General features: G+C 43.3%; 8 protein-coding genes across 8 annotated transcripts; all 8 read right to left on the reverse strand.

The window, feature by feature from the left end:
• Positions 1-2766: 2766 nt before the first annotated feature.
• Positions 2767-3297, reverse strand: LOC142846852 (methyl-CpG-binding domain protein 3-like 2). Its single transcript, XM_075967633.1, has one exon. It carries the CDS (start codon positions 3295-3297, stop codon positions 2767-2769), a length of 531 nt encoding a protein of 176 aa, XP_075823748.1.
• A 7375-nt stretch (positions 3298-10672) lies between these two features.
• Positions 10673-11581, reverse strand: LOC142846853 (methyl-CpG-binding domain protein 3-like 2B). Its single transcript, XM_075967634.1, has 2 exons — positions 11480-11581; positions 10673-11311 (listed from the first exon to the last, which is right to left on the reverse strand). The coding sequence occupies exons 1-2, from the start codon at positions 11579-11581 to the stop codon at positions 10673-10675; spliced, it is 741 nt and encodes a 246-aa protein (XP_075823749.1).
• Positions 11582-21646: 10065 nt separating this feature from the next.
• LOC142846854 (methyl-CpG-binding domain protein 3-like 2B) lies at positions 21647-24420 on the reverse strand. Its single transcript, XM_075967635.1, has 2 exons — positions 24316-24420; positions 21647-22288 (listed from the first exon to the last, which is right to left on the reverse strand). The coding sequence occupies exons 1-2, from the start codon at positions 24418-24420 to the stop codon at positions 21647-21649; spliced, it is 747 nt and encodes a 248-aa protein (XP_075823750.1).
• A 5150-nt stretch (positions 24421-29570) lies between these two features.
• LOC142846855 (methyl-CpG-binding domain protein 3-like 2B) lies at positions 29571-30479 on the reverse strand. Its single transcript, XM_075967636.1, has 2 exons — positions 30378-30479; positions 29571-30209 (listed from the first exon to the last, which is right to left on the reverse strand). Exons 1-2 carry the CDS (start codon positions 30477-30479, stop codon positions 29571-29573), a joined length of 741 nt encoding a protein of 246 aa, XP_075823751.1.
• A 7092-nt stretch (positions 30480-37571) lies between these two features.
• LOC142846856 (methyl-CpG-binding domain protein 3-like 2B) lies at positions 37572-38474 on the reverse strand. Its single transcript, XM_075967638.1, has 2 exons — positions 38373-38474; positions 37572-38204 (listed from the first exon to the last, which is right to left on the reverse strand). Exons 1-2 carry the CDS (start codon positions 38472-38474, stop codon positions 37572-37574), a joined length of 735 nt encoding a protein of 244 aa, XP_075823753.1.
• Positions 38475-45601: 7127 nt separating this feature from the next.
• LOC142846857 (methyl-CpG-binding domain protein 3-like 2B) lies at positions 45602-46504 on the reverse strand. Its single transcript, XM_075967639.1, has 2 exons — positions 46403-46504; positions 45602-46234 (listed from the first exon to the last, which is right to left on the reverse strand). Exons 1-2 carry the CDS (start codon positions 46502-46504, stop codon positions 45602-45604), a joined length of 735 nt encoding a protein of 244 aa, XP_075823754.1.
• A 7133-nt stretch (positions 46505-53637) lies between these two features.
• LOC142846858 (methyl-CpG-binding domain protein 3-like 2B) lies at positions 53638-54540 on the reverse strand. The gene is made up of 2 exons (XM_075967640.1): positions 54439-54540; positions 53638-54270 (listed from the first exon to the last, which is right to left on the reverse strand). Exons 1-2 carry the CDS (start codon positions 54538-54540, stop codon positions 53638-53640), a joined length of 735 nt encoding a protein of 244 aa, XP_075823755.1.
• A 7111-nt stretch (positions 54541-61651) lies between these two features.
• On the reverse strand, positions 61652-62554 carry LOC142846859 (methyl-CpG-binding domain protein 3-like 2B). The gene is made up of 2 exons (XM_075967641.1): positions 62453-62554; positions 61652-62284 (listed from the first exon to the last, which is right to left on the reverse strand). The coding sequence occupies exons 1-2, from the start codon at positions 62552-62554 to the stop codon at positions 61652-61654; spliced, it is 735 nt and encodes a 244-aa protein (XP_075823756.1).
• Positions 62555-68797: the final 6243 nt, after the last annotated feature.

The raw sequence follows: 68797 nt of genomic DNA on the forward strand, positions 1-68797 counted from the left end.
GGCTAGAGCTAAAGGGCCAAGCAGTGATTAAAAGAATACAGTGTCCGTGTAATTATTTCGGCGCATAAGCTAGCCGAGCAGGCAGCTGGGGTGTTGGGGACACAGTCCCGCTGCTCTTATTACTACAGAACACACACCATTATGTACTATAATGGCACTGTATCAATATACTAACTTACCATAAACATATTAATGCATATAGAATGATCTACCTTTCTGCTAGATTTTCTTTCTTCCTTTCTGTCTTTTCCTTTTCTCTCTCCCTCTCTTTGTATTTCTTTTTTGTGTTTATATTTTCTAGGAAAAATATAATATCATTGATTTGTCAAAAGGCGTTTGGTCTTTTACTAGAGCTGATTAATTTTCAGAACAATATGTGAATCAATATAGCAAATCTCACAATCAAGCCCCAGCATACCTCTCCTTTGGTTAATTAACTAAGTATTTGATATATAATAATTTTGAAATCTCTGAGCATTTTATTTTTATCATGTAAATATTAAACGTTCCCTTATGTTTTTAACTGTTTGATTACTGCTGTGTAGGAAGTCTGACCTGTATGTAAATGTCTTGTGAGCTAATCATGATTGTCTTGATACCTATGTAGTTAGCTATCTTCAGATCTAAAGGGGGATAATTCAATCCTATTGCTCCTAATCATTTTGTCTCCTTTTTAAAAAAATGTGTATGCTTCTTAACGAATTTGAGGGCTGTCATCTGCAGTGACAAGATCTCTTCTGGAACAGTGCTAAGCTGGCCCTTCCTTCAGTTTCTCACCCTGTTCTCAGTGGCTGCCTTTGCACACACGGCTCTTCCTGCTCATCGTGCAGGCCTACTGTGCCGAGGGCCCCAAGATGGCCTAGTTCTCCTGGCTCCAAATTTCATCTTGGATCCAGATGCTAAATTTTATTTTCTCTTTATTTATTTTGTGTTTCTATTCAGAAGTATACTTTTCTGCTAATGTTTAAGAATAGGTTTTCTGCACCTCCACACAATGATATGCTCCAGCGCCAGCACAGTAAGTCAGATCGAGCCAAATTGAAAAAGCTTAGCAAAATATTTATTGAGGAAAACAACTAACAAGTGGGTTCTCTGGTTCCAGAGATCGAGGCAAGAGAGAGAAGTCCCCCTGAACTAAAACAGGGAGATTTTATAGGCTTTAGGCAAAAGGTGATGATGTTTCCACCACAACATGGGCTGGAGCCCAAGTATGAACTAAAGTTGAGCGTTTAGGTGGAGACTTAGGTGGCTGCCAATGTCAGGGTAGGAAGCTTCAGTACTTAGCAACAATGCAAGAATGGGTTTTGGGGCACCTTTCCTTTGTTTGGAGACTCGGATCAGGCAGGGCTGGGGCGGGGAATGGGGATTCCCTGACAAGGCAGGGGTGAGCCAGAATCTCCAACTGAACATTTAAGGCAACTTGGGTCTACAGTTATCTGGAACTCATAGCATCTGGATTGACTTTTGCCAGGAGACTCATCACTGCATCATGGAAACAGTGAACAGACGTGGTCTTTAGGCTCTAACATGTGCTCGCTGTTTTGCTGACTCCTAGAAAACTAATGGTGATGCCTTCCCTCCCTGGGAGGGCTACATCCCTTAGCCAGGATTTTCCACCTCTGCTGTGCACCAGGATAACTGAAAATCTTGTTCAAATGCCTGCTTTCCTTCAGCAGGTCCAAGATTTGCATTTTTCACTAGCTCTCTATAGTCCTCGCTTTCAGTAGGAAAGTGAAGCCCACAGAAAGGGGTTATCTATTTAATTCCACTTTCAAAAATTATTTGCTGCCAGTGGTGGTGGTGCACGCCTTTAATCCCAGCACTCAGGAGGCAGAGGCAGGTGGATCTAAGTGAGGCAGGGGGATCTCTGTAAGGTCAAGGCCAACATGTTCTACAAGAGCTAGTTCCAGGATAGACAGAGAAACCCTGTCTCAGAAAAGAAAGACAGAAAGAAAGATCGATAGAGAGAGAGAGAGAGACAGAGAGAGAGAGAGAGAGAGAGAGACAGAGAGAGAGACAGAGACAGAGAGAGAGAAAGATGAAAGGAAAGAAAGGAGAGCGAAAGAGAGAGGGGAAGAGAATGAGAAACAAAGAAAGAAAAGGAAAAGAAATTGTTCACTTAAAAAAACTCAGTTAGAGTTCTTGAGCCTGTAGAGATGGTAATATCACAATGACAAAATGTTGGGGATGCATTGTTTGAATAAGAAATGTTCACCTAATGATGCTTTAGCAATCAGACAGTAACAAGTAGGAGGTATTATCAAGATCTAATCTTCAGGCCAAGAGGTGGTGGTTCACACCTTATATCCCAGCCCTGAGTAGGTAAAGGCAAGCAGATCTCTGTGGGCTCAAGAACAGCGCGGTCTACAAAGAGATTTTCTGGACAGGCTAAAAAGATAAACAGAGAAAGCCTGCCTTAAAAAAACAATAAAAGGAAAAAATAAAAATCACTACTGGTTACAATTTTACCTTTTAAAAAGAGCTTTAAAGGGAGGGATTTGGGTATTCAATCATCAGAGTAGGGTTGTTTTATTAAAACAGACAATTAATGCTATGGGCGGTAGTGGTGCAAGCCTTTATTTAAAACCAAACTCCTGGCGGCTCTTGGTTCATAGCCAGCCTGATCTCCAGAGTTCCAGGACAGCCAGGGCTACCCAGAGTAAACCTATATCGAAAAACAAAATAAAACCCAAAAGCCCTACAAGGAAAAGGAAGTTCCTTCGTGGAGTCCACCATGCTCACACTTTCCACCTTTGCTTCTTCCACTTAGTCATCGCCACTCCATCCCTCCATGTTCTCTTCCTGCCTGGCAAGCCTGTCTAATTCTAAGGCCTCCGCCAGTCTCTTCCTGGCCCTCGCCACCCTCCGGGACTGTCTCCGGATATCCGCAGCAGTTACTTGTTGAAGGTTAACAGATGGCGACAGCTCAAGAGCCATTGGCACTGTCACCCCTTGACTGTAGGATGGAGGTGGCGACTGCTCACGAGCCCCTCGCACTGTCCCTTCTGACCTCGGGGACTCGACAGAGGTGAACCTTGAAGTGTGCAGACCATTTACACCACTAGGAACCATGGCTCCAGCCCGCATCCTTCGTGCAGTTCTTTTTGCGGGATTAGAACGACACAGTGGACCTAGTAGGTTCCCTGTACCGTCTTCAATGTGATAGTCCTGCAGCCTCCTGAATGTACAGAGCTGCTGGGGTTTCTCCAGCGTCTCCTCTTGCCTCTTGTGCCTGGTGGTGTTTTCAGGGTGGGCCGTTATTCTGGTCACAGAACTTTTGAAGATGCAATTGGTCATCCTCAAAGGAGAAGTTGCCCTCGCTCGGCGTTTGCTCTTGTGCTTGTTCCGGACAGCCTGGATCCTCTTCTGTAATTTCGGAGGTATTATACTCCTTGTGAGCCTTCCCTTTAAAAGAAAGTAAAATGTAAATAACACATGAATGGAAACTACTAAGAGTTATGCTGAATTTTCTCAGCTCGTGGTTCTTCTATTATCCCTTTTCTCTGAAGAAATGGGTCTCAGATCACAGGATGGGCTAAAGTCATCTGTGAAAATTTCTAAATGTCAAATACCTGTAACCTCAAAATTTCTAGGGTGGGGCCCAGAATTACAATGTGTGCTGGGTTCCCAATGTTGCTACAATAAAGACTCTAGTCATTGGGCTTCAGGAACATCTAGCTTTGATACTATTACGGCTAGGAAGTTAGGGGTCTCTACACACTGATTCCCTCCATCTAAGTTTATGGAGGAACACTCTAGATGTTCATGTCAGGATAAAAATCATCCACCAAAGCATTTCACACAAAGACGCCTTGTCATTAGGAGCTGATAAAGTACATTTGAAATTTCTTCCAGCAAATTTTAACAAGTAGTTAACAGTTTGTGCCGATTACAACTAGGCATTAAATTAGAAAGGTTTATATGTAAAAAAAAAAAACCAAAGAATGAACATTCTACAATTAGTATGAATTATGAATTATGTACTCACGATCAAAGGCTGGCTTGGAAATGAGTTTCCTGAAGATCCATCCATGGTTTCAGAGCTGGTCAGAAAGACTCCACTACTGAGATGTAGACAGGCCCGGAATTGCTGGAAATGCCAGTCTTTCTCTTCAAATTCGCCTTTTACATAGGAGGAGAGATAGGTAATCAAATTATCAGACAATCCAGCCTACAGATAAACCAATGAATGTTAAAACTTCTAGGGGAGCCGGGTGGTGGTGGTGGCTCACCCTTTTGATCCCAGCAATTGAGAGGCAGAGGCAGGCTAATCTCTGTGTTGGATGTCAGCCTGTTCATAAAGCCATTTCCATGACAGTTGAGAGACTATTAAAAAGAAAATACTGTATTGAAATCACAAGTGGACAGGCGGTGGTGGTGTACACCTTTAATCCCAGCACTCGGGAAGCAGAAGCAGGCAGATCTCTGTGAGTTCGAGGCCTGTCTGGTCTGCAGTGAGTTCCAGGACAGCCAGAGTTACACAGAGAAACACAGCCCCAAACAACAAAAACAAGCAAAAAAAAAAAAAAAAGCTAGTTCAAGGACAAGTAGGGCTATTACACAGAGAAATCCTTTTCCGAAAAAAACTTTACCTGAGAAAAGTTAGAGGAAAATTGCCTCTTGTTAAGGGGCCTGGGATAGGAGGGTTGTGTTCTGAGTTAAACAGTACTAAGTTAAACAGTTAAACAGTACTAAAGTAAACAGTATTAAGAACCAAATCCTTGTTCACAGTCATGAAATGACATTATTGTAATCCCTCTCTTAATGTAATATTTTTCTTATAAAAGTTAAGATGTTGAGTGCTGGGATAATTTTCCTCCCTGACAGTTGTAAAACCCTTCCTGTAGCCATAGCCAGCTTAATTGAAGAACTAGATACTGGATAACCCCAACCCTAACACTAACCCTGATTAGTCAGGCTTCTCTAGAGTCACAGCCATATAAAATGAATATATATAGGAGGTTAAGGTTATGACTTACAGGCCGTAGTCCCACAATGGATGGCTATGAATGGAAGTTCAAGAATCCAGTGGCTGCTCAGTCCCACCAGGGCTGGCTATCTCGGCTGGTCTTCTGTGTATCCTGGAATCCTGAAGAAGTAGACTCCAGGGAAGGAATGGTTGTGCTGACAAGGCGAGGGCAAGCGAGCAAAGACTGAACCTTTCTTCATCCATCGTTAATATATAGGCTTCCAGAAGAAGGTGTGGCCCAGATCTGGATTAATGGGGTGTGTCTTCTGGCCTTTAGATCTGGATCAAGATAAGGGGTGGTGACACGTGCCTTTAATCCCAGCTCTCAGGAGGCAGAGGCAGTAGGATCTCTGTGAGTTCGAGGTCAGCCGGGTCTACAGAGCAAGTTGCAGGGCAGTCCCCAAAAGAAAACAAATAAACCCTTTCCCAAATAACAAAACAAAACAAGAACCATCTGCATGAAAAACTGGTTCCTTCAGGCCAAGATGTGGATGAAAAGTCTGTGTCTTCTAGCCTTAAGATCCAGATCCAAGGCAGGTTGTCTTCATGTCGCATGATTGCGACCACAGGTGTGCCCTCCATGTCTGGATTGAATTTCACTCCAGGTATAGTAAAGTTCACAACCTGTCCTGGAACTGGCTCACAGATTTCTTCCAGCCTCTGCCTCCTAAGTTCTGGGATTAAAGGCGTGTGCCACCACCGACCGGGTCACATATATAATTATAATTCTACATTAGTTTCATCTATTTCGCTATGTTTCTGGTATGAGCTTAGGGCCAGGAAAGCTGGTAGTCAATAATTCAGCGTTTATTAGAGAACTTGGAATTCCCTGTTTCCTGAAATCTTTGATATGATCCCTATAAACCTGTGAACACTTGCCAGGATATTCACTAGCTACTAGGTCTATCTCTGTTGCAGCGCACACTACACCTTCTTTTTTTCCCTCACTTTTTAATATATATTTTTAAAAAGTAAACTATCCTTTTTCATTTTGCATACCACTCCCTCCACCTGTCCCATTCCCTCCACCATTTCCCCATAACAATCCCCCATCTACTCCCCATGAAGGGCGAGGCACATGTCTCTGAGGAAAGACCTCATTATTTCCAGGCTGAGCAAGGTTCATGATGCAAAGAGAAGGGGTTCAAAAGGGCCAGTACAAGCAGCAGGGATAAATCTTGTTGCTGGTGCCAGTGGCCCCACACTCAGCCCCAGCCATACAGCTGTCACCCACATTCAGGGGTTCTAGCATGATCCTATTGTAGTTCCTTCCCTGTCTTACTGGAGCTCAGAAAATTTTCTCAGTAGGTGTCTCCATCATGGTTTTGACCCCTTTGCTCATATTCTCATCCTCCCACTCTTCCACTGGAGTTCAGGAAATCAGCCACTGCTCTGCTGTGGATCTCTGCCCCTGTCTCCATCAGTTGCTGGATGAAGGTTCTATGGTGACATTAATGGTGACATCAGTCTGACTACAAGGCCAGTTCTGGCATCCTCTCCTCTATTGCTTAGTGTCTTAGCTGGGGTCATCCTTGTGGATTCCTGGGAATTTCTCTAGTGCCAGGTTTCTTGCTAGCCCTATAATGGCCATCAATGAAATGTGTCTTTCCTAGTTCTCCATCTCTATCCTTCCCACATTGCAACCACCTCTTTCCCTCTAGCTCTCCTCCCCCTCTTCCCATTTTCCCTTCCCCTTCTTTCTTCCTTCTCCCAAATCCCCATGCACCCAATTTTGTCAGGAGATTCTTGTCTATTTCCCCTTTCCAGTGGAATTTATAGATGTTTCTCTTTGTTCACCTTGTTACTTAACTTCTCTAAAATTCAGGAGTATGGGCTCGTTTTTCTTCCTTTAGGGCGAGTGTCCACTTACGAGTGAATACATATCATGTCCACCTTTCTGGGTCTGGGTGACCTCTCTCAGGATGTTTTTTTCTAGTTCCATCGATTTGCATGCAAATCTGCTGTAGGTGGGTCTTCTATAATTCTGTTGCTTTCATTGGTTAATTAATACGGAAACTGTTTGGCCTGATAGGTCAGAACATAGGTGGGTGGAGTAGACATAACAGAATGCTGGGAAGAAGGGAAGTGAGGCAGATGCTATAGCTCTCCTCTCCAAGATGGACACAGGTTCAGATCCTTTCGTTAAGCCAGCACCTCGTGGTGCTACACAGATAATTAGAAATGGGTTAATCAAGATGTGAGAATTAGCCAGTAAGAATCTAGAGCTAATGGGCCCAGCAGTGTTTAAAAGAATACAGTTTCCAAGTTATTATTTCGGTTATAGAGCTAGCCATGCGGGAGCTGGACGGGAATGCAGCCCACTGCTCATTTCTACACAAGTTTCACGATGTCATTGTTTGTTACCGCTGATTAGTACTCCATTGTGTAAATGTACCACATTCTCTTTGTTGATTCTTCACTTGAGGGGCTTCTAGGTTGTTTCAGGTTCTGGCTATTACGAATAATGCTGCTATGAACATAGTTGAACAAATATCCTTTTTAATATGATTGAGCATCCTTTGGTATGTGCCCAAGAGTGGTATTTCTGCGTCCTCAGGTATTTTGATTCCAGACTGCACCTTCTTATTTATACATTTCTAGTGGTTCACGCACACATCCTTTGGCTACTTCTGCTATGTAGATCTGTTTATGGCATTGTGCGATATTGTGTCAATTGTCATAGTTATGTCAACAAAAGCATTAATGTGCTGTTGATATAGCATATGAACACTGATGGAGGAAGGTCATTGGCTAATAAAGGAACTGCCTTGGCCCATTTTATTGGTTAGAACATAGGTAGGAGGAGTAAACAGAACAGAACGCTGGGAGGAAGAGGAAGTGAGCTCAGACTCCAAAGCTCTCCTCTCCGGAGCAGACGCCTCAGAGAGACGCCATGCCCCAGTTCCGACCCAGGATGGACTTAGGCTAGAATCTTCCCGGTAAGACCGGTGCTCACAGATTATTAGAGATGGGTTGATTGGGATATCAGAATTAGCCAGTAAGGGCTAGAGCTAAAGGGCCAAGCAGTGATTAAAAGAATACAGTGTCCGTGTAATTATTTCGGGGCATAAGCTAGCCAGCAGGCGGCTGGGGTGTTGGGGACACAGCCCCGCTGCTCTTATTACTACAGAACACACACCGTTATGTACTATATATGGCACTCTATCAATACACTAACTAACCATAAATATATTAATGCATATAGAATGATCAACCTTTCTGCTAGATTTTCTTTCTTCCTTTCTGTCTTTTCCTTTTCTCTCTCCCTCTCTTTGTATTTCTTTTTTGTGTTTATATTTTCTAGGAAAAATATAATATCATTGATTTGTCAAAAGGCGTTTGCTCTTTTACTAGAGCTGATTAATTTTCAAAACAATATGAGAATCAATATAGCAAATCTCACAATCAAGCCCCAGCATAAGTCTCCTTTGGTTAATTAACTATGTATGTGATATATAATAATTTTGAAATCTCTGAGCATTTTATTTTTATCATGTAAATATTAAAAGTTCCCTTATGTTTTTAACTGTTTGATTCCTGCTGTGTAGGAAGTCTGACCTGTATGTAAATGTCTTGTGAGCTAATCATGATTGTCTTGATAACTATGTAGTTAGCGATCTTCAGTTCTAAAGGGGGATAATTCAATTGTATTGCTCCTAATCATTTTGTCTCCTTTTTAAAGAAATGTGTATGCTTCTTAACGAATTTGAGGGCTGTCATCTGCAGTGACAAGGTCTCTTCTGGAACAGTGCTAAGCTGGCCCTTCGTTCAGTTTCTCACCCTGTTCTCAGTGGCTGCCTTTGCACACACGGCTCTCCCTGCTCATCCTGCAGGCCTCCTGTGCCGAGGGCCCCAAGATGGCCTAGTTCTCCTGGCTCCAAATTTCATCTTGGATCCAGATGCTAAATTTGATTTTCTCTTTACTTATTATGTGTTTCTATTCAGAAGTATACTTTTCTGCTAATGTTTAAGGATAGGTTTTCTGCACCTCCACACAATGATACGCTCCTGCACCAACACAGTAAGTCAGATCGAGCCAAATTGAAAAAGTTTAGCAAAATATTTATTGAGGAAAACAATTCACATTGTGGGTTCTCTGGTTCCAGAGATCGAGGCAAGAGAGAGAAGTCCCCCTGAACTAAAACAGGGAGATTTTATAGACTTTAGGCAAAAGGTGATGATGTGTCCACCACAAGGTGGGCTGGAGCCCAATTATGAACATAAGTTGAGCGCTTAGGTGGAGACTTAGGTGGCTGCCAATTTCAGCTTAGGAAGCTTCAGTACTTACCAACAATGCAAGAATGGGTTTGGGGGCACCTTTCCTTTGTTTGGAGACTCTGATAAGGCAGGGCTGGGGCGGGGAATGGGGATTCCCTGACAAGGCAGGGGTGAGCCAGAATCTCCAACTGAACATTTAAGGCAACTTGCGACTACAGTTATCTGGAACTCATAGCATCTGGATTGACTTTTGCCAGGAGACTCACCACTGCATCATGGAAACAGTGAACAGACGTGGTCTTTAGGCTCTAACAGGTGCTCGCTGTTTTGCTGACTCCTAGAAGACTAATGGTGATGCCTTCCCTCCCTGGGAGGGCTACATCCCTTAGCCAGGATTTTCCGCCTCTGCTGTGCACCAGGATAACTGAAAATCTTGTTCAAATGCCTGCTTTTTCTTAGGCAGGTCCAAGATTTGCATTTTTCACTAGCTCTCTATATTCCCTGCTTTCAGTAGGAAAGTGAAGCCCACAGAAAGAGATTATCTATTTAATTCCACTTTCAAAAATTAATTGCTGCCAGTGGTGGTTGTGCACACCTTTAATCCCAGCACTCGGGAGGCAGAGGTAGGTGGATCTAAGTGAGGCAGGGGGATCTCTGTGAGGTCGAGGACAACATGTTCTACAAGAGCTAGTTCCAGGATAGACAGAGAAACCCTGTCTCAGAAAAGAAAGAAAGAAAGAAAGAAAGAAAGAAAGAAAGAAAGAAAGGAAAGAGAAAGAGATAGAGAAAGAGAGGAAGAGAGAGAGAAACAAAGAAAGAAAGGGAAAAGAAATTGTTCACTTAAAAAAACTCAGTTGGAGTTCTTGAGCCTGTAGAGATGGTAACATCACAATGACAAAATGTTGGGCATACATTGTTTGAGTAAGAAATGCTCACCTAGTGATGCTTTAGCAATCAGACAGTAACAAGTAGGAGGTATTATCAAGATCGAATCTTCAGGCCAGGAGGTGGTGGTTCACACCTTATATCCCAGCCCTGAGTAGGTAAAGACAAGCAGATCTCTGTGGGCTCAAGGACAGCCTGGTCTACAAAGAGATTTTCTGGACAGGCTCCAAAGATAAACATAGAAACCTGCCTTAAAACACAATAAAAGGAAAAAATAAAAATCACTACTGGTTACAGTTTTACCTTTTAAAAAGAGCTTTAAATGGAGGGATTTGGGTATTCAATCATCAGGGTAGGGTTGTTTTATTAAAACAGACAATTAATGCTATGGGCGGTAGTGGTGCAAGCCTTTATTTAAAACCAAACTCCTGGCGGCTCTTGGTTCATAGCCAGCCTGATCTCCAGAGTTCCAGGACAGCCAGGGCTACCCAGAGTAAACCTATATCGAAAAACAAAATAAAACCCAAAAGCCCTACAAGGAAAAGGAAGTTCCTTCGTGGAGTCCACCATGCTCACACTTTCCACCTTTGCTTCTTCCACTTAGTCATCGCCACTCCATCCCTCCATGTTCTCTTCCTGCCTGGCAAGCCTGTCTAATTCTAAGGCCTCCGCCAGTCTCTTCCTGGCCCTCGCCACCCTCCGGGACTGTCTCCGGATATCCGCAGCAGTTACTTGTTGAAGGTTAACAGATGGCGACATCTCAAGAGCCATTGGCACTGTCACCACTTGACTGTAGGACGGAGGTGGCGACTGCTCACGAGCCCCTCGCACTGTCCCTTCTGACCTCGGGGACTCGACAGAGGTGAACCTTGAAGTGTGCAGACCATTGACACCACTAGGAACCATGGCTCCAGCCCGCATCCTTCGTGCAGTTCCTTTTGCGGGATTAGAACGACACAGTGGACCTAGTAGGTTCCCTGTACCGCCTTCAATGTGATATTCCTGCAGCCTCCTGAATGTACAGAGCTGCTGGGGTTTCTCCAGCGTCTCCTTTTGCCTCTTGTGCCTGGTGGTATTTTCAGGGTGGGCCGTTATTCTGGTCACAGAACTTGTGAAGATGCAACTGGTCATCCTCACAGGAGAAGTTGCCCTCGCTCGGCGTTTGCTCTTGTGCTTGTTCCGGACAGCCTGGATCCTCTTCTGTAATTTCGGAGGTATTATACTCCTTGTGAGCCTTCCCTTTAAAAAGAAAGTAAAATGTAAATAACACATGGATGGAAACTACTAAGAGTTATGCTGAATTTTCTCAGCTCGTGGTTCTTCTATTATCCCTTTTCTCTGAAGAAATGGGTCTCAGATCACAGGATGGGCTAAAGTCATCTGTGAAAATTTCTAAATGTCAAATACCTGTAACCCCAAGATTTCTAGGGTGGGGCCCAGAATTACAATGTGTGCTGGGTTCCCAATGTTGCTACAATAAAGACTCTCGTCATCGGGCTTCAGGAACATCTAGCTTTGATACTATTACGGATAGGAAGCTAGGGGTCTCTACACACTGATTCCCTCCATCTAAGTTTATGGAGGAGCACTCTAGATGTTCATGTCAGGATAAAAATCATCCACCAAAGCATTTCACACAAAGACGCCTTGTCATTAGGAGCTGATAAAGTATATTTGAAATTTCTTCCAGCAAATTTTAACAAGTAGTTAACAGTTTGTGCCTATTTCAACTAGGCATTAAATTAGAAAGGTTTATATGTAAAAAAAAAACAAACCAAGAATGAACATCCTACAATTAGTATGAATTATGTACTCACGATCAAAGGCTGGCTTGGAAATGAGTTTCCTGAAGGTCCCTCCATGGTTTTAGAGCTGGTCAGAAAGACTCCACTACTGAGATGTAGACAGGCCCGGAATTGCTGGAAATGCCAGTCTTTCTCTTCAAATTCGCCTTTTACATAGGAGGAGAGATAGGTAATCAAATTATCAGACAATCCAGCCTACAGATAGACCAATGAGTGTTAAAACTTCAAGGGGAGCCGGGTGGTGGTGGTGGCTCACCGTTTTGATCCCAGCAATTGAGAGGCAGAGGCAGGCTAATCTCTGTGTTGGATGCCAGCCTGTTCATAAAGCCATTTCCATGACAGTTGAGAGACTATTAAAAAGAAAATCCTGTATTGAAATCACAAGTGGACAGGCGGTGGTGGTGTACACCTTTAATCCCAGCACTCGGAAAGCAGAGGCAGGCAGATCTCTGAGATTTCGAGGCCTGTCTGGTCTGCAGTGAGTTCCAGGACAGCCAGAATTACACAGAGAAACACAGTCTCAAACAATAAAAACAACAAGAAAAAAAAAAGCTAGTTCAAGGACAAGTAGGGCTATTACACAGAGAAATCCTTTTCCGAAAAAAACTTTACCTGAGAAAAGTTAGAGGAAAATTGCCTCTTGTTAAGGGGCCTGGGATAGGAGGGTTGTGTTCTGAGTTAAACAGTACTAAGTTAAACAGTTAAACAGTACTAAAGTAAACAGTATTAAGAACCAAAACCTTGTTCACAGTTGAGAAATGACCTTATTGTAATCACTCTCTTAATGTAATATTTTTCTTATAAAAGTTAAGATGTTGAGTGCTGGGATAATTTTCCTCCCTGACAGTTGTAAAACCCTTCCTGTAGCCATAGCCAGCTTAATTGAAGAACTAGATACTGGATAACCCCAACCCTAACACTAACCCTGATTAGTCAGGCTTCTCTAGAGTCACAGCCATATAAAATGAATATATATAGGAGTTTAATGTTATGACTTACAGGCCGAAGTCCCACAATGGATGGCTATGAATGGAAGTTCAGAATCCAGTGGCTGCTCAGTCCCACCAGGGCTGGCTATCTCGGCTGGTCTTCTGTGTATCCTGGAATCCTGAAGAAGTAGACTCCAGTGAAGGAATGGTTGTGCTGACAAGGCGAGGGCAAGTGAGCAAAGACTGAACCTTTCTTCATCCATCATTAATATATAGGCTTCCAGAAGAAGGTGTGGCCCAGATCTGGATTAATGGGGTGTGTCTTCTGGCCTTTAGATCTGGATCAAGATAAGGGGTGGTGACACGGGCCTTTAATCCCAGCTCTCAGGAGACAGAGGCAGTAGGATCTCTATGAGTTCGAGGTAAGCCGGGTCTACAGAGCAAGTTGCAGGGCGGGCCCCAAAAGAACACAGATAAACCCTTTCCCAAATAACAAAACAAAACAAAACAAAACAAAAACGATCTGGATGAAACACTGGTTTATTCCAGGCCAAGATGTGGATGAAAAGTCTGTGTCTTCTAGCCTTAAGATCCAGATACAAGGCAGGTTGTCTTCCTGTCGCATGATCGGGACCACAGTTGTGCCCTCCATTTCTGGATTGAATTTTACTCCAAGTATAGTAAAGTTCACAACCTGTTCTGGAACTGGCTCACAGATTTCTGCCAGCCTCTGCCTCCTAAATGCTGGGATTAAAGGCGTGTGCCACCACCGACCGGGTCTATTATATAATTTTAATTCTACATTATTTTCATCTATTTCGCCATGTTTCTGGTATGAGCTTAGGGCCAGGAAGCTGGTAGTCAAGAATTCAACGTTTATTAGAGAACTTGGAATTCCCTGTTTCCTGAAATCTTTGATATGATCCCTATAAACCTGTGAACACATGCCAGGATGTTTACTACCTACTGGGTCTATCTCTATTGCATCGCAGACTACACATTCTTTTTTCCCTCACTTTTTAATATATATTTTTAAAAAGTAAACTATCCTTTTTCATTTTACATACCTCTCCCTCCACCATTTCCCCCTAACAATCCCCCATCTACTCCCCATGAAGGGCGAGGCACATGTCTCTGAGGAAGGACCTCATTATATCCAGGTTGAGCAAGGTTCATGCAAAGAGAAGGGGTTCCAAAGGGCCAGTACAAGCAGGAGGGATAAATCCTGTTGCCAGTGCCAGTGGCCCCACATTCTGCCCCAGCCATACAGCTGTCACCCACATTCAGGGGGTCTAGATGATCCTATGCTAGTTCCTTCCCTGTCTGACTGGAGTTGGTGAGGTCCATTAGCTCAGTAAATTGTCTCAGTGGGTGTCTCCATCATGGCCCTGACTGCTTTGCTCATATTCTCATCCTCCCACTTTTCAACTGGAGTTCAGGAAATCAGCCACTGCTCTGCTGTGGATCTCTGCCCCTGCCTCCATCAGTTGCTGGATGAAGGTTCTATGGTGACATTAATGGTGACATCAGTCTGACTACAGGGCAAGGCCAGTTCTGGCATCCTCTCCTCTATTGCTTAGGGTCTTAGCTGGGGTCATCCTTGTGGATTCCTGGGAATTTCTCTAGTGCCAGGTTTGTTGCTAGCCCTATAATGGCCTTCAATGAAATATCTCTTTCCTCGTTCTCCATCTCTATCCTTCCTCCATTGCAACCACCACTTTCCCTCTAGCTCTCCTCCCCCTCTTCCCATTTTCCCTTCCCCTTCTTGCTTCCTTCTCCCCTATCCCCATGCACCAAATTTAGTCAGGAGATTCTTGTCTATTTCCCCTTTCCAGTGGAATTTATAGATGTTTCTCTTAGTTCACCTTGTTATTTAACATCTCTAAAATTAAGGAGTATAGGCTCGTTTTCCTTTGCTTTACAGCTAGTGTCCACTTACGAGTGAATACATATCATGTTCATCTTTCTGGGTCTGGGTGACCTCTCTCAGGATGTTTTTTTCTAGTTCCATCGATTTGCATGCAAATCTGGTGTAGGTGGGTCTTCTATCATTCTTTTGCTTTCATTGGTTCATTAATGAGGAAACTGCTTGGCCTGATAGGTCAGCACATAGGTGGGTGGAATAGACATAACAGAATGCTGGGAAGAAGGGAAGTGAGGCAGATGCTATAGCTCTCCTCTCCAAGATGGACGCAGGTTAAGATCCTTTCGTTAAGCCAGCACCTCGTGATGCTACACAGATAATTAGAAATGGGTTAATCAAGATGTGAGAATTAGCCAGTAAGAATCTAGAGCTAATGGGCCCAGCAGTGTTTAAAAGAATACAATTTCCATGTTGTTATTTCGGGTATAGAGCTAGCCGTGCGGGAGCTGGACGGGAATGCAGTCCACTGCTCATTTCTACACAAGTTTCACGATGTCATTGTATGTTACCACTGAGTAGTACTCCATTGTGTAAATGTACCACATTCTCTTTGTTGATTCTTCACTTGAGGGGCTTCTAGGTTGTTTCAGGTTCTGGCTATTACAAATAATGCTGCTATGAACATAGTTTAACAAATATCCTTTTTAATATGATTGAGCATCCTTTGGTATATGCCCAAGAGTGGTATTTCTGTGTCCTCAGGTATTTTGATTCCAGACTGCACCTTCTTATTTATACATTTGTAGTGGGTCACGCACACATCATTTGGCGACTTCTGCTCTGTCGATCTGTTTATGGCATTGTGCGATATTGTGTCAATTGTCATAGTTATGTCAACAAAAGCATTAATGTGCTGTTGATATAACATATGAACACTGATGGAGGAAGGTCATTGGCTAATAAAGGAACTGCTTGGCCCATTTTATTGGTTAGAACATAGGTAGGAGGAGTAAACAGAACAGAACGCTGGGAGGAAGAGGAAGTGAGCTCAGACTCCACAGCTCTCCTCTCCGGAGCAGACGCCTCAGAGAGACGCCATGCCCCAGTTCCGACCCAGGATGGACTTAGGCTAGAATCTTCCCGGTAAGACCGGTGCTCAGGGATTATTAGAGATGGGTTGATTGGGATATCAGAATTAGCCAGTAAGGGCTAGAGCTAAAGGGCCAAGCAGTGATTAAAAGAATACAGTGCCCGTGTAATTATTTCGTGGTATAAGCTAGCCGAGCAGGCGGCTGGCGTGTTGGGGACACAGCCCCGCTGCTCTTTTACTTCAAATGGTGCTCCGTGGACAACTGCTTCCACATAAAGCCTGAGACAGCTTGGGAAGTAATTCTAGAACAAAATGAAAGCATTGTGCCTGGTTTCTTGGTAGCAGCAATTTCTCGGTTCTGCTCTGCTTGCTAGAGGCAAGCAAGCGCTCTCATTTAAGAGAGGCTTCCTGGCTCAGCTATAGCTGCAAAGCCTGCAGTTCGTTAAGAGGTCCTGCCATGAAACACTTAAATGGTGTTGGCAAAAAGCTGAATGCATGCTTTTCGTTTTTCTGCCATAGCAGGAAAAAAGCTGCGCTGTTTAAAAATGCCGGCTTTCTGGCCCATCCTGCAAGGGCAAACTCTGACTGTTTGAGGCAGCAGGGCCGGCTACCGACAGAGGACTTGAGTGTTGTCTGTTGTAGCTCGCTGGCTGGCAGGGACCTTGAAACGCCATAGAGTTGTGGCTATAAACATGGCTGCAGCCTGTATATCCGCCATGAGGCTGGAAAGCTAAGGAATGGACTGAATCTAGCTGGCAAAGCCACGGCTTTAATCCTACCCATATTGCTCAGTCGTTTAATGGCTCGTGTGGTCAGAAAAAGAGAGATATACAGTAAAGAGAGATTTAAAGACAAAGAAAAATTTCTAAATGTTTTAAAGTGTGTTAAAAATATATGCAGGCTAAAAGTTGAAGTTCTTAAAGTAAAAAACAAAAAAAAAGGAAGAGAGTTGTTGTGTGTGGTAGTACACACCTTTAATCCCAACACTTGGGAGGCAGAGGGAGATAGACCTCTGTGACTTCAAGGTGTGGTAGCACACGCCTTTAATCCCAGTGCCTAAAAGGCAGAGACAAACAAATCTCTGTGAGTTCAAGGTGTAGTAGCAAACACCTTTAATCCCAAAGCCTGGGAGACAGAGACAGGCGGATCTCTGAGAGTTCAAAGACAGCCTGTTCTACAGAATTATTCCAGGTCAAAGATATACGCTAAAAAACAAAAGTTAACCTAGGAATGTCACAGCTTAGATTCTTAAGCGCCTAGTGATTTAAAGGCACAAATCAAAAGTGCTCCTGGATAGTAAAAATTTGCAGATTCACAATAGGACAGATTCAGACCACTAAATGAGTCACACTGTTGGATGAATGTACGTAGGCTTAGACAGAGAAGAAAAAGAATATAGAGAATAAAGTTAATGTTTTAAAAAAAAGGTAAAGTCTTTAAAGAGACAGAATAAAGTAAAGTGATAGAGTAAAAATAAGCCACATAAAAATGGAAAATTCACAGAGAGTCTGGATTATGTACGTTGTTTTCTTTAAAATTTGTGACTGTGAAGGAGCTAAGTACAGAGAGACATTTCATTATATGGGCTGCCAAGTGGAACCAGAACAGATATCATGAGGGTATGATTTCAGAATTTGGATCTAAGGATATGATACTTTGGAAAAGAGATTCTTCTTTTGTTTTCACAGAGGATCATACCTCGTGGATTGCATTTATCCCGATATGGTATGATAGACCACACCCTCCTGAAGGGTTGGTGTGAACACCTTCAGAAAATTGCTTCGCTCAACTGCCAACTGAGATGAAACTAGCACACAGGTTATACCATGATAGACCTAATTAACGACGCCCCCATTCAGCAGGAAGCAGTTTGGAGAGAAAAAAACTGCGTCCATGTTCCCAAATATGGTTTATAAATGTTCTTTTACATTTAAAGGGGGATATGATATAGATATGAATAATTTGCATTAGTATAGATTTTGCTTTATTGATAGAGATTTAAGGTCAATTTTGTTATATGCATATGTATTTCTGATATTGATTAAGGTATTGTGATTTTGTAGTTCATTATTAAAATGTAATGTATAATTAGGAAATATAGGTTGTTGATGGATAATCATAAATAATAGTCAAGTTTGTAGTCATGTTAGTTAATATTTTCTAGATGTGCGTAGATATATTTTAGATAGGCATTCTTCATATTTTTCAAAGATTATAGGATATGGCATTTTAAATGTTTTAATAACTTAGGACTTTTCATGACAATGAGACATTCTGCTCCTGGCAGCACCAATATACTTCAAGAGGAAGATGGGCATCGAAGAGGATCCTAATGGAGTTTGATAGCCATTTGGGCAAGAAACTGCTCTTGCCTGGACTATTGCATAAACTGGACAAAGAGAACCTGCAGAAAGAGGACTACTGAACTTGCCTAAGGTGAGATGATCTTTCGGGGTTCCTGATTCATGAAAGAGTCTGCGAGACATTCTGCAGGACAAAATAGATAGTGACTGAACTGACTTTGAATTGTCCTGCTTTATGGAAATGACTGCTGGATACCATGGGCCTGAAGGCTGAAGATGGATGCCCCAACGGTACAGAGGAACTTGGGTGACTTTCCAGGCAGCGAGATGTCTCTGTCATTTCTAGAGTTTTAAAAGGTGCATTTCTCTTGTTGGCTTATGTAGTATTGTATCTTTCTGGAGTTTTTGATGGAGTTAAGAATAGTTAGTTATAGTTTCCCTTACTTGTGATGAAGGTTATTGTAACTTTTACTTGATAGCGGTTTTGTTATATGTAATTTTGCTATGTTAAAGTTAAAGCCTTTTTTTTTTGTTTAAACAGAAAAAGGGGAAATGATGGAGGAAGGTCATTGGCTAATAAAGGAACTGCCTTGGCCCATTTTATTGGTTAAAATATAGGTAGGAGGAGTAAACAGAACAGAACGCTGGGAGGAAGAGGAAGTGAGCTCAGACTCCACAGCTCTCCACTCCGGAGCAGATGCCTCAGAGAGACGCCATGCCCCAGTTCCGACCCAGGATGGACTTAGGCTAGAATCTTCCCGGTAAGACCGGTGCTCACAGATTATTAGAGATGGGTTGATTGGGATATCAGAATTAGCCAGTAAGGGCTAGAGCTAAAGGGCCAAGCAGTGAATAAAAGAATACAGTGTCCGTGTAATTATTTCAGGGCATAAGCTAGCCGAGCAGGCGGCTGGGGTGTTGGGGACACAGCCCCGCTGCTCTTATTACTACAGAACACAAACCGTTATGTACTATATTGGCACTGTATCAATATACTAACTTACCATAAACATATTAATGCATATAGAATGATCTACCTTTCTGCTAGATTTTCTTTCTTCCTTTCTGTCTTTTCCTTTTCTCTCTCCGTCTCTTTGTATTTCTTTTTTGTGTTTATATTTTCTAGGAAAAATATAATATCATTGATTTGTCAAAAGGCGTTTGCTCTTTTACTAGAGCTGATTAATTTTCAAAATAATATGACAATCAATATAGAAAATCTAACAATCAAGCCCCATTATAACTCTCCTTTGGTTAATTAACTATGGATGTGATATATAATTATTTTGAAATCTCTGAACATTTTATATTTATTATGTAAATATTAAAGGATCCCTTATGTTTTTAACTGTTTGATTCCTGCAGTGTAGGAAGTATGACCTGTATGTAAATGTCTTGTGAGCTAATCATGATTGTCTTGATAACTATGTAGTTAGCTATCTTCAGTTCTGAAGGGGGATAATTCAATCCTATTGCTCCTAATCATTTTGTCTCCTTTTTAAAAAAAAAATGTGTATGCTTCTTACCAAATTTGAGGGCTGTCATCTGCAGTGACAAGGTCTCTCCTGGAACAGTGCTAAGCTGGCACTTCGTTGAGTTTCTCACCCTGTTCTCAGTGGCTGCCTTTCCACACACGGCTCTCCCTGCTCATCCTGCAGGTCTCCTGTGCCGAGGGCCCTAAGATGGCCTAGTTCTCCTGGCTCCAAATTTCATCTTGGATTCAGATGCTAAATTTGATTTTCTCTTTATTTATTTTGTGTTTCTATTCAGAAGTATACTTTTCTGCTAATGTTTAAGAATAGGTTTTCTGCACCTCCACACAATGATATGCTCCTGCGACAGCACAGTAAGTCAGATCGAGCCAAATTGAAAAAGTTTAGCAAAATATTTATTGAGGAAAACAACTAACAAGTGGGTTCTCAGGTTCCAGAGATCGAGGCAAGAGGGAGAAGTCCCCCTGAACTAAAACAGGGAGATTTTATAGGCTGTAGGCAAGAGGTGATGATGTGTCCACCACAAGGTGGGCTGGAGCCCAATTATGAACTAAAGTTGAGCGCTTAGGTGGAGACTTAGGTGGCTGCCAATTTCAGCTTAGGAAGCTTCAGTACTTACCAACAATGCAAGAATGGGTTTTGGGGCACCTTTCCTTTGTTTGGAGACTCGGATCAGGCAGGGCTGGGGCGGGGAATGGGGATTCCCTGACAAGGCAGGGGTGAGCCAGAATCTCCAACTGAACATTTAAGGCAACTTGGGTCTGCAGTTATCTGGAACTCAGAGCATCTGCATTGACTTTTGCCAGGAGACTCACCACTGCATCATGGAAACAGTGAACACACATGGTCTTTAGGCTCTAACAGGTGCTCGCTGTTTTGCTGACTCCTAGAAGACTAATCATGATGCCTTCCCTCCCTGGGAGGGCTACATCCCTTAGCCAGGATTTTCCACCTCTGCTGTGCACCAGGATAACTGAAAATCTTGTTCAAATGCCTGCTTTTCCTTCAGCAGGTCCAAGATTTGCATTTTTCACTAGCTCTCTATAATCCCTGCTCTCAGTAGGAAAGTGAAGCCCACAGAAAAAGATTATCTATTTAATTCCACTTTCAAAAATTAATTGCTTCCAGTGGTGGTGGTGCACGCCTTTAATCCCAGCACTCGGGTGGTAGAGGCCAGCGAATCTAAGTGAGGCAGGGGGATCTCTGTGAGGTCAAGGCCAACATGTTCAACAAGAGCTAGTTCCCGGATAGACAGAGAAACCCTATCTCAGAAAAGAAACAGAGAAATAGAGAGATAGAGAGAGAGAGAGAGAGAGAGAGAGAGAGAGAGAGAGAGAGAGAGAGAGAGAGATGAAAGGAAAGAATTAAGAGAAGAGAAAGAGAGAGAAAAAGAGAGGGAGAGAGAGAGAAACAAAGAAAGAAAGGGAAAAGAAACTGTTCACTTAAAGAAACTCAGTTGGAGTTCTTGAGCCTGTAGAGATGGAAACATCACAATGACAAAATGTTGGGCATGCATTGTTTGAGTAAGAAATGCTCACCTAGTGATGCTTTAGCAATCAGACAGTAACAAGTAGGAGGTATTACCAAGATCTAATCTTCAGGCCAGGAGGTGGTGGTTCACACCTTATATCCCAGCACTGAGTAGGTAAAGGCAAGCAGATCTCTGTGGGCTCAAGGACAGCCTGGTCTACAAAGAGATTTTCTGGACAGGCTCCAAGATAAACAGAGAAAGCCTGCCTTAAAACACAATAAAAGAAAAAATAAAAATCACTACTGGTTACAGTTTTACCTTTTAAAAAGAGCTTTAAATGGAGGCATTGGGGTATTCAATCCTCAGGGTAGAGTTGTTTTATTAAAACAGACAATTAATGCTATGGGCAGTAGTGGTGCAAGACTTTATTTAAAACCAAACTCCTGGCGGCTCTTGGTTCATATATAGCCAGCCTGAACTCCAGAGTTCCAGGACAGCCAGGGCTACCCAGAGTAAACCTATATCGAAAAACAAAATAAAACCTAAAAGCCCTACAAGGAAAAGGAAGTTCCTTCGTGGAGTCCACCATGCTCACACTTTCCACCTTTGCTTCTTCCACTTAGTCATCACCACTCCATCCCTCCATGTTCTCTTCCTGCCTGGCAAGCCTGTCTAATTCTAAGGCCTCCGCCAGTCTCTTCCTGGCCCTCGCCACCCTCCGGGACTGTCTCCGGATATCCGCAGCAGTTACTTGTTGAAGGTTAACAGATGGCGACAGCTCAAGAGCCATTGGCACTGTCACCCCTTGACTGTAGGATGGCGGTGGCGACCGCTCCCGAGCCCCTCGCACTGTCCCTTCTGACCTCGGGGACTCGACAGAGGTGAACCTTGAAGTGTGCAGACCATTGACACCACTAGGAACCATGGCTCCAGCCCGCATCCTTCTTGCAGTTCTTTTTGCGGGATTAGAACGACACAGTGGACCTATAGGTAGGTTCGCTATACCGTCTTCAATGTGATATTCCTGCAGCCTCCTGAATGTACAGAGCTGCTGGGGTTTCTCCAGCGTCTCCTCTTGCCTCTTGGGCCTAGTGGTATTTTCAGGGTGGGCCGTTATTCTGGTCACAGAACTTTTGAAGATGCAACTGGTCATCCTCACAGGAGAAGTTGCCCTCGCTCGGCGTTTGCTCTTGTGCTTGTTGCGGACAGCCTGGATCCTCTTCTGTAATTTCGGAGGTATTATACTCCTTGTGAGCCTTCCCTTTAAAAAGAAAGTAAAATGTAAATAACACATGGATGGAATCTACTAAGAGTTATGCTGAATTTTCTCAGCTCGTGGTTCTTCTATTATCCCTTTTCTCTGAAGAAATGGGTCTCAGATCACAGGATGGGCTAAAGTCATCTGTGAAAATTTCTAAATGTCAAATACCTGTAACCCCAAGATTTCTAGGGTGGGGCCCAGAATTACAATGTGTGCTGGGTTCCCAATGTTGCTACAATAAAGACTCTCATCATCGGGCTTCAGGAACATCTAGCTTTGATACTATTACGGATAGGAAGCTAGGGGTCTCTACACACTGATTCCCTCCATCTAAGTTTATGGAGGAGCACTCTAGATGTTCATGTCAGGATAAAAATCATCCACCAAAGCATTTCACACAAAGACGCCTTGTCATTAGGAGCTGATAAAGTACATTTGAAATTTCTTCCAGCAAATTTTAACAAGTAGTTAACAGTTTGTGCCTATTTCAACTAGGCATTAAATTAGAAAGGTTTATATGTAAAAAAAAAAAAAACAAACCAAGAATGAACATCCTACAATTAGTATGAATTATGTACTCACGATCAAAGGCTGGCTTGGAAATGAGTTTCCTGAAGGTCCCTCCATGGTTTTAGAGCTGGTCAGAAAGACTCCACTACTGAGATGTAGACAGGCCCGGGATTGCTGGAAATGTCAGTCTTTCTCTTCAAATTCGCCTTTTACATAGGAGGAGAGATAGGTAATCAAATTATCAGACAATCCAGCCTACAGATAAACCAATGAGTGTTAAAACTTCTAGGGGAGCCGGGTGGTGGTGGTGGCTCACCCTTTTGATCCCAGCAATTGAGAGGCAGAGGCAGGCTAATCTCTGTGTTGGATGCCAGCCTGTTCATAAAGCCATTTCCATGACAGTTGAGAGACTATTAAAAAGAAAATTCTGTATTGAAATCACAAGTGGACAGGCGGTGGTGGTGTACACCTTTAATCCCAGCACTCGGGAAGCAGAGGCAGGCAGATCTCTGTGAGTTCGAGGCCTGTCTGGTCTGCAGTGAGTTCCAGGACAGCCAGAGTTACACGGAGAAACACAGTCTCAAACAATAAAAACAAGAAGACAAAAAAAAAAAAAAAGCTAGTTCAAGGACAAGTAGGGCTATTACACAGAGAAATCCTTTTCCGAAAAAAAACTTTACCTGAGAAAAGTTAGAGGAAAATTGCCTCTTGTTAAGGGGCCTGGGATAGGAGGGTTGTGTTCTGAGTTAAACAGTACTAAGTTAAACAGTTAAACAGTACTAAAGTAAACAGTATTAAGAATCAAAACCTTGTTCACAGTTGTGAAATGACCTTATTTTAATCCCTCTCTTAATGTAATATTTTTCTTATAAAAGTTAAGATGTTGAGTGCTGGGATAATTTTCCTCCCTGACAGTTGTAAAACCCTTCCTGTAGCCATAGCCAGCTTAATTGAAGAACTAGATACTGGATAACCCCAACCCTAACACTAACCCTGATTAGTCAGGCTTCTCTAGAGTCACAGCCATATAAAATGAATATATGTAGGATGTTAAGGTTATGACTTACAGGCCGTAGTCCCACAATGGATGGCTATGAATGGATGTTCAGAATCCAGTGGCTGCTCAGTCCCACCAAGGCTGGCTATCTCGGCTGGTCTTCTGTGTAACCTGGAATCCTGAAGAAGTAGACTCCAGTGAAGGAATGGTTGTGCTGACAAGGCGAGGGCAAGTGAGCAAAGACTGAACCTTTCTTCATCCATCGTTAATATATAGGCTTCCAGAAGAAGGTGTGGCCCAGATCTGGATTAATGGGGTGTGTCTTCTGGCCTTTAGATCTGGATTAAGATAAGGTGTTGTGACATGGGCCTTTAATCCCAGCTCTCAGGAGACAGAGGCAGTAGGATCTCTATGAGTTCGAGGTAAGCCGGGTCTACAGAGCAAGTTGCAGGTCGGGCTCCAAAAGAACACAGATAAACCCTTTCCCAAATAACAAAACAAAACAAAACAAAACAAAAACGATCTGGATGAAAAACTGGTTTATTCCAGGCAAAGATGTGGATGAAAAGTCTGTGTCTTCTAGCCTTAAGATCCAGATCCGAGGAAGGTTGTCTTCCTGTCGCATGATCGCGACCACAGGTGTGCCCTCCATGTCTGGATTGAATTTCACTCCAGGTATAGTAAAGTTCACAACCTGTTCTGGAACTGGCTCACAGATTTCTGCCAGCCTCTGCCTCCTAAGTGCTGGGATTAAAGGCGTGTGCCACCACCGACCGGGTCTATTATATAATTTTAATTCTACATTATTTTCATCTATTTCGCCATGTTTCTGGTATGAGCTTAGGGCCAGGAAAGCTGGTAGTCAAGAATTCAATGTTTATTAGGGAACTTGGAATTCCCTGTTTCCTGAAATCTTTGATATGATCCCTATAAACCTGTGAACACATGCCAGGATGTTCACTACCTACTAGGTCTATCTCTGTTGCATCGCAGACTACACATTCTTTTTTCCCCTCACTTTTTAATATATATTTTTAAAAAGTAAACTATCCTTTTTCATTTTGCATACCACTCCCTCCACTTGTCCCATTCCCTCCACCATTTCCCCCTAACAATCCCCCATCTACTCCCCAGGAAGGGCGAAGCACATGTCTCTGAGGAAGGACCTCAATATATCCAGGTTGAGCAAGGTTCATGCAAAGAGAAGGGCTTCCAGAGGGCCAGTACAAGCAGCAGGGATAAATCCTGTTGCCAGTGCCAGTGGCCCCACATTCTGCCCCAGCCATACAGCTGTCGCCCACATTCAGGGGGTCTAGATGATCCTATGCTAGTTCCTTCCCTGTCTGACTGGAGTTGGTGAGGTCCATTAGCTCAGTAAATTGTCTCAGTGGGTGTCTCCATCATGGCCCTGACTGCTTTGCTCATATTCTCATCCTCCCACCTTTCAACTGGAGTTCAGGAAATCAGCCACTGCTCTGCTGTGGATCTCTGCCCCTGTCTCCATCAGTTGCTGGATGAAGGTTCTATGGTGACATTAATGGTGACATCAGTCTGACTACAGGGCAAGGCCAGTTCTGGCATCCTCTCCTCTATTGCTTAGGGTCTTAGCTGGGGTCATCCTTGTGGATTCCTGGGAATTTCTCTAGTGCCAGGTTTGTTGCTAGCCCTATAATGGCCTTTAATGAAATATCTCTTTCCTCGTTCTCCATCTCTATCCTTCCCTCATTGCAACCACCTCTTTCCCTCTAGCTCTCCTCCCCCTCTTCCCATTTTCCCTTCCCCTTCTTGCTTCCTTCTCCCCTATCCCCATGCACCAAATTTAGTCAGGAGATTCTTGTCTATTTCCCCTTTCCAGTGGAATTTATAGATGTTTCTCTTAGTTCACCTTGTTATTTAACATCTCTAAAATTAAGGAGTATAGGCTCGTTTTCCTTTGCTTTACAGCTAGTGTCCACTTACGAGTGAATACATATCATGTCCACCTTTCTGGGTCTGGGTGACCTCTCTCAGGATGTTTTTTTCTAGTTCCATCGATTTGCATGCAAATCTGGTGTAGGTGGGTCTTCTATCATTCTTTTGCTTTCATTGGTTCATTAATGAGGAAACTGCTTGGCCTGATAGGTCAGCACATAGGTGGGTGGAATAGACATAACAGAATGCTGGGAAGAAGGGAAGTGAGGCAGATGCTATAGCTCTCCTCTCCAAGATGGACACAGGTTAAGATCCTTTCGTTAAGCCAGCACCTCGTGGTGCTACACAGATAATTAGAAATGGGTTAATCAAGATGTGAGAATTAGCCAGTAAGAATCTAGAGCTAATGGGCCCAGCAGTGTTTAAAAGAATACAATTTCCATGTTGTTATTTCGGGTATAGAGCTAGCCGTGCGGGAGCTGGACGGGAATGCAGTCCACTGCTCATTTCTACACAAGTTTCACGATGTCATTGTATGTTACCACTGAGTAGTACTCCATTGTGTAAATGTACCACATTCTCTTTGTTGATTCTTCACTTGAGGGGCTTCTAGGTTGTTTCAGGTTCTGGCTATTACAAATAATGCTGCTATGAACATAGTTTAACAAATATCCTTTTTAATATGATTGAGCATCCTTGGTATATGCCCAAGAGTGGTATTTCTGGGTCCTCAGGTATTTTGATTCCAGACTGCACCTTCTTATTTATACATTTGTAGTGGGTCACGCACACATCATTTGGCGACTTCTGCTCTGTCGATCTGTTTATGGCATTGTGCGATATTGTGTCAATTGTCGTAGTTATGTCAACAAAAGCATTAATGTGCTGTTGATATAACATATGAACACTGATGGAGGAAGGTCATTGGCTAATAAAGGAACTGCCTTGGCCCATTTTATTGGTTAGAACATAGGTAGGAGGAGTAAACAGAACAGAACGCTGGGAGGAAGAGGAAGTGAGCTCAGACTCCACAGATCTCCTCTCCCGAGCAGACGCCTCAGAGAGACGCCATGCCCCAGCTCCGACCCAGGATGGACTTAGGCTAGAATCTTCCTGGTAAGACCGGTGCTCAGGGATTATTAGAGATGGGTTGATTGGGATATCAGAATTAGCCAGTAAGGGCTAGAGCTAAAGGGCCAAGCAGTGATTAAAAGAATACAGTGTCCGTGTAATTATTTCGGGGCATAAGCTAGCCGAGCAGGCGGCTGGGGTGTTGGGGACACAGCCCCGCTGCTCTTATTACTACAGAACACACACCGTTATGTACTATATATGGCACTCTATCAATACACTAACTAACCATAAATATATTAATGCATATAGAATGATCTACCTTTCTGCTAGATTTTCTTTCTTCCTTTCTGTCTTTTCCTTTTCTCTCTCCCTCTCTTTGTATTTCTTTTTTGTGTTTATATTTTCTAGGAAAAATATAATATCATTGATTTGTCAAAAGGCCTTTGCTCTTTTACTAGAGCTGATTAATTTTCAAAACAATATGAGAATCAATATAGCAAATCTCACAATCAAGCCCCAGCATAACTCTCCTTTGGTTAATTAACTATGTATGTGATATATAATAATTTTGAAATCTCTGAGCATTTTATTTTTTTCATGTAAATATTAAAAGTTCCCTTATGTTTTTAACTGTTTGATTCCTGCTGTGTAGGAAGTCTGACCTGTATGTAAATGTCTTGTGAGCTAATCATGATTGTCTTGATAACTATGTAGTTAGCGATCTTCAGTTCTAAAGGGGGATAATTCAATTTTGTTGCTCCTAATCATTTTGTCTCCTTTTTAAAAAAATGTGTATGCTTCTTAACGAATTTGAGGGCTGTCATCTGCAGTGACAAGGTCTCTTCTGGAACAGTGCTAAGCTGGCCCTTCCTTCAGTTTCACACCCTGTTCTCAGTGGCTGCCTTTGCACACATGGATCTCCCTGCTCATCGTGCAGGCCTACTGTGCCGAGGGCCCCAAGATGGCCTAGTTCTCCTGGCTCCAAATTTCATCTTGGATCCAGATGCTAAATTTGATTTTCTCTTTACTTATTATGTGTTTCTATTCAGAAGTATACTTTTCTGCTAATGTTTAAGGATAGGATTTCTGCACCTCCACACAATGATACACTCCTGCGCTACACAGTAAGTCAGATTGAGCCAAATTGAAAAAGTTTAGCAAAATATTTATTGAGGAAAACAATTAACATTGTGGGTTCTCTGGTTCCAGAGATCGAGGCAAGAGAGAGAAATCCCCCTGAACTAAAACAGGGAGATTTTATAGGCTTTAGGCAAAAGGTGATGATGTGTCCACCACAAGGTGGGCTGGAGCCCAAGTCTGAACAAAAGTTGAGCGCTTAGGTGGAGACTTAGGTGGCTGCCAATTTCAGCTTAGGAAGCTTCAGTACTTAGCAACAATGCAAGAATGGGTTTTGGGGCACCTTTCCTTTGTTTGGAGACTCGGATCAGGCAGGGCTGGGGCGGGGAATGGGGATTCCCTGACAAGGCAGGGGTGAGCCAGAATCTCCAACTGAACATTTAAGGCAAATTGGGTCTACAGTTATCTGGAACTCATAGCATCTGGATTGGCTTTTGCCAGGAGACTCACCACTGCATCATGGAAACAGTGAACAGACGTGGTCTTTAGGCTCTAACAGGTGCTCGCTGTTTTGCTGACTCCTAGAAGACTAATCGTGATGCCTTCCCTCCCTGGGAGGGCTACATTCCTTAGCCAGGACTTTCCACCAGGATAACTGAAAATCTTGTTCAAATGCCTGCTTTTCCTTCAGCAGGTCCAAAATTTGCATTTTTCACTAGCTCTCTATATTCCCTGCTTTCAGTAGGAAAGTGAAGCCCACAGAAAAAGATTATCTACTTAATTCCACTTTCAAAAATTAATTGCTGCCAGTGGTGGTTGTGCACACCTTTAATCCCAGCACTCGGGAGGCAGAGGTAGGTGGATCTAAGTGAGGCAGGGGGATCTCTGTGAGGTCGAGGCCAACATGTTCTACAAGAGCTAGTTCGAGGATAGACAGAGAAACCCTGTCTCAGAAAAGAAAGTAGGAAAGAAAAAAAGAAAGAAAGAAAGGAAAGAGAAAGAGATAGAGAAAGAGAGGAAGAGAGAGAGAAACGAAGAAAGAAAGGGTAAAGAAATTGTTCACTTAAAAAATCTCAGTTGGAGTTCTTGAGCCTATAGAGATTGTAACATCATAATGACAAAATGTTGGGCATGCATTGTTTGAGTAAGAAATGCTCACCTAGTGATGCTTTAGCAATCAGAGAGTAACATGTAGAAGGTATTATCAAGATATAATCTTCAGGCCAAGAGGTGGTGGTTCATACCTTATATCCCAGCACTGAGGAGGTAAAGGCAAGCAGATCTCTGTGGGCTCAAGGACAGCCTGGTCTACAAAGAGATTTTCTGGACAGGCTAAAAAGATAAACAGAGAAAGCCTGCCTTAAAAAAACAATAAAAGGAAAAAATAAAAATCAACACTGGTTACAGTTTTACCTTTTAAAAAGAGCTTTAAAGGGAGGGATTTGGGTATTCAATCATCAGAGTAGGGTTGTTTTATTAAAACAGACAATTAATGCTATAGGCGGTAGTGGTGCAAGACTTTATTTAAAACCAAACTCCTGGCGGCTCTTGGTTCATAGCCAGCCTGATCTCCAGAGTTCCTGGACAGCAGCCAGGGCTACCCAGAGTAAACCTATATCGAAAAACAAAATAAAACCCAAAAGCCCTACAAGGAAAAGGAAGTTCCTTCGTGGAGTCCACCATGCTCACACTTTCCACCTTTGCTTCTTCCACTTAGTCATCACCACTCCATCCCTCCATGTTCTCTTCCTGCCTGGCAAGCCTGTCTAATTCTAAGGCCTCCGCCAGTCTCTTCCTGGCCCTCGCCACCCTCCGGGACTGTCTCCGGATATCCGCAGCAGTTACTTGTTGAAGGTTAACAGATGGCGACAGCTCAAGAGCCATTGGCACTGTCACCCCTTGACTGTAGGATGGCGGTGGCGACCGCTCCCGAGCCCCTCGCACTGTCCCTTCTGGCCTCGGGGACTCGACAGAGGTGAACCTTGAAGTGTGCAGACCATTGACACCACTAGGAACCATGGCTCCAGCCCGCATCCTTCGTGCAGTTCTTTTTGCGGGATTAGAAAGACACAGTGGACCTAGTAGGTTCCCTGTACCGTCTTCAATGTGATATTCCTGCAGCCTCCTGAATGTACAGAGCTGCTGGGGTTTCTCCAGCGTCTCCTCTTGCCTCTTGTGCCTGGTGGTATTTTCAGGGTGGGCCGTTATTCTGGTCACAGAACTTTTGAAGATGCAACTGGTTGTCCTCAAAGGAGAAGTTGCCCTCGCTCGGCGTTTGCTCTTGTGCTTGTTCCGGACAGCCTGGATCCTCTTCTGTAATTTCGGAGGTATTATACTCCTTGTGAGCCTTCCCTTTAAAAAGAAAGTAAAATGTAATTAACACATGGATGGAAACTACTAAGAGTTATGCTGAATTTTCTCAGCTCGTGGTTCTTCTATTATCCCTTTTCTCTGAAGAAATGGGTCTCAGATCACAGGATGGGCTAAAGTCATCTGTGAAAATTTCTAAATGTCAAATACCTGTAACGTCAAAATTTCTAGGGTGGGGCCCAGAATTACAATGTGTGCTGGGTTCCCAATGTTGCTACAATAAAGACTCTCGTCATCGGGCTTCAGGAACATCTAGCTTTGATACTATTACGGATAGAAACTTAGGGGTCTCTACACACTGATTCCCTCCATCTAATTTTATGGAGGAACACTCTAGATGTTCATGTTAGGATAAAAATCATCCACCAAAGCATTTCACACAAAGACGCCTTGTCATTAGGAGCTGATAAAGTACATTTGAAATTTCTTCCAGCAAATTTTAACAAGTAGTTAACAGTTTGTGCCGATTACAACTAGGCATTAAATTAGAAAGGTTTATATGTAAAAAAAAAAAAAAACCAAGAATGAACATTCTACAATTAGTATGAATTATGTACTCACGATCAAAGGCTGGCTTGGAAATGAGTTTCCTTAAGATCCCTCCATGGTTTCAGAGCTGGTCAGAAAGACTCCACTACTGAGATGTAGACAGGCCCGGAATTGCTGGAAATGCCAGTCTTTCTCTTCAAATTCGCCTTTTACATAGGAGGAGAGATAGGTAATCAAATTATCAGACAATCCAGCCTACAGATAAACCAATGAGTGTTAAAACTTCTAGGGGAGCCGGGTGGTGGTGGTGGCTCACCCTTTTGATCCCAGCAATTGAGAGGCAGATGCAGGCTAATCTCTGTGTTGGATGTCAGCCTGTTCATAAAGCCATTTCCATGACAGTTGAGAGACTATTAAAAAGAAAATCCTGTATTGAAATCACAAGTGGACAGGCGGTGGTGGTGTACACCTTTAATCCCAGCACTCGGGAAGCAGAGGCAAGCAGATCTCTGTGAGTTCGAGGCCTGTCTGGTCTGCAGTGAGTTCCAGGACAGCCAGAGTTACACAGAGAAACACAGCCCCAAAGAACAAAAACAAGCAAAAAAAAAAAAAAGCTAGTTCAAGGACAAGTAGGGCTATTACACAGAGAAATCCTTTTCCGAAAAAAATCTTTACCTGAGAGAAGTTAGAGGAAAATTGCCTCTTGTTAAGGGGCCTGGGATAGGAGTGTTGTGTTCTGAGTTAAACAGTACTAAGTTAAACAGTTAAACAGTACTAAAGTAAACAGTATTAAGAACCAAATCCTTGTTCACAGTCATGAAATGACTTTATTGTAATCCCTCTCTTAATGTAATATTTTTCTTATAAAAGTTAAGATGTTGAGTGCTGGGATAATTTTCCTCCCTGACAGTTGTAAAACCCTTCCTGTAGCCATAGCCAGCTTAATTGAAGAACTAGATACTGGATAACCCCAACCCTAACACTAACCCTGATTAGTCAGGCTTCTCTAGAGTCACAGCCATATAAAATGAATATATATAGGATATTAAGGTTATGACTTACAGGCCGTAGTCCCACAATGGATGGCTATGAATGGAAGTTCAAGAATCCAGTGGCTGCTCAGTCCCACCAGGGCTGGCTATCTCGGCTGGTCTTCTGTGTATCCTGGAATCCTGAAGAAGTAGACTCCAGTGAAGGAATGGTTGTGCTGACAAGGCGAGGGCAAGCGAGCAAAGACTGAACCTTTCTTCATCCATCGTTAATATATAGGCTTCCAGAAGAAGGTGTGGCCCAGATCTGGATTAATGGGGTGTGTCTTCTGGCCTTTAGATCTGGATCAAGATAAGGGGTGGTGACACGTGCCTTTAATCCCAGCTCTCAGGAGGCAGAGGCAGTGGGATCTCTGTGAGTTCGAGGTCAGCCGGGTCTACAGAGCAAGTTGCAGGGCAGGCCCCAAAAGAAAACAAATAAACCCTTTCCCAAATAACAAAACAAAACAAGAACCATCTGCATGAAAAACTGGTTCCTTCAGGCCAAGATGTGGATGAAAAGTCTGTGTCTTCTAGCCTTAAGATCCAGATCCAAGGCAGGTTGTCTTCATGTCGCATGATCGGGACCACAGGTGTGCCCTCCATGTCTGGATTGAATTTCACTCCAGGTATAGTAAAGTTCACAACCTGTTCTGGAACTGGCTCACAGATTTCTGCCAGCCTCTGCCTCCTAAGTGCTGGGATTAAAGGCGTGTGCCACCACCGACCGGGTCACTTATATAATTTTAATTCTACATTATTTTCATCTATTTCGCTTTGTTTCTGGTATGAGCTTAGGGCCAGGAAAGCTGGTAGTCAAGAATTCAGCGTTTATTAGGGAACTTGGAATTCCCTGTTTCCTGAAATCTTTGATATGATCCCTATAAACCTGTGAACACTTGCCAGGATATTCACTAGCTACTAGGTCTATCTCTGTTGCATCGCACACTACACCTTCTTTTTTCCCTCACTTTTTAATATATATTTTTAAAAAGTAAACTATCCTTTGTCATTTTGCATACCACTCCCTCCACCTGTCCCATTCCCTCCACCATTTCCCCCTAACAATCCCCCATCTACTCCCCAAGAAGGGCGAGGCACATGTCTCTGAGGAAAGACCTCATTATATCCAGGCTGAGCAAGGTTCATGCAAAGAGAAGGGGTTCCAAAGGGCCAGTACAAGCAGCAGGGATAAATCTTGTTGCCGGTGCCAGTGGCCCCACACTCAGCCCCAGCCATACAGCTGTCACCCACATTCTGGGGTTCTAGCATGATCCTATTGTAGTTCCTTCCCTGTCTTACTGGAGCTCAGAAAATTTTCTCAGTAGGTGTCTCCATCATGGTCTTGACCCCTTTGCTCATATTCTCATCCTCCCACTCTTCCACTGGAGTTCAGGAAATCAGCCACTGCTCTGCTGTGGATCTCTGCCCCTGCCTCCATCAGTTGCTGGATGAGGGTTCTATGGTGACATTAATGGTGACATCAGTCTGACTACAGGGCAAGGCCAGTTCTGGCATCCTCTCCTCTATTGCTTAGTGTCTTAGCTGGGGTCATCCTTGTGGATTCCTGGGAATTTCTCTAGTGCCAGGTTTCTTGCTAGCCCTATAATGGCCATCAATGAAATGTGTCTTTCCTCGTTCTCCATCTCTATCCTTCCCACATTGCAACCACCTCTTTCCCTCTCTCTCCTCCCCCTCTTCCCATTTTCCCTTCCCCTTCTTTCTTCCTTCTCCCAAATCCCCATGCACCCAATTTTGTCAGGAGATTCTTGTCTATTTCCCCTTTCCAGTGGAATTTATAGATGTTTCTCTTTGTTCACCTTGTTACTTAACTTCTCTAAAATTCAGGAGTATGGGCTCGTTTTTCTTCCTTTAGGGCGAGTGTCAACTTACGAGTGAATACATATCATGTTCATCTTTCTGGGTCTGGGTGACCTCTCTCAGGATGTTTTTTTCTAGTTCCATCGATTTGCATGCAAATCTGCTGTAGGTGGGTCTTCTATCATTCTGTTGCTTTCATTGGTTAATTAATACGGAAACTGCTTGGCCTCATAGGTCAGAACATAGGTGGGTGGAGTAGACATAACAGAATGCTGGGAAGAAGGGAAGTGAGGCAGATGCTATAGCTCTCCTCTCCAAGATGGACACAGGTTAAGATCCTTTCGTTAAGCCAGCACCTCGTGGTGCTACACAGATAATTAGAAATGGGTTAATCAAGATGTGAGAATTAGCCAGTAAGAATCTAGAGCTAATGGGCCCAGCAGTGTTTAAAAGAATACAGTTTCCATGTTGTTATTTCGGGTATAGAGCTAGCCGTGCGGGAGCTGGACGGGAATGCAGCCCACTGCTCATTTCTACACAAGTTTCACGATGTCATTGTTTGTTACCGCTGATTAGTACTCCATTGTGTAAATGTACCACATTTTCTTTGTTGATTCTTCACTTGAGGGGCTTCTAGGTTGTTTCAGGTTCTGGCTATTACGAATAATGCTGCTATGAACATAGTTGAACAAATATCCTTTTTAATATGATTGAGCATCCTTTGGTATGTGCCCAAGAGTGGTATTTCTGCGTCCTCAGGTATTTTGATTCCAGACTGCACCTTCTTATTTATACATTTCTAGTGGTTCACGCACACATCCTTTGGCTACTTCTGCTATGTAGATCTGTTTATGGCATTGTGCGATATTGTGTCAATTGTCATAGTTATTTCAACAAAAGCATTAATGTGCTGTTGATATAACATATGAACACTCTTGGAGGAAGGTCATTGGCTAATAAAGGAACTGCCTTGGCCCATTTTATTGGTTAGAACATAGGTAGGAGGAGTAAACAGAACAGAACGCTGGGAGGAAGAGGAAGTGAGCTCAGACTCCACAGATCTCCTCTCCCGAGCAGACGCCTCAGAGAGACGCCATGCCCCAGCTCCGACCCAGGATGGACTTAGGCTAGAATCTTCCTGGTAAGACCGGTGCTCAGGGATTATTAGAGATGGGTTGATTGGGATATCAGAATTAGCCAGTAAGGGCTAGAGCTAAAGGGCCAAGCAGTGATTAAAAGAATACAGTGTCCGTGTAATTATTTCGGGGCATAAGCTAGCCGAGCAGGCGGCTGGGGTGTTGGGGACACAGCCCCGCTGCTCTTATTACTACAGAACACACACCGTTATGTACTATATATGGCACTCTATCAATACACTAACTAACCATAAATATATTAATGCATATAGAATGATCTACCTTTCTGCTAGATTTTCTTTCTTCCTTTCTGTCTTTTCCTTTTCTCTCTCCCTCTCTTTGTATTTCTTTTTTGTGTTTATATTTTCTAGGAAAAATATAATATCATTGATTTGTCAAAAGGCCTTTGCTCTTTTACTAGAGCTGATTAATTTTCAAAACAATATGAGAATCAATATAGCAAATCTCACAATCAAGCCCCAGCATAACTCTCCTTTGGTTAATTAACTATGTATGTGATATATAATAATTTTGAAATTTCTGAGCATTTTATTTTTATCATGTAAATATTAAAAGTTCCCTTATGTTTTTAACTGTTTGATTCCTGCTGTGTAGGAAGTCTGACCTGTATGTAAATGTCTTGTGAGCTAATCATGATTGTCTTGATAACTATGTAGTTAGCGATCTTCAGTTCTGAAGGGGGATAATTCAATCCTATTGCTCCTAATCATTTTGCCTCCTTTTTAAAAAAATGTGTATGCTTCTTACCAAATTTGAGGGCTGTCATCTGCAGTGACAAGATCTCTTCTGGAACAGTGCTAAGCTGGCCCTTTGTTCAGTTTCTCACCCTGTTCTCAGTGGCTGCCTTTGCACACATGGATCTCCCTGTTCATCCTGCAGGCCTCCTGTGCCGAGGGCCCCAAGATGGCTTAGTTCTCCTGGCTCCAAATTTCATCTTGGATCCAGATGCTAAATTTGATTTTCTCTTTATTTATTTTGTGTTTCTATTCAGAAGTATACATTTCTGCTAATGTTTAAGAATAGGTTTTCTGCACCTCCACACAATGATACGCTCCTGCGCCAACACAGTAAGTCAGATTGAGCCAAATTGAAAAAGTTTAGCAAAATATTTATTGAGGAAAACAACTCAGTGTGGGTTCTCAGGTTCCAGAGATCGAGGCAAGAGAGAGAAGTCCCCCTGAACTAAAACAGGGAGATTTTATAGGCTGAAGGCAAGAGGTGATGATGTGTCCACCACAAGGTGGTCTGGAGCCCAAGTCTGAACAAAAGTTGAGCGCTTAGGTGGAGACTTAGGTGGCTGCCAATTTCAAGGTAGGAAGCTTCAGTACTTACCAACAATGCAAGAATAGATGTTGGGGCACCTTTCCTTTGTTTGGAGACTCGGATCATGCAGGGCTGGGGCGGGGAACGGGGATTCCCTGACAAGGCAGGGGTGAGCCAGAATCTCCAACTGAACATTTAAGGCAAATTGGGTCTACAGTTATCTGGAACTCATAGCATCTGGATTGGCTTTTGCCAGGAGACTCACCACTGCATCATGGAAACAGTGAACAGACGTGGTCTTTAGGCTCTAACAGGTGCTCGCTGTTTTGCTGACTCCTAGAAGACTAATCGTGATGCCTTCCCTCCCTGGGAGGGCTACATCCCTTAGCCAGGATTTTCCACCTCTGCTGTGCACCAGGATAACTGAAAATCTTGTCCAAATGCCTGCTTTTCCTTCAGCAGGTCCAAGATTTGCATTTTTCACTAGCTCTCTATAGTCCCTGCTTTCAGTAGGAAAGTGAAGACCACAGAAATAGATTATCTATGTAATTCCACTTTCAAAAATTAATTGCTGCCAATGGTGGTGGTGCACGCCTTTAATCCCAGCACTCGGGAGGCAGAGGCAGGTGGATCTAAGTAAGGCAGAGGGATCTCTGTGATGTCGAGGACAACATGTTCTACAAGAGCTAGTTCGAGGATAGACAGAGAAACCCTGTCTCAGAAAAGAGAGAAAGAAAGAGAGAGAGAGAGAGAGAGAGAGAGAGAGAGAGAGAGAGAGAGAGATGAAAGGAAAGAAAGAAAGAAAGAAAGAAAGAAAGAAAGGAAGGAAGGAAGGAAGGAAGGAAGGAAGGAAGAAAGGAAGAAAGGCAAGAGAAAGAGAGATAAAAAGAGAGGGAGAGAGAGAGAAACAAAGAAAGAAAGGGAAAAGAAATTGTTCACTTAAAAAAAACTCAGTTGGAGTTCTTGAGCCTGTAGAGATGGTAACATCACAATGACAAAATGTTGGGCATGCATTGTTTGAGTAAGAAATGCTCACCTAGTGATGCTTTAGCAATCAGACAGTAACAAGTAGGAGGTATTATCAAGATATAATCTTCAGGCCAAGAGGTGGTTGTTCACACCTTATATCCCAGCACTGAGTAGGTAAAGACAAGCCGATCTCTGTGGGCTCAAGGACAGCCTGGTCTACAAAGAGATTATCTGGACAGGATCCAAAGATAAACAGAGAAAGCCTGCCTTAAAAAACAATAAAAGTAAAAAATAAAAATCAACACTGGTTACAGTTTTACCTTTTAAAAAGAGCTTTAAATGGAGGCATTGGGGTATTCAATCATCAGGGTAGGGTTGTTTTATTGAAACAGACAATTAATGCTATAGGAGGTAGCGGTGCAAGCCTTTATTTAAAACCAAACCCCTGGCGGCTCTTGGTTCATAGCCAGCCTGATCTCCAGAGTTCCAGGACAGCCAGGGCTACCCAGAGTAAACCTATATCGAAAAACAAAATAAAACCCAAAAGCCCTACAAAGAAAAGGAAGTTCCTTCGTGGAGTCCACCATGCTCACACTTTCCACCTTTGCTTCTTCCACTTAGTCATCACCACTCCATCCCTCCATGTTCTCTTCCTGCCTGGCAAGCCTGTCTAATTCTAAGGCCTCCGCCAGTCTCTTCCTGGCCCTCGCCACCCTCCGGGACTGTCTCCGGATATCCGCAGCAGTTACTTGTTGAAGGTTAACAGACGGCGACATCTCAAGAGCCATTGGCACTGTCACCCCTTGACTGTAGGATGGAGGTGGCGACTGCTCCCGAGCCCCTCGCACTGTCCCTTCTGACCTCGGGGACTCGACAGAGGTGAACCTTGAAGTGTGCAGACCACTGACACCACTAGGAACCATGGCTCCAGCCCGCATCCTTCGTGCAGTTCTTTTTGCGGGATTAGAAAGACACAGTGGACCTAGTAGGTTCCCTGTACCGTCTTCAATGTGATATTCCTGCAGCCTCCTGAATGTACAGAGCTGCTGGGGTTTCTCCAGCGTCTCCTCTTGCCTCTTGTGCCTGGTGGTATTTTCAGGGTGGGCCGTTATTCTGGTCACAGAACTTTTGAAGATGCAACTGGTCACAGGAGAAGTTGCCCTCGCTCGGCGTTTGCTCTTGTGCTTGTTCCGGACAGCCTGGATCCTCTTCTGTAATTTCGGAGGTATTATACTCCTTGTGAGCCTTCCCTTTAAAAAGAAAGTAAAATGTAAATAACACATGGATGGAAACTACTAAGAGTTATGCTGAATTTTCTCAGCTCGTGGTTCTTCTATTATCCCTTTTCTCTGAAGAAATGGGTCTCAGATCACAGGATGGGCTAAAGTCATCTGTGAAAATTTCTAAATGTCAAATACCTGTAACCCAAAAATTTCTAGGGTGGGGCCCAGAATTACAATGTGTGCTGGGTTCCCAATGTTGCTACAATAAAGACTCTCATCATGGGGCTTCAGGAACATCTAGATTTGATACTATTACGGATAGTAAGCTAGGGGTCTCTACACACTGATTCCCTCCATCTAAGTTTATGGAGGAACACTCTAGATGTTCATGTCAGGATAAAAATCATCCACCAAAGCATTTCACACAAAGACGCCTTGTCATTAGGAGCTGATAAAGTATATTTGAAATTTCTTCCAGCAAATTTTAACAAGTAGTTAATAGTTTGTGCCGATTACAACTAGGCATTAAATTAGAAAGGTTTATATGTAAAAAAAAAAACAAACCAAGAATGAACATTCTACAATTAGTATGAATTATGTACTCACGATCAAAGGCTGGCTTGGAAATAAGTTTCCTGAAGGTCCCTCCATGGTTTCAGAGCTGGTCAGAAAGATTCCACTACTGAGATGTAGACAGGCCCGGAATTGCTGGAAATGCCAGTCTTTCTCTTCAAATTCGCCTTTTACATAGGAGGAGAGATAGGTAATCAAATTATCAGACAATCCAGCCTACAGATAAACCAATGAGTGTTAAAACTTCTAGGGGAGCCGGGTGGTGGTGGTGGCTCACCCTTTTGATCCCAGCAATGAGAGGCAGAGGCAGGCTAATCTCTGTGTTGGATGCCAGCCTGTTCATAAAGCCATTTCCATGACAGTTGAGAGACTATTAAAAAGAAAATCCTGTATTGAAATCACAAGTGGACAGGCGGTGGTGGTGTACACCTTTAATCCCAGCACTCGGGAAGCAGAAGCAGGCAGATCTCTGTGAGTTCGAGGCCTGTCTGGTCTGCAGTGAGTTCCAGGACAGCCAGAGTTACACAGAGAAACACAGCCCCAAACAACAAAAACAAGCAAAAAAAAAAAAAAAAAAAAAAAAAAAAAAAAAAAAAGCTAGTTCAAGGACAAGTAGGGCTATTACACAGAGAAATCCTTTTCCGAAAAAAACTTTACCTGAGAAAAGTTAGAGGAAAATTGCCTCTTGTTAAGGGGCCTGGGATAGGAGTGTTGTGTTCTGAGTTAAACAGTACTAAGTTAAACAGTTAAACAGTACTAAAGTAAACAGTATTAAGAACCAAATCCTTGTTCACAGTTGGAAATGACTTTATTGTAATCCCTCTCTTAATGTAATATTTTTCTTATAAAAGTTAAGATGTTGAGTGCTGGGATAATTTTCCTCCCTGACAGTTGTAAAACAATTCCTGTAGCCATAGCCAGCTTAATTGAAGAACTAGATACTGGATAACCCCAACCCTAACACTAACCCTGATTAGTCAGGCTTCTCTAGAGTCACAGCCATATAAAATGAATATATATAGGAGGTTAAGGTTATGACTTACAGGCCGTAGTCCCACAATGGATGGCTATGAATGGAAGTTCAAGAATCCAGTGGCTGCTCAGTCCCACCAGGGCTGGCTATCTCGGCTGGTCTTCTGTGTATCCTGGAATCCTGAAGAAGTAGACTCCAGTGAAGGAATGGTTGTGCTGACAAGGCGAGGGCAAGTGAGCAAAGACTGAACCTTTCTTCATCCATTGTTAATATATAGGCTTCCAGGAGAAGGTGTGGCCCAGATCTGGATTAATGGGGTGTGTCTTCTGGCCTTTAGATCTGGATCAAGATAAGGGGTGGTGACACGTGCCTTTAATCCCAGCTCTCAGGAGGCAGAGGCAGTAGGATCTCTGTGAGTTCGAGGTCAACCGGGTCTACAGAGCAAGTTGCAGGGCAGGCCCCAAAAGAAAACAGATAAACCCTTTCCCAAATAACAAAACAAAACAAGAACGATCTGCATGAAAAACTGGTTCCTTCAGGCCAAGATGTGGATGAAAAGTCTGTGTCTTCTAGCCTTAAGATCCAGATCCAAGGCAGGTTGTCTTCATGTCGCATGATCGCGACCACAGGTGCGCCCTCCATGTCTGGATTGAATTTCACTCCAGGTATAGTAAAGTTCACAACCTGTTCTGGAACTGGTTCACAGATTTCTGCCAGCCTCTGCCTCCTAAGATCTGGGATTAAAGGCGTGTGCCACCACCGACCGGGTCACTTATATAATTTTAATTCTACATTATTTTCATCTATTTCGCTTTGTTTCTGGTATGAGCTTAGGGCCAGGAAAGCTGGTAGTCAAGAATTCAGCGTTTATTAGGGAACTTGGAATTTCCTGTTTCCTGAAATCTTTGATATGATCCCTATAAACCTGTGAACACTTGCCAGGATATTCACTAGCTACTAGGTCTATCTCTGTTGCAGCGCACACTACACCTTCTTTTTTCCCCTCACTTTTTAATATATATTTTTAAAAAGTAAACTATCCTTTTTCATTTTGCATACCACTCCCTCCACCTGTCCCATTTTCTCCACCATTTCCCCCTAACAATCCCCCATCTACTCCCCAGGAAGGGCGAGGCACATGTCTCTGAGGAAAGACCTCATTATATCCAGGCTGAGCAAGGTTCATGCAAAGAGAAGGGGTTCCAAACGGCCAGTACAAGCAGCAGGGATAAATCTTGTTGCCGGTGCCAGTGGCCCCACATTCAGCCCCAGCCATACAGCTGTCACCCACATTCAGGTGTTCTAGCATGATCCTATTGTAGTTCCTTCCCTGTCTTACTGGAGCTCAGAAAATTTTCTCAGTAGGTGTCTCCATCATGGTCTTGACCCCTTTGCTCATATTCTCATCCTCCCACTCTTCCACTGGAGTTCAGGAAATCAGCCACTGCTCTGCTGTGGATCTCTGCCCCTGTCTCCATCAGTTGCTGGATGAAGGTTCTATGGTGACATTAATGGTGACATCAGTCTGACTACAGGGCAAGGCCAGTTCTGGCATCCTCTCCTCTATTGCTTAGTGTCTTAGCTGGGGTCATCCTTGTGGATTCCTGGGAATTTCTCTAGTGCCAGGTTTGTTGCTAGCCCTATAATGGCCATCAATGAAATGTGTCTTTCCTCGTTCTCCATCTCTATCCTTCCCACATTGCAACCACCTCTTTCCCTCTCTCTCCTCCCCCTCTTCCCATTTTCCCTTCCCCTTCTTTCTTCCTTCTCCCAAATCCCCATGCACCCAATTTTGTCAGGAGATTCTTGTCTATTTCCCCTTTCCAGTGGAATTTATAGATGTTTCTCTTTGTTCACCTTGTTACTTAACTTCTCTAAAATTCAGGAGTATGGGCTCGTTTTTCTTCCTTTAGAGCGAGTGTCCACTTACGAGTGAATACATATCATGTCCACCTTTCTGGGTCTGGGTGACCTCTCTCAGGATGTTTTTTTCTAGTTCCATCGATTTGCATGCAAATCTGCTGTAGGTGGGTCTTCTATAATTCTGTTGCTTTCATTGGTTAATTAATACGGAAACTGCTTGGCCTCATAGGTCAGAACATAGGTGGGTGGAGTAGACATAACAGAATGCTGGGAAGAAGGGAAGTGAGGCAGATGCTATAGCTCTCCTCTCCAAGATGGACACAGGTTAAGATCCTTTCGTTAAGCCAGCACCTCGTGGTGCTACACAGATAATTAGAAATGGGTTAATCAAGATGTGAGAATTAGCCAGTAAGAATCTAGAGCTAATGGGCCCAGCAGTGTTTAAAAGAATACAGTTTCCATGTTGTTATTTCGGGTATAGAGCTAGCCGTGCGGGAGCTGGACGGGAATGCAGCCCACTGCTCATTTCTACACAAGTTTCACGATGTCATTGTTTGTTACCGCTGATTAGTACTCCATTGTGTAAATGTACCACATTTTCTTTGTTGATTCTTCACTTGAGGGGCTTCTAGGTTGTTTCAGGTTCTGGCTATTACGAATAATGCTGCTATGAACATAGTTGAACAAATATCCTTTTTAATATGATTGAGCATCCTTTGGTATGTGCCCAAGAGTGGTATTTCTGCGTCCTCAGGTATTTTGATTCCAGACTGCACCTTCTTATTTATACATTTCTAGTGGTTCACGCACACATCCTTTGGCTACTTCTGCTATGTAGATCTGTTTATGGCATTGTGCGATATTGTGTCAATTGTCATAGTTATTTCAACAAAAGCATTAATGTGCTGTTGATATAACATATGAACACTCTTGGAGGAAGGTCATTGGCTAATAAAGGAACTGCCTTGGCCCATTTTATTGGTTAGAACATAGGTAGGAGGAGTAAACAGAACAGAACGCTGGGAGGAAGAGGAAGTGAGCTCAGACTCCACAGATCTCCTCTCCCGAGCAGACGCCTCAGAGAGACGCCATGCCCCAGCTCCGACCCAGGATGGACTTAGGCTAGAATCTTCCTGGTAAGACCGGTGCTCAGGGATTATTAGAGATGGGTTGATTGGGATATCAGAATTAGCCAGTAAGGGCTAGAGCTAAAGGGCCAAGCAGTGATTAAAAGAATACAGTGTCCGTGTAATTATTTCGGGGCATAAGCTAGCCGAGCAGGCGGCTGGGGTGTTGGGGACACAGCCCCGCTGCTCTTATTACTACAGAACACACACCGTTATGTACTATATATGGCACTGTATCAATACACTAACTAACCATAAATATATTAATGCATATAGAATGATCTACCTTTCTGCTAGATTTTCTTTCTTCCTTTCTGTCTTTTCCTTTTCTCTCTCCCTCTCTTTGTATTTCTTTTTTGTGTTTATATTTTCTAGGAAAAATATAATATCATTGATTTGTCAAAAGGCCTTTGCTCTTTTACTAGAGCTGATTAATTTTCAAAACAATATGAGAATCAATATAGCAAATCTCACAATCAAGCCCCAGCATAACTCTCCTTTGGTTAATTAACTATGTATGTGATATATAATAATTTTGAAATTTCTGAGCATTTTATTTTTATCATGTAAATATTAAAAGTTCCCTTATGTTTTTAACTGTTTGATTCCTGCTGTGTAGGAAGTCTGACCTGTATGTAAATGTCTTGTGAGCTAATCATGATTGTCTTGATAACTATGTAGTTAGCTATCTTCAGTTCTGAAGGGGGATAATTCAATCCTATTGCTCCTAATCATTTTGCCTCCTTTTTAAAAAAATGTGTATGCTTCTTACGAAATTTGAGGGCTGTCATCTGCAGTGACAAGATCTCTTCTGGAACAGTGCTAAGCTGGCCCTTTGTTCAGTTTCTCACCCTGTTCTCAGTGGCTGCCTTTGCACACATGGATCTCCCTGTTCATCCTGCAGGCCTCCTGTGCCGAGGGCCCCAAGATGGCTTAGTTCTCCTGGCTCCAAATTTCATCTTGGATCCAGATGCTAAATTTGATTTTCTCTTTATTTATTTTGTGTTTCTATTCAGAAGTATACATTTCTGCTAATGTTTAAGAATAGGTTTTCTGCACCTCCACACAATGATACGCTCCTGCGCCAACACAGTAAGTCAGATTGAGCCAAATTGAAAAAGTTTAGCAAAATATTTATTGAGGAAAACAACTCAGTGTGGGTTCTCAGGTTCCAGAGATCGAGGCAAGAGAGAGAAGTCCCCCTGAACTAAAACAGGGAGATTTTATAGGCTGAAGGCAAGAGGTGATGATGTGTCCACCACAAGGTGGGCTGGAGCCCAAGTCTGAACAAAAGTTGAGCGCTTAGGTGGAGACTTAGGTGGCTGCCAATTTCAAGGTAGGAAGCTTCAGTGCTTACCAACAATGCAAGAATAGATGTTGGGGCACCTTTCCTTTGTTTGGAGACTCTAATCAGGCAGGGCTGGGGCGGGGAACGGGGATTCCCTGACAAGGCAGGGGTGAGCCAGAATCTCCAACTGAACATTTAAGGCAAATTGGGTCTACAGTTATCTGGAACTCATAGCATCTGGATTGGCTTTTGCCAGGAGACTCACCACTGCATCATGGAAACAGTGAACAGACGTGGTCTTTAGGCTCTAACAGGTGCTCGCTGTTTTGCTGACTCCTAGAAGACTAATCATGATGCCTTCCCTCCCTGGGAGGGCTACATCCCTTAGCCAGGATTTTCCACCTCTGCTGTGCACCAGGATAACTGAAAATCTTGTCCAAATGCCTGCTTTTCCTTCAGCAGGTCCAAGATTTGCATTTTTCACTAGCTCTCTATAGTCCCTGCTTTCAGTAGGAAAGTGAAGCCCACAGAAAGAGATTATCTATGTAATTCCACTTTCAAAAATTAATTGCTGCCAATGGTGGTGGTGCACGCCTTTAATCCCAGCACTCGGGAGGCAGAGGCAGGTGGATCTAAGTAAGGCAGAGGGATCTCTGTGATGTCGAGGACAACATGTTCTACAAGAGCTAGTTCGAGGATAGACAGAGAAACCCTGTCTCAGAAAAGAGAGAAAGAAAGAGAGAGAGAGAGAGAGAGAGAGAGAGAGAGAGAGAGAGAGAGAGAGAGAGAGGAAAGGAAAGAAATAAAGAAAGAAAGAAAGAAAGAAAGAAAGAAAGAAAGAAAGGAAGGAAGGAAGGAAGGAAGGAAGAAAGGAAGAAAGGCAAGAGAAAGAGAGATAAAAAGAGAGGGAGAGAGAGAGAAACAAAGAAAGAAAGGGAAAAGAAATTGTTCACTTAAAAAAAACTCAGTTGGAGTTCTTGAGCCTGTAGAGATGGTAACATCACAATGACAAAATGTTGGGCATGCATTGTTTGAGTAAGAAATGCTCACCTAGTGATGCTTTAGCAATCAGACAGTAACAAGTAGGAGGTATTATCAAGATATAATCTTCAGGCCAAGAGGTGGTTGTTCACACCTTATATCCCAGCACTGAGTAGGTAAAGACAAGCCGATCTCTGTGGGCTCAAGGACAGCCTGGTCTACAAAGAGATTATCTGGACAGGATCCAAAGATAAACAGAGAAAGCCTGCCTTAAAAAACAATAAAAGTAAAAAATAAAAATCAACACTGGTTACAGTTTTACCTTTTAAAAAGAGCTTTAAATGGAGGCATTGTGGTATTCAATCATCAGGGTAGGGTTGTTTTATTGAAACAGACAATTAATGCTATAGGAGGTAGCGGTGCAAGCCTTTATTTAAAACCAAACCCCTGGCGGCTCTTGGTTCATAGCCAGCCTGATCTCCAGAGTTCCAGGACAGCCAGGGCTACCCAGAGTAAACCTATATCGAAAAACAAAATAAAACCCAAAAGCCCTACAAAGAAAAGGAAGTTCCTTCGTGGAGTCCACCATGCTCACACTTTCCACCTTTGCTTCTTCCACTTAGTCATCACCACTCCATCCCTCCATGTTCTCTTCCTGCCTGGCAAGCCTGTCTAATTCTAAGGCCTCCGCCAGTCTCTTCCTGGCCCTCGCCACCCTCCGGGACTGTCTCCGGATATCCGCAGCAGTTACTTGTTGAAGGTTAACAGATGGCGACATCTCAAGAGCCATTGGCACTGTCACCCCTTGACTGTAGGATGGAGGTGGCGACTGCTCACGAGCCCCTCGCACTGTCCCTTCTGACCTCGGGGACTCGACAGAGGTGAACCTTGAAGTGTGCAGACCACTGACACCACTAGGAACCATGGCTCCAGCCCGCATCCTTCGTGCAGTTCTTTTTGCGGGATTAGAAAGACACAGTGGACCTAGTAGGTTCCCTGTACCGTCTTCAATGTGATATTCCTGCAGCCTCCTGAATGTACAGAGCTGCTGGGGTTTCTCCAGCGTCTCCTCTTGCCTCTTGTGCCTGGTGGTATTTTCAGGGTGGGCCGTTATTCTGGTCACAGAACTTTTGAAGATGCAACTGGTCACAGGAGAAGTTGCCCTCGCTCGGCGTTTGCTCTTGTGCTTGTTCCGGACAGCCTGGATCCTCTTCTGTAATTTCGGAGGTATTATACTCCTTGTGAGCCTTCCCTTTAAAAAGAAAGTAAAATGTAAATAACACATGGATGGAAACTACTAAGAGTTATGCTGAATTTTCTCAGCTCGTGGTTCTTCTATTATCCCTTTTCTCTGAAGAAATGGGTCTCAGATCACAGGATGGGCTAAAGTCTTCTGTGAAAATTTCTAAATGTCAAATACCTGTAACCCAAAAATTTCTAGGGTGGGGCCCAGAATTACAATGTGTGCTGGGTTCCCAATGTTGCTACAATAAAGACTCTCATCATCGGGCTTCAGGAACATCTAGATTTGATACTATTACGGATAGGAAGCTAGGGGTCTCTACACACTGATTCCCTCCATCTAAGTTTATGGAGGAACACTCTAGATGTTCATGTCAGGATAAAAATCATCCACCAAAGCATTTCACACAAAGACGCCTTGTCATTAGGAGCTGATAAAGTATATTTGAAATTTCTTCCAGCAAATTTTAACAAGTAGTTAATAGTTTGTGCCGATTACAACTAGGCATTAAATTAGAAAGGTTTATATGTAAAAAAAAAAACAAACCAAGAATGAACATTCTACAATTAGTATGAATTATGTACTCACGATCAAAGGCTGGCTTGGAAATAAGTTTCCTGAAGGTCCCTCCATGGTTTCAGAGCTGGTCAGAAAGATTCCACTACTGAGATGTAGACAGGCCCGGAATTGCTGGAAATGCCAGTCTTTCTCTTCAAATTCGCCTTTTACATAGGAGGAGAGATAGGTAATCAAATTATCAGACAATCCAGCCTACAGATAAACCAATGAGTGTTAAAACTTCTAGGGGAGCCGGGTGGTGGTGGTGGCTCACCCTTTTGATCCCAGCAATGAGAGGCAGAGGCAGGCTAATCTCTGTGTTGGATGCCAGCCTGTTCATAAAGCCATTTCCATGACAGTTGAGAGACTATTAAAAAGAAAATCCTGTATTGAAATCACAAGTGGACAGGCGGTGGTGGTGTACACCTTTAATCCCAGCACTCGGGAAGCAGAAGCAGGCATATCTCTGTGAGTTCGAGGCCTGTCTGGTCTGCAGTGAGTTCCAGGACAGCCAGAGTTACACAGAGAAACACAGCCCCAAACAACAAAAACAAGCAAAAAAAAAAAAAAAAAAAAAAAAAAAAAAAAAAAAAGCTAGTTCAAGGACAAGTAGGGCTATTACACAGAGAAATCCTTTTCCGAAAAAAACTTTACCTGAGAAAAGTTAGAGGAAAATTGCCTCTTGTTAAGGGGCCTGGGATAGGAGTGTTGTGTTCTGAGTTAAACAGTACTAAGTTAAACAGTTAAACAGTACTAAAGTAAACAGTATTAAGAACCAAATCCTTGTTCACAGTTGGAAATGACTTTATTGTAATCCCTCTCTTAATGTAATATTTTTCTTATAAAAGTTAAGATGTTGAGTGCTGGGATAATTTTCCTCCCTGACAGTTGTAAAACAATTCCTGTAGCCATAGCCAGCTTAATTGAAGAACTAGATACTGGATAACCCCAACCCTAACACTAACCCTGATTAGTCAGGCTTCTCTAGAGTCACAGCCATATAAAATGAATATATATAGGAGGTTAAGGTTATGACTTACAGGCCGTAGTCCCACAATGGATGGCTATGAATGGAAGTTCAAGAATCCAGTGGCTGCTCAGTCCCACCAGGGCTGGCTATCTCGGCTGGTCTTCTGTGTATCCTGGAATCCTGAAGAAGTAGACTCCAGTGAAGGAATGGTTGTGCTGACAAGGCGAGGGCAAGTGAGCAAAGACTGAACCTTTCTTCATCCATTGTTAATATATAGGCTTCCAGGAGAAGGTGTGGCCCAGATCTGGATTAATGGGGTGTGTCTTCTGGCCTTTAGATCTGGATCAAGATAAGGGGTGGTGACACGTGCCTTTAATCCCAGCTCTCAGGAGGCAGAGGCAGTAGGATCTCTGTGAGTTCGAGGTCAACCGGGTCTACAGAGCAAGTTGCAGGGCAGGCCCCAAAAGAAAACAGATAAACCCTTTCCCAAATAACAAAACAAAACAAGAACGATCTGCATGAAAAACTGGTTCCTTCAGGCCAAGATGTGGATGAAAAGTCTGTGTCTTCTAGCCTTAAGATCCAGATCCAAGGCAGGTTGTCTTCATGTCGCATGATCGCGACCACAGGTGCGCCCTCCATGTCTGGATTGAATTTCACTCCAGGTATAGTAAAGTTCACAACCTGTTCTGGAACTGGTTCACAGATTTCTGCCAGCCTCTGCCTCCTAAGATCTGGGATTAAAGGCGTGTGCCACCACCGACCGGGTCACTTATATAATTTTAATTCTACATTATTTTCATCTATTTCGCTTTGTTTCTGGTATGAGCTTAGGGCCAGGAAAGCTGGTAGTCAAGAATTCAGCGTTTATTAGGGAACTTGGAATTTCCTGTTTCCTGAAATCTTTGATATGATCCCTATAAACCTGTGAACACTTGCCAGGATATTCACTAGCTACTAGGTCTATCTCTGTTGCAGCGCACACTACACCTTCTTTTTTCCCCTCACTTTTTAATATATATTTTTAAAAAGTAAACTATCCTTTTTCATTTTGCATACCACTCCCTCCACCTGTCCCATTTTCTCCACCATTTCCCCCTAACAATCCCCCATCTACTCCCCAGGAAGGGCGAGGCACATGTCTCTGAGGAAAGACCTCATTATATCCAGGCTGAGCAAGGTTCATGCAAAGAGAAGGGGTTCCAAACGGCCAGTACAAGCAGCAGGGATAAATCTTGTTGCCGGTGCCAGTGGCCCCACATTCAGCCCCAGCCATACAGCTGTCACCCACATTCAGGTGTTCTAGCATGATCCTATTGTAGTTCCTTCCCTGTCTTACTGGAGCTCAGAAAATTTTCTCAGTAGGTGTCTCCATCATGGTCTTGACCCCTTTGCTCATATTCTCATCCTCCCACTCTTCCACTGGAGTTCAGGAAATCAGCCACTGCTCTGCTGTGGATCTCTGCCCCTGTCTCCATCAGTTGCTGGATGAAGGTTCTATGGTGACATTAATGGTGACATCAGTCTGACTACAGGGCAAGGCCAGTTCTGGCATCCTCTCCTCTATTGCTTAGTGTCTTAGCTGGGGTCATCCTTGTGGATTCCTGGGAATTTCTCTAGTGCCAGGTTTCTTGCTAGCCCTATAATGGCCATCAATGAAATGTGTCTTTCCTCGTTCTCCATCTCTATCCTTCCCACATTGCAACCACCTCTTTCCCTCTCTCTCCTCCCCCTCTTCCCATTTTCCCTTCCCCTTCTTTCTTCCTTCTCCCAAATCCCCATGCACCCAATTTTGTCAGGAGATTCTTGTCTATTTCCCCTTTCCAGTGGAATTTATAGATGTTTCTCTTTGTTCACCTTGTTACTTAACTTCTCTAAAATTCAGGAGTATGGGCTCGTTTTTCTTCCTTTAGAGCGAGTGTCCACTTACGAGTGAATACATATCATGTCCACCTTTCTGGGTCTGGGTGACCTCTCTCAGGATGTTTTTTTCTAGTTCCATCGATTTGCATGCAAATCTGCTGTAGGTGGGTCTTCTATAATTCTGTTGCTTTCATTGGTTAATTAATACGGAAACTGCTTGGCCTCATAGGTCAGAACATAGGTGGGTGGAGTAGACATAACAGAATGCTGGGAAGAAGGGAAGTGAGGCAGATGCTATAGCTCTCCTCTCCAAGATGGACACAGGTTAAGATCCTTTCGTTAAGCCAGCACCTCGTGGTGCTACACAGATAATTAGAAATGGGTTAATCAAGATGTGAGAATTAGCCAGTAAGAATCTAGAGCTAATGGGCCCAGCAGTGTTTAAAAGAATACAGTTTCCATGTTGTTATTTCGGGTATAGAGCTAGCCGTGCGGGAGCTGGACGGGAATGCAGCCCACTGCTCATTTCTACACAAGTTTCACGATGTCATTGTTTGTTACCGCTGATTAGTACTCCATTGTGTAAATGTACCACATTTTCTTTGTTGATTCTTCACTTGAGGGGCTTCTAGGTTGTTTCAGGTTCTGGCTATTACGAATAATGCTGCTATGAACATAGTTGAACAAATATCCTTTTTAATATGATTGAGCATCCTTTGGTATGTGCCCAAGAATGGTATTTCTGCGTCCTCAGGTATTTTGATTCCAGACTGCACCTTCTTATTTATACATTTCTAGTGGTTCACGCACACATCCTTTGGCTACTTCTGCTATGTAGATCTGTTTATGGCATTGTGCGATATTGTGTCAATTGTCATAGTTATTTCAACAAAAGCATTAATGTGCTGTTGATATAACATATGAACACTCTTGGAGGAAGGTCATTGGCTAATAAAGGAACTGCCTTGGCCCATTTTATTGGTTAGAACATAGGTAGGAGGAGTAAACAGAACAGAACGCTGGGAGGAAGAGGAAGTGAGCTCAGACTCCACAGATCTCCTCTCCCGAGCAGACGCCTCAGAGAGACGCCATGCCCCAGCTCCGACCCAGGATGGACTTAGGCTAGAATCTTCCTGGTAAGACCGGTGCTCAGGGATTATTAGAGATGGGTTGATTGGGATATCAGAATTAGCCAGTAAGGGCTAGAGCTAAAGGGCCAAGCAGTGATTAAAAGAATACAGTGTCCGTGTAATTATTTCGGGGCATAAGCTAGCCGAGCAGGCGGCTGGGGTGTTGGGGACACAGCCCCGCTGCTCTTATTACTACAGAACACACACCGTTATGTACTATATATGGCACTCTATCAATACACTAACTAACCATAAATATATTAATGCATATAGAATGATCTACCTTTCTGCTAGATTTTCTTTCTTCCTTTCTGTCTTTTCCTTTTCTCTCTCCCTCTCTTTGTATTTCTTTTTTGTGTTTATATTTTCTAGGAAAAATATAATATCATTGATTTGTCAAAAGGCCTTTGCTCTTTTACTAGAGCTGATTAATTTTCAAAACAATATGAGAATCAATATAGCAAATCTCACAATCAAGCCCCAGCATAACTCTCCTTTGGTTAATTAACTATGTATGTGATATATAATAATTTTGAAATTTCTGAGCATTTTATTTTTATCATGTAAATATTAAAAGTTCCCTTATGTTTTTAACTGTTTGATTCCTGCTGTGTAGGAAGTCTGACCTGTATGTAAATGTCTTGTGAGCTAATCATGATTGTCTTGATAACTATGTAGTTAGCTATCTTCAGTTCTGAAGGGGGATAATTCAATCCTATTGCTCCTAATCATTTTGCCTCCTTTTTAAAAAAATGTGTATGCTTCTTACCAAATTTGAGGGCTGTCATCTGCAGTGACAAGATCTCTTCTGGAACAGTGCTAAGCTGGCCCTTTGTTCAGTTTCTCACCCTGTTCTCAGTGGCTGCCTTTGCACACATGGATCTCCCTGTTCATCCTGCAGGCCTCCTGTGCCGAGGGCCCCAAGATGGCTTAGTTCTCCTGGCTCCAAATTTCATCTTGGATCCAGATGCTAAATTTGATTTTCTCTTTATTTATTTTGTGTTTCTATTCAGAAGTATACATTTCTGCTAATGTTTAAGAATAGGTTTTCTGCACCTCCACACAATGATACGCTCCTGCGCCAACACAGTAAGTCAGATTGAGCCAAATTGAAAAAGTTTAGCAAAATATTTATTGAGGAAAACAACTCAGTGTGGGTTCTCAGGTTCCAGAGATCGAGGCAAGAGAGAGAAGTCCCCCTGAACTAAAACAGGGAGATTTTATAGGCTGAAGGCAAGAGGTGATGATGTGTCCACCACAAGGTGGGCTGGAGCCCAAGTCTGAACAAAAGTTGAGCGCTTAGGTGGAGACTTAGGTGGCTGCCAATTTCAAGGTAGGAAGCTTCAGTGCTTACCAACAATGCAAGAATAGATGTTGGGGCACCTTTCCTTTGTTTGGAGACTCTAATCAGGCAGGGCTGGGGCGGGGAACGGGGATTCCCTGACAAGGCAGGGGTGAGCCAGAATCTCCAACTGAACATTTAAGGCAAATTGGGTCTATAGTTATCTGGAACTCATAGCATCTGGATTGGCTTTTGCCAGGAGACTCACCACTGCATCATGGAAACAGTGAACAGACGTGGTCTTTAGGCTCTAACAGGTGCTCGCTGTTTTGCTGACTCCTAGAAGACTAATCATGATGCCTTCCCTCCCTGGGAGGGCTACATCCCTTAGCCAGGATTTTCCACCTCTGCTGTGCACCAGGATAACTGAAAATCTTGTCCAAATGCCTGCTTTTCCTTCAGCAGGTCCAAGATTTGCATTTTTCACTAGCTCTCTATAGTCCCTGCTTTCAGTAGGAAAGTGAAGCCCACAGAAAGAGATTATCTATGTAATTCCACTTTCAAAAATTAATTGCTGCCAATGGTGGTGGTGCACGCCTTTAATCCCAGCACTCGGGAGGCAGAGGCAGGTGGATCTAAGTAAGGCAGAGGGATCTCTGTGATGTCGAGGACAACATGTTCTACAAGAGCTAGTTCGAGGATAGACAGAGAAACCCTGTCTCAGAAAAGAGAGAAAGAAAGAGAGAGAGAGAGAGAGAGAGAGAGAGAGAGAGAGAGAGAGAGAGAGGAAAGGAAAGAAATAAAGAAAGAAAGAAAGAAAGAAAGAAAGAAAGAAAGAAAGAAAGAAAGGAAGGAAGGAAGGAAGGAAGGAAGGAAGAAAGGAAGAAAGGCAAGAGAAAGAGAGATAAAAAGAGAGGGAGAGAGAGAGAAACAAAGAAAGAAAGGGAAAAGAAATTGTTCACTTAAAAAAAACTCAGTTGGAGTTCTTGAGCCTGTAGAGATGGTAACATCACAATGACAAAATGTTGGGCATGCATTGTTTGAGTAAGAAATGCTCACCTAGTGATGCTTTAGCAATCAGACAGTAACAAGTAGGAGGTATTATCAAGATATAATCTTCAGGCCAAGAGGTGGTTGTTCACACCTTATATCCCAGCACTGAGTAGGTAAAGACAAGCCGATCTCTGTGGGCTCAAGGACAGCCTGGTCTACAAAGAGATTATCTGGACAGGATCCAAAGATAAACAGAGAAAGCCTGCCTTAAAAAACAATAAAAGTAAAAAATAAAAATCAACACTGGTTACAGTTTTACCTTTTAAAAAGAGCTTTAAATGGAGGCATTGGGGTATTCAATCATCAGGGTAGGGTTGTTTTATTGAAACAGACAATTAATGCTATAGGAGGTAGCGGTGCAAGCCTTTATTTAAAACCAAACCCCTGGCGGCTCTTGGTTCATAGCCAGCCTGATCTCCAGAGTTCCAGGACAGCCAGGGCTACCCAGAGTAAACCTATATCGAAAAACAAAATAAAACCCAAAAGCCCTACAAAGAAAAGGAAGTTCCTTCGTGGAGTCCACCATGCTCACACTTTCCACCTTTGCTTCTTCCACTTAGTCATCACCACTCCATCCCTCCATGTTCTCTTCCTGCCTGGCAAGCCTGTCTAATTCTAAGGCCTCCGCCAGTCTCTTCCTGGCCCTCGCCACCCTCCGGGACTGTCTCCGGATATCCGCAGCAGTTACTTGTTGAAGGTTAACAGATGGCGACATCTCAAGAGCCATTGGCACTGTCACCCCTTGACTGTAGGATGGAGGTGGCGACTGCTCACGAGCCCCTCGCACTGTCCCTTCTGACCTCGGGGACTCGACAGAGGTGAACCTTGAAGTGTGCAGACCACTGACACCACTAGGAACCATGGCTCCAGCCCGCATCCTTCGTGCAGTTCTTTTTGCGGGATTAGAAAGACACAGTGGACCTAGTAGGTTCCCTGTACCGTCTTCAATGTGATATTCCTGCAGCCTCCTGAATGTACAGAGCTGCTGGGGTTTCTCCAGCGTCTCCTCTTGCCTCTTGTGCCTGGTGGTATTTTCAGGGTGGGCCGTTATTCTGGTCACAGAACTTTTGAAGATGCAACTGGTCACAGGAGAAGTTGCCCTCGCTCGGCGTTTGCTCTTGTGCTTGTTCCGGACAGCCTGGATCCTCTTCTGTAATTTCGGAGGTATTATACTCCTTGTGAGCCTTCCCTTTAAAAAGAAAGTAAAATGTAAATAACACATGGATGGAAACTACTAAGAGTTATGCTGAATTTTCTCAGCTCGTGGTTCTTCTATTATCCCTTTTCTCTGAAGAAATGGGTCTCAGATCACAGGATGGGCTAAAGTCTTCTGTGAAAATTTCTAAATGTCAAATACCTGTAACCCAAAAATTTCTAGGGTGGGGCCCAGAATTACAATGTGTGCTGGGTTCCCAATGTTGCTACAATAAAGACTCTCATCATCGGGCTTCAGGAACATCTAGATTTGATACTATTACGGATAGGAAGCTAGGGGTCTCTACACACTGATTCCCTCCATCTAAGTTTATGGAGGAACACTCTAGATGTTCATGTCAGGATAAAAATCATCCACCAAAGCATTTCACACAAAGACGCCTTGTCATTAGGAGCTGATAAAGTATATTTGAAATTTCTTCCAGCAAATTTTAACAAGTAGTTAATAGTTTGTGCCGATTACAACTAGGCATTAAATTAGAAAGGTTTATATGTAAAAAAAAAAACAAACCAAGAATGAACATTCTACAATTAGTATGAATTATGTACTCACGATCAAAGGCTGGCTTGGAAATAAGTTTCCTGAAGGTCCCTCCATGGTTTCAGAGCTGGTCAGAAAGATTCCACTACTGAGATGTAGACAGGCCCGGAATTGCTGGAAATGCCAGTCTTTCTCTTCAAATTCGCCTTTTACATAGGAGGAGAGATAGGTAATCAAATTATCAGACAATCCAGCCTACAGATAAACCAATGAGTGTTAAAACTTCTAGGGGAGCCGGGTGGTGGTGGTGGCTCACCCTTTTGATCCCAGCAATGGAGAGGCAGAGGCAGGCTAATCTCTGTGTTGGATGCCAGCCTGTTCATAAAGCCATTTCCATGACAGTTGAGAGACTATTAAAAAGAAAATCCTGTATTGAAATCACAAGTGGACAGGCGGTGGTGGTGTACACCTTTAATCCCAGCACTCGGGAAGCAGAAGCAGGCAGATCTCTGTGAGTTCGAGGCCTGTCTGGTCTGCAGTGAGTTCCAGGACAGCCAGAGTTACACAGAGAAACACAGCCCCAAACAACAAAAACAAGCAAAAAAAAAAAAAAAAAAAGCTAGTTCAAGGACAAGTAGGGCTATTACACAGAGAAATCCTTTTCCGAAAAAAACTTTACCTGAGAAAAGTTAGAGGAAAATTGCCTCTTGTTAAGGGGCCTGGGATAGGAGTGTTGTGTTCTGAGTTAAACAGTACTAAATTAAACAGTTAAACAGTACTAAAGTAAACAGTATTAAGAACCAAATCCTTGTTCACAGTTGGAAATGACTTTATTGTAATCCCTCTCTTAATGTAATATTTTTCTTATAAAAGTTAAGATGTTGAGTGCTGGGATAATTTTCCTCCCTGACAGTTGTAAAACAATTCCTGTAGCCATAGCCAGCTTAATTGAAGAACTAGATACTGGATAACCCCAACCCTAACACTAACCCTGATTAGTCAGGCTTCTCTAGAGTCACAGCCATATAAAATGAATATATATAGGAGGTTAAGGTTATGACTTACAGGCCGTAGTCCCACAATGGATGGCTATGAATGGAAGTTCAGAATCCAGTGGCTGCTCAGTCCCACCAGGGCTGGCTATCTCGGCTGGTCTTCTGTGTATCCTGGAATCCTGAAGAAGTAGACTCCAGTGAAGGAATGGTTGTGCTGACAAGGCGAGGGCAAGTGAGCAAAGACTGAACCTTTCTTCATCCATCATTAATATATAGGCTTCCAGGAGAAGGTGTGGCCCAGATCTGGATTAATGGGGTGTGTCTTCTGGCCTTTAGATCTGGATCAAGATAAGGGGTGGTGACACGTGCCTTTAATCCCAGCTCTCAGGAGGCAGAGGCAGTAGGATCTCTGTGAGTTCGAGGTCAACCGGGTCTACAGAGCAAGTTGCAGGGCAGGCCCCAAAAGAAAACAGATAAACCCTTTCCCAAATAACAAAACAAAACAAGAACGATCTGCATGAAAAACTGGTTCCTTCAGGCCAAGATGTGGATGAAAAGTCTGTGTCTTCTAGCCTTAAGATCCAGATCCAAGGCAGGTTGTCTTCATGTCGCATGATCGCGACCACAGGTGCGCCCTCCATGTCTGGATTGAATTTCACTCCAGGTATAGTAAAGTTCACAACCTGTTCTGGAACTGGTTCACAGATTTCTGCCAGCCTCTGCCTCCTAAGATCTGGGATTAAAGGCGTGTGCCACCACCGACCGGGTCACTTATATAATTTTAATTCTACATTATTTTCATCTATTTCGCTTTGTTTCTGGTATGAGCTTAGGGCCAGGAAAGCTGGTAGTCAAGAATTCAGCGTTTATTAGGGAACTTGGAATTTCCTGTTTCCTGAAATCTTTGATATGATCCCTATAAACCTGTGAACACTTGCCAGGATATTCACTAGCTACTAGGTCTATCTCTGTTGCAGCGCACACTACACCTTCTTTTTTCCCCTCACTTTTTAATATATATTTTTAAAAAGTAAACTATCCTTTTTCATTTTGCATACCACTCCCTCCACCTGTCCCATTTTCTCCACCATTTCCCCCTAACAATCCCCCATCTACTCCCCAAGAAGGGCGAGGCACATGTCTCTGAGGAAAGACCTCATTATATCCAGGCTGAGCAAGGTTCATGCAAAGAGAAGGGGTTCCAAACGGCCAGTACAAGCAGCAGGGATAAATCTTGTTGCCGGTGCCAGTGGCCCCACATTCAGCCCCAGCCATACAGCTGTCACCCACATTCAGGTGTTCTAGCATGATCCTATTGTAGTTCCTTCCCTGTCTTACTGGAGCTCAGAAAATTTTCTCAGTAGGTGTCTCCATCATGGTCTTGACCCCTTTGCTCATATTCTCATCCTCCCACTCTTCCACTGGAGTTCAGGAAATCAGCCACTGCTCTGCTGTGGATCTCTGCCCCTGTCTCCATCAGTTGCTGGATGAAGGTTCTATGGTGACATTAATGGTGACATCAGTCTGACTACAGGGCAAGGCCAGTTCTGGCATCCTCTCCTCTATTGCTTAGTGTCTTAGCTGGGGTCATCCTTGTGGATTCCTGGGAATTTCTCTAGTGCCAGGTTTCTTGCTAGCCCTATAATGGCCATCAATGAAATGTGTCTTTCCTCGTTCTCCATCTCTATCCTTCCCACATTGCAACCACCTCTTTCCCTCTCTCTCCTCCCCCTCTTCCCATTTTCCCTTCCCCTTCTTTCTTCCTTCTCCCAAATCCCCATGCACCCAATTTTGTCAGGAGATTCTTGTCTATTTCCCCTTTCCAGTGGAATTTATAGATGTTTCTCTTTGTTCACCTTGTTACTTAACTTCTCTAAAATTCAGGAGTATGGGCTCGTTTTTCTTCCTTTAGAGCGAGTGTCCACTTACGAGTGAATACATATCATGTCCACCTTTCTGGGTCTGGGTGACCTCTCTCAGGATGTTTTTTTCTAGTTCCATCGATTTGCATGCAAATCTGCTGTAGGTGGGTCTTCTATAATTCTGTTGCTTTCATTGGTTAATTAATACGGAAACTGCTTGGCCTCATAGGTCAGAACATAGGTGGGTGGAGTAGACATAACAGAATGCTGGGAAGAAGGGAAGTGAGGCAGATGCTATAGCTCTCCTCTCCAAGATGGACACAGGTTAAGATCCTTTCGTTAAGCCAGCACCTCGTGGTGCTACACAGATAATTAGAAATGGGTTAATCAAGATGTGAGAATTAGCCAGTAAGAATCTAGAGCTAATGGGCCCAGCAGTGTTTAAAAGAATACAGTTTCCATGTTGTTATTTCGGGTATAGAGCTAGCCGTGCGGGAGCTGGACGGGAATGCAGCCCACTGCTCATTTCTACACAAGTTTCACGATGTCATTGTTTGTTACCGCTGATTAGTACTCCATTGTGTAAATGTACCACATTTTCTTTGTTGATTCTTCACTTGAGGGGCTTCTAGGTTGTTTCAGGTTCTGGCTATTACGAATAATGCTGCTATGAACATAGTTGAACAAATATCCTTTTTAATATGATTGAGCATCCTTTGGTATGTGCCCAAGAGTGGTATTTCTGCGTCCTCAGGTATTTTGATTCCAGACTGCACCTTCTTATTTATACATTTCTAGTGGTTCACGCACACATCCTTTGGCTACTTCTGCTATGTAGATCTGTTTATGGCATTGTGCGATATTGTGTCAATTGTCATAGTTATTTCAACAAAAGCATTAATGTGCTGTTGATATAACATATGAACACTCTTGGAGGAAGGTCATTGGCTAATAAAGGAACTGCCTTGGCCCATTTTATTGGTTAGAACATAGGTAGGAGGAGTAAACAGAACAGAACGCTGGGAGGAAGAGGAAGTGAGCTCAGACTCCACAGATCTCCTCTCCCGAGCAGACGCCTCAGAGAGACGCCATGCCCCAGCTCCGACCCAGGATGGACTTAGGCTAGAATCTTCCTGGTAAGACCGGTGCTCAGGGATTATTAGAGATGGGTTGATTGGGATATCAGAATTAGCCAGTAAGGGCTAGAGCTAAAGGGCCAAGCAGTGATTAAAAGAATACAGTGTCCGTGTAATTATTTCGGGGCATAAGCTAGCCGAGCAGGCGGCTGGGGTGTTGGGGACACAGCCCCGCTGCTCTTATTACTACAGAACACACACCGTTATGTACTATATATGGCACTCTATCAATACACTAACTAACCATAAATATATTAATGCATATAGAATGATCTACCTTTCTGCTAGATTTTCTTTCTTCCTTTCTGTCTTTTCCTTTTCTCTCTCCCTCTCTTTGTATTTCTTTTTTGTGTTTATATTTTCTAGGAAAAATATAATATCATTGATTTGTCAAAAGGCCTTTGCTCTTTTACTAGAGCTGATTAATTTTCAAAACAATATGAGAATCAATATAGCAAATCTCACAATCAAGCCCCAGCATAACTCTCCTTTGGTTAATTAACTATGTATGTGATATATAATAATTTTGAAATTTCTGAGCATTTTATTTTTATCATGTAAATATTAAAAGTTCCCTTATGTTTTTAACTGTTTGATTCCTGCTGTGTAGGAAGTCTGACCTGTATGTAAATGTCTTGTGAGCTAATCATGATTGTCTTGATAACTATGTAGTTAGCTATCTTCAGTTCTGAAGGGGGATAATTCAATCCTATTGCTCCTAATCATTTTGCCTCCTTTTTAAAAAAATGTGTATGCTTCTTACCAAATTTGAGGGCTGTCATCTGCAGTGACAAGATCTCTTCTGGAACAGTGCTAAGCTGGCCCTTTGTTCAGTTTCTCACCCTGTTCTCAGTGGCTGCCTTTGCACACATGGATCTCCCTGTTCATCCTGCAGGCCTCCTGTGCCGAGGGCCCCAAGATGGCTTAGTTCTCCTGGCTCCAAATTTCATCTTGGATCCAGATGCTAAATTTGATTTTCTCTTTATTTATTTTGTGTTTCTATTCAGAAGTATACATTTCTGCTAATGTTTAAGAATAGGTTTTCTGCACCTCCACACAATGATATGCTCCTGCGCCAACACAGTAAGTCAGATTGAGCCAAATTGAAAAAGTTTAGCAAAATATTTATTGAGGAAAACAACTCAGTGTGGGTTCTCAGGTTCCAGAGATCGAGGCAAGAGAGAGAAGTCCCCCTGAACTAAAACAGGGAGATTTTATAGGCTGAAGGCAAGAGGTGATGATGTGTCCACCACAAGGTGGGCTGGAGCCCAAGTCTGAACAAAAGTTGAGCGCTTAGGTGGAGACTTAGGTGGCTGCCAATTTCAAGGTAGGAAGCTTCAGTGCTTACCAACAATGCAAGAATAGATGTTGGGGCACCTTTCCTTTGTTTGGAGACTCTAATCAGGCAGGGCTGGGGCGGGGAACGGGGATTCCCTGACAAGGCAGGGGTGAGCCAGAATCTCCAACTGAACATTTAAGGCAAATTGGGTCTACAGTTATCTGGAACTCATAGCATCTGGATTGGCTTTTGCCAGGAGACTCACCACTGCATCATGGAAACAGTGAACAGACGTGGTCTTTAGGCTCTAACAGGTGCTCGCTGTTTTGCTGACTCCTAGAAGACTAATCGTGATGCCTTCCCTCCCTGGGAGGGCTACATCCCTTAGCCAGGATTTTCCACCTCTGCTGTGCACCAGGATAACTGAAAATCTTGTCCAAATGCCTGCTTTTCCTTCAGCAGGTCCAAGATTTGCATTTTTCACTAGCTCTCTATAGTCCCTGCTTTCAGTAGGAAAGTGAAGACCACAGAAAGAGATTATCTATGTAATTCCACTTTCAAAAATTAATTGCTGCCAATGGTGGTGGTGCACGCCTTTAATCCCAGCACTCGGGAGGCAGAGGCAGGTGGATCTAAGTAAGGCAGAGGGATCTCTGTGATGTCGAGGACAACATGTTCTACAAGAGCTAGTTCGAGGATAGACAGAGAAACCCTGTCTCAGAAAAGAGAGAAAGAAAGAGAGAGAGAGAGAGAGAGAGAGAGAGAGAGAGAGAGAGAGAGAGAGAGAGAGAGGAAAGGAAAGAAAGAAAGAAAGAAAGAAAGAAAGAAAGAAAGAAAGGAAGGAAGGAAGGAAGGAAGGAAGGAAGGAAGAAAGGAAGAAAGGCAAGAGAAAGAGAGATAAAAAGAGAGGGAGAGAGAGAGAAACAAAGAAAGAAAGGGAAAAGAAATTGTTCACTTAAAAAAAACTCAGTTGGAGTTCTTGAGCCTGTAGAGATGGTAACATCACAATGACAAAATGTTGGGCATGCATTGTTTGAGTAAGAAATGCTCACCTAGTGATGCTTTAGCAATCAGACAGTAACAAGTAGGAGGTATTATCAAGATATAATCTTCAGGCCAAGAGGTGGTTGTTCACACCTTATATCCCAGCACTGAGTAGGTAAAGACAAGCCGATCTCTGTGGGCTCAAGGACAGCCTGGTCTACAAAGAGATTATCTGGACAGGATCCAAAGATAAACAGAGAAAGCCTGCCTTAAAAAACAATAAAAGTAAAAAATAAAAATCAACACTGGTTACAGTTTTACCTTTTAAAAAGAGCTTTAAATGGAGGCATTGGGGTATTCAATCATCAGGGTAGGGTTGTTTTATTGAAACAGACAATTAATGCTATAGGAGGTAGCGGTGCAAGCCTTTATTTAAAACCAAACCCCTGGCGGCTCTTGGTTCATAGCCAGCCTGATCTCCAGAGTTCCAGGACAGCCAGGGCTACCCAGAGTAAACCTATATCGAAAAACAAAATAAAACCCAAAAGCCCTACAAAGAAAAGGAAGTTCCTTCGTGGAGTCCACCATGCTCACACTTTCCACCTTTGCTTCTTCCACTTAGTCATCACCACTCCATCCCTCCATGTTCTCTTCCTGCCTGGCAAGCCTGTCTAATTCTAAGGCCTCCGCCAGTCTCTTCCTGGCCCTCGCCACCCTCCGGGACTGTCTCCGGATATCCGCAGCAGTTACTTGTTGAAGGTTAACAGATGGCGACATCTCAAGAGCCATTGGCACTGTCACCCCTTGACTGTAGGATGGAGGTGGCGACTGCTCACGAGCCCCTCGCACTGTCCCTTCTGACCTCGGGGACTCGACAGAGGTGAACCTTGAAGTGTGCAGACCACTGACACCACTAGGAACCATGGCTCCAGCCCGCATCCTTCGTGCAGTTCTTTTTGCGGGATTAGAAAGACACAGTGGACCTAGTAGGTTCCCTGTACCGTCTTCAATGTGATATTCCTGCAGCCTCCTGAATGTACAGAGCTGCTGGGGTTTCTCCAGCGTCTCCTCTTGCCTCTTGTGCCTGGTGGTATTTTCAGGGTGGGCCGTTATTCTGGTCACAGAACTTTTGAAGATGCAACTGGTCACAGGAGAAGTTGCCCTCGCTCGGCGTTTGCTCTTGTGCTTGTTCCGGACAGCCTGGATCCTCTTCTGTAATTTCGGAGGTATTATACTCCTTGTGAGCCTTCCCTTTAAAAAGAAAGTAAAATGTAAATAACACATGGATGGAAACTACTAAGAGTTATGCTGAATTTTCTCAGCTCGTGGTTCTTCTATTATCCCTTTTCTCTGAAGAAATGGGTCTCAGATCACAGGATGGGCTAAAGTCTTCTGTGAAAATTTCTAAATGTCAAATACCTGTAACCCAAAAATTTCTAGGGTGGGGCCCAGAATTACAATGTGTGCTGGGTTCCCAATGTTGCTACAATAAAGACTCTCATCATCGGGCTTCAGGAACATCTAGATTTGATACTATTACGGATAGGAAGCTAGGGGTCTCTACACACTGATTCCCTCCATCTAAGTTTATGGAGGAACACTCTAGATGTTCATGTCAGGATAAAAATCATCCACCAAAGCATTTCACACAAAGACGCCTTGTCATTAGGAGCTGATAAAGTATATTTGAAATTTCTTCCAGCAAATTTTAACAAGTAGTTAATAGTTTGTGCCGATTACAACTAGGCATTAAATTAGAAAGGTTTATATGTAAAAAAAAAAACAAACCAAGAATGAACATTCTACAATTAGTATGAATTATGTACTCACGATCAAAGGCTGGCTTGGAAATAAGTTTCCTGAAGGTCCCTCCATGGTTTCAGAGCTGGTCAGAAAGATTCCACTACTGAGATGTAGACAGGCCCGGAATTGCTGGAAATGCCAGTCTTTCTCTTCAAATTCGCCTTTTACATAGGAGGAGAGATAGGTAATCAAATTATCAGACAATCCAGCCTACAGATAAACCAATGAGTGTTAAAACTTCTAGGGGAGCCGGGTGGTGGTGGTGGCTCACCCTTTTGATCCCAGCAATGGAGAGGCAGAGGCAGGCTAATCTCTGTGTTGGATGCCAGCCTGTTCATAAAGCCATTTCCATGACAGTTGAGAGACTATTAAAAAGAAAATCCTGTATTGAAATCACAAGTGGACAGGCGGTGGTGGTGTACACCTTTAATCCCAGCACTCGGGAAGCAGAAGCAGGCAGATCTCTGTGAGTTCGAGGCCTGTCTGGTCTGCAGTGAGTTCCAGGACAGCCAGAGTTACACAGAGAAACACAGCCCCAAACAACAAAAACAAGCAAAAAAAAAAAAAAAAAAGCTAGTTCAAGGACAAGTAGGGCTATTACACAGAGAAATCCTTTTCCGAAAAAAACTTTACCTGAGAAAAGTTAGAGGAAAATTGCCTCTTGTTAAGGGGCCTGGGATAGGAGTGTTGTGTTCTGAGTTAAACAGTACTAAGTTAAACAGTTAAACAGTACTAAAGTAAACAGTATTAAGAACCAAATCCTTGTTCACAGTTGGAAATGACTTTATTGTAATCCCTCTCTTAATGTAATATTTTTCTTATAAAAGTTAAGATGTTGAGTGCTGGGATAATTTTCCTCCCTGACAGTTGTAAAACAATTCCTGTAGCCATAGCCAGCTTAATTGAAGAACTAGATACTGGATAACCCCAACCCTAACACTAACCCTAATTAGTCAGGCTTCTCTAGAGTCACAGCCATATAAAATGAATATATATAGGAGGTTAAGGTTATGACTTACAGGCCGTAGTCCCACAATGGATGGCTATGAATGGAAGTTCAAGAATCCAGTGGCTGCTCAGTCCCACCAGGGCTGGCTATCTCGGCTGGTCTTCTGTGTATCCTGGAATCCTGAAGAAGTAGACTCCAGTGAAGGAATGGTTGTGCTGACAAGGCGAGGGCAAGTGAGCAAAGACTGAACCTTTCTTCATCCATCATTAATATATAGGCTTCCAGGAGAAGGTGTGGCCCAGATCTGGATTAATGGGGTGTGTCTTCTGGCCTTTAGATCTGGATCAAGATAAGGGGTGGTGACACGTGCCTTTAATCCCAGCTCTCAGGAGGCAGAGGCAGTAGGATCTCTGTGAGTTCGAGGTCAACCGGGTCTACAGAGCAAGTTGCAGGGCAGGCCCCAAAAGAAAACAGATAAACCCTTTCCCAAATAACAAAACAAAACAAGAACGATCTGCATGAAAAACTGGTTCCTTCAGGCCAAGATGTGGATGAAAAGTCTGTGTCTTCTAGCCTTAAGATCCAGATCCAAGGCAGGTTGTCTTCATGTCGCATGATCGCGACCACAGGTGCGCCCTCCATGTCTGGATTGAATTTCACTCCAGGTATAGTAAAGTTCACAACCTGTTCTGGAACTGGTTCACAGATTTCTGCCAGCCTCTGCCTCCTAAGATCTGGGATTAAAGGCGTGTGCCACCACCGACCGGGTCACTTATATAATTTTAATTCTACATTATTTTCATCTATTTCGCTTTGTTTCTGGTATGAGCTTAGGGCCAGGAAAGCTGGTAGTCAAGAATTCAGCGTTTATTAGGGAACTTGGAATTTCCTGTTTCCTGAAATCTTTGATATGATCCCTATAAACCTGTGAACACTTGCCAGGATATTCACTAGCTACTAGGTCTATCTCTGTTGCAGCGCACACTACACCTTCTTTTTTCCCCTCACTTTTTAATATATATTTTTAAAAAGTAAACTATCCTTTTTCATTTTGCATACCACTCCCTCCACCTGTCCCATTTTCTCCACCATTTCCCCCTAACAATCCCCCATCTACTCCCCAGGAAGGGCGAGGCACATGTCTCTGAGGAAAGACCTCATTATATCCAGGCTGAGCAAGGTTCATGCAAAGAGAAGGGGTTCCAAACGGCCAGTACAAGCAGCAGGGATAAATCTTGTTGCCGGTGCCAGTGGCCCCACATTCAGCCCCAGCCATACAGCTGTCACCCACATTCAGGTGTTCTAGCATGATCCTATTGTAGTTCCTTCCCTGTCTTACTGGAGCTCAGAAAATTTTCTCAGTAGGTGTCTCCATCATGGTCTTGACCCCTTTGCTCATATTCTCATCCTCCCACTCTTCCACTGGAGTTCAGGAAATCAGCCACTGCTCTGCTGTGGATCTCTGCCCCTGTCTCCATCAGTTGCTGGATGAAGGTTCTATGGTGACATTAATGGTGACATCAGTCTGACTACAGGGCAAGGCCAGTTCTGGCATCCTCTCCTCTATTGCTTAGTGTCTTAGCTGGGGTCATCCTTGTGGATTCCTGGGAATTTCTCTAGTGCCAGGTTTCTTGCTAGCCCTATAATGGCCATCAATGAAATGTGTCTTTCCTCGTTCTCCATCTCTATCCTTCCCACATTGCAACCACCTCTTTCCCTCTCTCTCCTCCCCCTCTTCCCATTTTCCCTTCCCCTTCTTTCTTCCTTCTCCCAAATCCCCATGCACCCAATTTTGTCAGGAGATTCTTGTCTATTTCCCCTTTCCAGTGGAATTTATAGATGTTTCTCTTTGTTCACCTTGTTACTTAACTTCTCTAAAATTCAGGAGTATGGGCTCGTTTTTCTTCCTTTAGAGCGAGTGTCCACTTACGAGTGAATACATATCATGTCCACCTTTCTGGGTCTGGGTGACCTCTCTCAGGATGTTTTTTTCTAGTTCCATCGATTTGCATGCAAATCTGCTGTAGGTGGGTCTTCTATAATTCTGTTGCTTTCATTGGTTAATTAATACGGAAACTGCTTGGCCTCATAGGTCAGAACATAGGTGGGTGGAGTAGACATAACAGAATGCTGGGAAGAAGGGAAGTGAGGCAGATGCTATAGCTCTCCTCTCCAAGATGGACACAGGTTAAGATCCTTTCGTTAAGCCAGCACCTCGTGGTGCTACACAGATAATTAGAAATGGGTTAATCAAGATGTGAGAATTAGCCAGTAAGAATCTAGAGCTAATGGGCCCAGCAGTGTTTAAAAGAATACAGTTTCCATGTTGTTATTTCGGGTATAGAGCTAGCCGTGCGGGAGCTGGACGGGAATGCAGCCCACTGCTCATTTCTACACAAGTTTCACGATGTCATTGTTTGTTACCGCTGATTAGTACTCCATTGTGTAAATGTACCACATTTTCTTTGTTGATTCTTCACTTGAGGGGCTTCTAGGTTGTTTCAGGTTCTGGCTATTACGAATAATGCTGCTATGAACATAGTTGAACAAATATCCTTTTTAATATGATTGAGCATCCTTTGGTATGTGCCCAAGAGTGGTATTTCTGCGTCCTCAGGTATTTTGATTCCAGACTGCACCTTCTTATTTATACATTTCTAGTGGTTCACGCACACATCCTTTGGCTACTTCTGCTATGTAGATCTGTTTATGGCATTGTGCGATATTGTGTCAATTGTCATAGTTATTTCAACAAAAGCATTAATGTGCTGTTGATATAACATATGAACACTCTTGGAGGAAGGTCATTGGCTAATAAAGGAACTGCCTTGGCCCATTTTATTGGTTAGAACATAGGTAGGAGGAGTAAACAGAACAGAACGCTGGGAGGAAGAGGAAGTGAGCTCAGACTCCACAGATCTCCTCTCCCGAGCAGACGCCTCAGAGAGACGCCATGCCCCAGCTCCGACCCAGGATGGACTTAGGCTAGAATCTTCCTGGTAAGACCGGTGCTCAGGGATTATTAGAGATGGGTTGATTGGGATATCAGAATTAGCCAGTAAGGGCTAGAGCTAAAGGGCCAAGCAGTGATTAAAAGAATACAGTGTCCGTGTAATTATTTCGGGGCATAAGCTAGCCGAGCAGGCGGCTGGGGTGTTGGGGACACAGCCCCGCTGCTCTTATTACTACAGAACACACACCGTTATGTACTATATATGGCACTCTATCAATACACTAACTAACCATAAATATATTAATGCATATAGAATGATCTACCTTTCTGCTAGATTTTCTTTCTTCCTTTCTGTCTTTTCCTTTTCTCTCTCCCTCTCTTTGTATTTCTTTTTTGTGTTTATATTTTCTAGGAAAAATATAATATCATTGATTTGTCAAAAGGCCTTTGCTCTTTTACTAGAGCTGATTAATTTTCAAAACAATATGAGAATCAATATAGCAAATCTCACAATCAAGCCCCAGCATAACTCTCCTTTGGTTAATTAACTATGTATGTGATATATAATAATTTTGAAATTTCTGAGCATTTTATTTTTATCATGTAAATATTAAAAGTTCCCTTATGTTTTTAACTGTTTGATTCCTGCTGTGTAGGAAGTCTGACCTGTATGTAAATGTCTTGTGAGCTAATCATGATTGTCTTGATAACTATGTAGTTAGCTATCTTCAGTTCTGAAGGGGGATAATTCAATCCTATTGCTCCTAATCATTTTGCCTCCTTTTTAAAAAAATGTGTATGCTTCTTACCAAATTTGAGGGCTGTCATCTGCAGTGACAAGATCTCTTCTGGAACAGTGCTAAGCTGGCCCTTTGTTCAGTTTCTCACCCTGTTCTCAGTGGCTGCCTTTGCACACATGGATCTCCCTGTTCATCCTGCAGGCCTCCTGTGCCGAGGGCCCCAAGATGGCTTAGTTCTCCTGGCTCCAAATTTCATCTTGGATCCAGATGCTAAATTTGATTTTCTCTTTATTTATTTTGTGTTTCTATTCAGAAGTATACATTTCTGCTAATGTTTAAGAATAGGTTTTCTGCACCTCCACACAATGATACGCTCCTGCGCCAACACAGTAAGTCAGATTGAGCCAAATTGAAAAAGTTTAGCAAAATATTTATTGAGGAAAACAACTCAGTGTGGGTTCTCAGGTTCCAGAGATCGAGGCAAGAGAGAGAAGTCCCCCTGAACTAAAACAGGGAGATTTTATAGGCTGAAGGCAAGAGGTGATGATGTGTCCACCACAAGGTGGGCTGGAGCCCAAGTCTGAACAAAAGTTGAGCGCTTAGGTGGAGACTTAGGTGGCTGCCAATTTCAAGGTAGGAAGCTTCAGTACTTACCAACAATGCAAGAATAGATGTTGGGGCACCTTTCCTTTGTTTGGAGACTCTAATCAGGCAGGGCTGGGGCGGGGAACGGGGATTCCCTGACAAGGCAGGGGTGAGCCAGAATCTCCAACTGAACATTTAAGGCAAATTGGGTCTACAGTTATCTGGAACTCATAGCATCTGGATTGGCTTTTGCCAGGAGACTCACCACTGCATCATGGAAACAGTGAACAGACGTGGTCTTTAGGCTCTAACAGGTGCTCGCTGTTTTGCTGACTCCTAGAAGACTAACGTGATGCCTTCCCTCCCTGGGAGGGCTACATCCCTTAGCCAGGATTTTCCACCTCTGCTGTGCACCAGGATAACTGAAAATCTTGTCCAAATGCCTGCTTTTCCTTCAGCAGGTCCAAGATTTGCATTTTTCACTAGCTCTCTATAGTCCCTGCTTTCAGTAGGAAAGTGAAGCCCACAGAAAGAGATTATCTATGTAATTCCACTTTCAAAAATTAATTGCTGCCAATGGTGGTGGTGCACGCCTTTAATCCCAGCACTCGGGAGGCAGAGGCAGGTGGATCTAAGTAAGGCAGAGGGATCTCTGTGATGTCGAGGACAACATGTTCTACAAGAGCTAGTTCGAGGATAGACAGAGAAACCCTGTCTCAGAAAAGAGAGAAAGA

Source organism: Microtus pennsylvanicus, chromosome 3 (assembly GCF_037038515.1).
Source record: "Microtus pennsylvanicus isolate mMicPen1 chromosome 3, mMicPen1.hap1, whole genome shotgun sequence".
Lineage (NCBI taxonomy): Eukaryota > Metazoa > Chordata > Mammalia > Rodentia > Cricetidae > Microtus > Microtus pennsylvanicus.

Bases quoted from the DNA above. Each gene is read 5' to 3' on its own strand.
- LOC142846856 (XM_075967638.1), bottom strand. From the start codon at position 38,474: ATGTTCCTGAAGCCCCATGATGAGAGTCTTTATTGTAGCAACATTGGG. The intron at 38,205-38,372 runs GTATTTGACATT...TTCTTTTTAAAG, and splicing joins TAGAAATTTTTGGGTTACAG to GGAAGGCTCACAAGGAGTAT.
- LOC142846859 (XM_075967641.1), bottom strand. From the start codon at position 62,554: ATGTTCCTGAAGCCCGATGATGAGAGTCTTTATTGTAGCAACATTGGG. The intron at 62,285-62,452 runs GTATTTGACATT...TTCTTTTTAAAG, and splicing joins TAGAAATTTTTGGGTTACAG to GGAAGGCTCACAAGGAGTAT.
- LOC142846852 (XM_075967633.1), bottom strand. From the start codon at position 3,297: ATGACCAATTGCATCTTCAAAAGTTCTGTGACCAGAATAACGGCCCAC.
- LOC142846855 (XM_075967636.1), bottom strand. From the start codon at position 30,479: ATGTTCCTGAAGCCCGATGACGAGAGTCTTTATTGTAGCAACATTGGG. The intron at 30,210-30,377 runs GTATTTGACATT...TTCTTTTTAAAG, and splicing joins TAGAAATTTTGACGTTACAG to GGAAGGCTCACAAGGAGTAT.
- LOC142846858 (XM_075967640.1), bottom strand. From the start codon at position 54,540: ATGTTCCTGAAGCCCGATGATGAGAGTCTTTATTGTAGCAACATTGGG. The intron at 54,271-54,438 runs GTATTTGACATT...TTCTTTTTAAAG, and splicing joins TAGAAATTTTTGGGTTACAG to GGAAGGCTCACAAGGAGTAT.
- LOC142846857 (XM_075967639.1), bottom strand. From the start codon at position 46,504: ATGTTCCTGAAGCCCGATGATGAGAGTCTTTATTGTAGCAACATTGGG. The intron at 46,235-46,402 runs GTATTTGACATT...TTCTTTTTAAAG, and splicing joins TAGAAATTTTTGGGTTACAG to GGAAGGCTCACAAGGAGTAT.
- LOC142846854 (XM_075967635.1), bottom strand. From the start codon at position 24,420: ATGCGACAGGAAGACAACCTTCCTCGGATCTGGATCTTAAGGCTAGAA. The intron at 22,289-24,315 runs GTTTTTGTTTTG...TTCTTTTTAAAG, and splicing joins ACCAGTTTTTCATCCAGATC to GGAAGGCTCACAAGGAGTAT.
- LOC142846853 (XM_075967634.1), bottom strand. From the start codon at position 11,581: ATGTTCCTGAAGCCCGATGACGAGAGTCTTTATTGTAGCAACATTGGG. The intron at 11,312-11,479 runs GTATTTGACATT...TTCTTTTTAAAG, and splicing joins TAGAAATCTTGGGGTTACAG to GGAAGGCTCACAAGGAGTAT.